General features: G+C 39.2%; 2 protein-coding genes and 1 pseudogene across 6 annotated transcripts; 2 read left to right on the forward strand and 1 right to left on the reverse strand.

The window, feature by feature from the left end:
• Positions 1–10,615: 10,615 nt before the first annotated feature.
• Positions 10,616–39,321, forward strand: LOC128565168 (tripartite motif-containing protein 5-like). Of its 5 annotated transcripts, none has more exons than XM_053561492.1 (8): positions 10,616–10,793; positions 18,887–19,370; positions 20,101–20,196; positions 20,819–21,049; positions 35,955–35,977; positions 37,180–37,280; positions 37,507–37,554; positions 37,891–39,321. In XM_053561492.1, the coding sequence occupies exons 2-8, from the start codon at positions 18,948–18,950 to the stop codon at positions 38,424–38,426; spliced, it is 1,458 nt and encodes a 485-aa protein (XP_053417467.1). In that variant the 5' UTR covers positions 10,616–10,793; positions 18,887–18,947; the 3' UTR covers positions 38,427–39,321. The 5 variants fall into 5 exon arrangements, with proteins under 5 accessions (XP_053417467.1, XP_053417469.1, XP_053417470.1 ...); XM_053561494.1 differs by having other exon boundaries at positions 37,942–39,321; XM_053561495.1 differs by having other exon boundaries at positions 20,819–20,986.
• LOC128565170 (serine/threonine-protein kinase Sgk1-like) lies at positions 33,369–35,976 on the reverse strand. The gene is given in 2 exon segments (XM_053561497.1): positions 33,369–35,153; positions 35,155–35,976. Coding segments are annotated over 2 exon segments (1,335 nt in total). The 5' UTR covers positions 35,853–35,976; the 3' UTR covers positions 33,369–34,516.
• A 17,094-nt stretch (positions 39,322–56,415) lies between the features above and the next one.
• Positions 56,416–57,912, forward strand: LOC128565031 (dnaJ homolog subfamily A member 1-like; annotated as a pseudogene).
• Positions 57,913–72,089: the final 14,177 nt, after the last annotated feature.

The following is a 72,089-nucleotide window of genomic DNA, read 5'->3' on the forward strand; positions in this document are numbered from 1 at the left end:
AGGACTGATCCCATTTTGCCATATAATTCAACATAATCTCAGGTTCTGGTTTAGAATAAGGATATCTTCTGGATCGTCATTATTTTGTCTATCACATAGTTTGTAAATTATGTTTGTTGAATTTACTACTCTTGGTTAATTTTAATATTCTATATATATGTTGGCAATAATAGATGTGTTTAAAGGTCTTGTTTTGTTCTATTACCTTTCCCCTTGCTTTTTAGTTTTTATATATTTGGGCTATGTATGGGTATACATTCCCTGTTTTCATGTCTCCTGTTTGTTTGTAGGATCATTTTGAGTAGAAGATTCCCCCTGACTTTTCTTTCTGCCTTACTTTGCTCCTATGCTCATCCTTCCAGGTACCACAACCTATTCTAGAAAATTCTGTCCCAAATTGAAGCTTAATGAATTGGTTTGGGATCCTGATCCAGTAGTGAGTTCATGAATATCAAATATCAAGTTTCTGAGACAAAGGAAGATTGTTTCAGTTTCCAAGGACAAAATGAGTCTATACCTCTCACATCTCTAGACCAGTCACTCACAATAAACTTTAATTCTGGGAGGTGCTTTCATAGTCTGTGTGTGTTCTGTCTCTCATAAACCCTACTCTCATTCCTCACTTAAAGAAGTGACCTCATTTGGGTTCTGTGTATGAAAGAATGGTTAAAATGACTTGCGGAAGCTGAATTTCTTTCTAAGGTACCAATTCCTTTTTCTAAATCTGGATCCCAGAAAAACCTAGGTATTTGTGGACCTTAGACTCATAATCTTTATTTTATTTTACTTGTATGATCAGCAAAGTTGCCTTTAGTATCTGTTTTCCCAGAGCCTGAAAACTGATTTTCATTCACTTATTTTTCAATTTTTAAATTTCACAATGGGGCACCAGCAAAGCAAACTTGCAGAAGCTAAAGGTCAAAACTTAGCTTCCACAATGGTGCAAAGGATAAAACTACACAACAGATGTTCCCAAAATAAGATGAACAGAATTCCTCTACAATTATCGATTCTTAATAAATGTCAGTGGATTAGATTCTGCCCTGAAGAGGCACAGACTGGCTGATTGGATAAAAAAGCACAAGCCACATAGAGGCTGTCTATAGGAAATGCATGTAGCCTTGAAGAATAAATCAACACTCAGGGTAAAAAGATGGATAACAGTATTTGAAGTAAATGAAAATCAGAAGAAAGGAAGGATTGCAATTTTATTCTCAGCTATAAGCAGATTTAAAGCAACTAAAGTTAAGAAAAACAAAGAGATACAAGAGATATCTCTGAGTACAACAAGAAACTTTATGCCCAGAAATTTGACGATGTGGAGGAAATGGACCAATGTCTGGAATCACACCCTTTTCCTAGACTTAGCCAAGAAGAAATACATGTCTTTTTTTTTTTTTTCTTTTGAGACAGAGTCTCACTATGTCACCCTAGGTAGAGTTCCGTGGCATCAAAGATCATAGCAATCTCCAACTCTTGAGCTTAAGCAATTCTCTTGCCTCAGCCTCCCAGGTAGCTGGGACTAAAGGTACCTGCCACAATGCCTGTCTATATTTTATTGCAGATGTCATGGTTGTTAGCTGGCCTGGGCTGGGTTTGACACTATCACCCTTGGTGAATGTGGCTGGCACCATACCAGAAATAGATCTCGCGAACAGACCAATTTCAAGCACTAAGATCATACAAACATAAATAAAACAATCTCCCAACATAAAATAAAATAAAACAATCTCCCAACATAAAAACGACCTGATTCAGATGGCTTCACACCAGAATTCTGTCAAAACTTCAAAGAAGAGCATTTGTACTTCAGAAATTATTCCAAAAAATTGAGAAGGAATGAATCTTCCCCTAACACATTCTGTGAAGCAAACATCACCTTGATTCCAAAACCAGGAAAAGACCCAACTAAAAAGGAGAACTTCACATCAATGTCATTAATGAATATAGATGCAAAAATTCTCAGTGAAATCCTAGCCAATACATTACAGCTACACATTAAAAAAATATATCATGATCAAGTAGGTTTCATCCTTGGAATGTAAAACTGGTTTAACATACTCAAGTCCATAAAATTAATTCACCATATTGCCAGAAGCAAAAACAAAGACCATAGCTTGGCACCCATAGCACAGTGGTTATGGTGCCAACCACATACATTGAGGCTGGCAGGTTCGAGCCTGGCCTGGGCTAGCTAAAACAATAATGACAACTACAACAAAAAAAAAGCCAGGTGCTATGGCAGGCATCTGTAGTCACAGCTATATGGAAGACTGAGGCAAGAGAATAACTAAGCCCAAGAGTTGGAGGTTGCCCATTGTATATTTTAAAGATCTTGAAAAAATAATACTTCGTTTTATATGGAATCAGAAAAAACCTCAAATAGCCAAGACATTACTCAGAATTAAAAACCAAGCAGGAGGAATCATGCTACCAGACCCCAGACTGTACTATAAATTGATAGTGATCAAAACTACATGGTACTGGCACAAAAACAGAGAGTTTAATATACGGAACAGAATAGAGAACCAAGAGATGAATCCAGCTACTTACATTATTTGATCTTTGACAAGCCAATTAAAAACATTCAGTGGGGAAAAGATTCCCTATTTAACAAATGGTGCTAGGTGAACTGGCTGGCTACCTGTAGAAGATTGAAACTGGACCCACACCTTTCACCATTAACTAAGATAGACTCTCACTGGATAAAAGATTTAAACTTAAGACATGAAACTATAAAAATACTTGAAGAAAGTGCACGGAAAACTCTTGAAGGAATCGGCCTGGGTGAATATTTTATGAGGAGGACTCCCCAAGAAATTGAAGCAGTATCAAAAATACACCACTGGGACCTGATCAAACTAAAAAGCTTCTGCACAGCCAAGAACATAGTAAATAAAGCAAGCAGACAACCCTCGGAATGGGAGAAAATATTTGCAGGTTATACCTCCGATAAAGGTCTAATAACCAGAATCCACAGAGAACTCAAACATATTAGCAAGAAAAGAACATGTGATCCCATCTCAGGGTGGGCAAGGGACTTGAAGAGAAACTTCTCTAAAGAAGACAGATCTACAAAAACATGAAAAAAAGCTCATCATCCTTAATCATCAGAGAAATGCAAATCAAAACTACTTTGAGATATCACCTAATCCCAGTAAGAGTAGCCCACATAACAAAATCCCAAAACCAGAGATGTTGGCATGGATGTGGAGAAAGGGCACACTTTTACACCGCTGGTGGTAATGCACACTAATACGTTCCTTCTGGAAGGATGTTTGGAGAATACTTAGAGACCTAAAAATAGACCTGCCATTCGAACCTATAATTCCTTTACTAAGTTTATATCCAGAAGACCAAAAATCACAATATAACAATGACATCTGTACCAGAATGTTTATTGCAGCCCAATTCATAATTGCTAAGTCATGAAAGAAGCCCAAGTGCCCGTCGACCCACGAATGAACTAGCAAATTGTGGTACATGTATACCATGGAATATTATGCAGCCTTAAAGATGGAGACTTTACCTCTTTTATGTTTACATGGATGGAACTGGAACATATTCTTCTTAGCAAAGTATCTTGGGAATGGAAGAAAAAGTATCCAATGTACTCAGCCCTACTATGAAGCTAAATTATAGCTTTCACATGAAGGCTATAACCCAACTATAGTATAAGACTATGAGGAAAGGGCTAAAGAAGGGGAAGGGAGGGGAGTGGTTAGGGTGGAGGGAGGTTAATGGGTGAGGCCACACCTATGGTGCATCTTAGAATGGGTATAGGAGAAACTTACTAAAGGCAGAATATAAATGGCTACATACAATAACTAAGAAATTGCCATGAAGGCTACGTTGAACAGTTTGATGAGAATATTTCAGATTGTATATGAAACCAGCACATTGTACCCCTTGATTGCACTAATGTACACAGCTATGATTTAACAAAAAAAAAAGAATTGGAGGTTGCTGTGAGCTGTAATGTCACAGCACTCTACTGAGGGTGACATAGTGAGACTCTGTCTCTAAACAAAAACAAAAACAAAAAAAAAGCAAAGACCTTATGATCCTGTCAATAGATGCAGAAAAATCATTCTATAAAATTCAGCATCGATTTCTAATTAAAACACTTGGAATATAGGCAATGGTGGCACATTTCTTACACTGATCAAAGTCATCTATAACAAACCCACAGCTAATATTATACAGAATGGAGTAAAACTGAGAGATTCTCCACTTATAACTGAAACCAGATTAGGTTTTCCTCTATTACCACTACTATTCTACATAGTGCTGGAAGTTTTAGCTAATACAATAAGACAAGAAAAGGAAATAAAAGCATCCAAATGGGAGCAGAGAAGGTTTAACATTTGTTCTTTACTGATAATATGATCTTATACTTAGAGAACCCCAAATATTCAACGACAAGACTCCTGGAAGTGATGAAAAAATACAATGTCTCAGGATATAAAATCAATGTCCATAAACCAGCAGCCTTTGTATATGCCAATAACAGACAAGTTGATAAGCTAATCAAGGACACAATTACCTTCATAGTAGCCTCAAAAAAAAAATGAAATATCTAGGACTATACCTATGAAAGGAGGTGAAGGACCTCCATAAAGTTATGAAACCCTAAAAAATATAATAGCAGAAGATATTAACAAATGGAAGACCATACCATGCTCATGGCTGGGAAGTATCAACATTGTTAAAATGTCTATACTACCCAAAGCAAACTACAGATTCAATGCAATCCCCATTAAAATACCAACATCATACTTTCAAGATTTAGAAAAAAAAATTCTTCATTTTGTATGGAACCAGACAAAACTCTGTATAACCAAGGCAGTTCTTAGTAATAAAAACAAAGCCACGGGCATCACCACCCTAACAGACTTCAGGCTATACTACAAGGCCATAGTGATCAAAACAGTATGGAATTGGCACAAAATAGAGACATTGACATTTGGAACCAAATAGAAAACCATGAGATGAATGGTTTTCCAACCTCTTATTCCCACCTGATCTTTGATAAACCAAACAAGAACATACATGGAGGAAAAGGATCTCTATCCATTAAAAGGTACTGGGAGAACTGGATAACCATATGTAAAAGATTGAAACTAGACCTCCACCTTTGTCCACTCACAAAAATTGATTCAACATGGATAAAAGATTTAAATCTAAGGCATGAAACAATAAAAATCATTGAAGAAAGTGTAGGGAAAACACTTGAAGATATCAACCTGGGGAAAGATTTCATGAAAAAGAGTTCCATGGCAATTGCAACAACAACACAAATAAATAAATGGGACTTAATTAAACTGAATAGCTTCAGTACAGCTAAGGAGACAATAACCAAAGCAAATTATGTCCATTATATGTTTTGGACAAAAGCTTAATAAGTAGGATCTACAGAGAACTCAATTAATCAACACAAAAAGAGCTAACAATCCCATATATCACTGGGCAAGAGATATGGATAGCGCTTTCTGTAAAGAAGACAGACAAATGGCTAACAAACATATGAAGAAATGCTCATCATCCTGAATCATCCGAGAAATGCAAATCAAAGCTCCCCTGAGATGTCACCTAACCTCAGTGAGAATGGTCCACACCACAAAGTCTTAAAGATGCAGATGCTGGCGTGAATGTGGAGAGAAGGGAACACTTTTACCCTGCTTACGGGACTGCAAACTAATACAACATTTGTTGAGGAAGTATGGAGGAAGTGTGGAGAATCCTCAAAGAACTCAAATTAGACGGCCTATTTGATCCCGTAATCCCATTACTGGGCATCTACCCAGAAGGAAAAAATCATTTTATCATAAGGACATTTGCACTAGACTGTTTATCATAGCTCAAATTATAATTGCCAAAATGTGGAAACAGCCTAAATGCCCACCAACCCAGAAATGGATTAATAAGCTGTGGTATATGTACAACATGAAATACTATTCAGCCATTAAAAAAAAATGGATACTTTACAGCCTTTGTATTGACCTGGATAGAGATGGAATGCATTTTTCTTAGTAAAGCATCACAAAAATAGAGAAGGAAGAATCCAATGTACTCAATTCTATTATGAAAGCAACAGATGACCTAATACATGGTGGGGAGTAGGAGAATGGAAAAGCTGGTTGAGGGGATATGGGAGGGGGTTGGCGGGTCATGGTATATGGCACATCTCTTGGGAGAGGATACAATTATAAGAGGGGCTTTACCTAACAAATGCAATCAGTGTAACCTGATTCTTTGTACCCTCAATGAATCCTAAGCAATTATATATGTGTGTGTGTGTGTGTCTTTGTGTGTTCCATGTGAATGCTCATCAATGGATGACCTAGGCTGAAGATGATTTTTAAATAACTAAGTGGAGAGGATGACCCAGTTACCCTTTTTTCCTCAGCCGCCTCTGCTATCATTCAAAGGATTCATGAATAGACCTATATGGTGTTAGGAATGAAAGTTATGCATAGGGTCAATAATATGGACTTCCACACCAAGGCTTACCTGGCTACAGGTGCTGCTGAGTGTCCAACAGGCAATCCAGCAATAGGTATCATCCCTGATTCCATGATGTAGCAACATTTCTCAATGTGATCAGCATAGGACTGCTTCCAGCATAGAAGAGGCAGCATTTTGTTCTCATTGGAAGAGACACTTATCTGGTTACAAAATTGCCTTCCTGCACACAATGCTTCTACCAGAGCTACCGCCTGTGAATTTACAGAATGCCACCATGGTGTTCCACACACTATTGATTGTGAACAAGAACTCACTTCACAGTAAATAAAGTGTGGCAACGAGCCCATGTTCATGAAATTTACTGGAATTATTAAGAGGTCCCACCATCCTAAGCAGCTGGCTTAATAGAAAAGTGGCCTTTATATGACAAACTGATAGTGCCAGGTAGATGGCAATACCACGTAGGACTGGAAAACAGTTCTCCAGGAGGTTATGTATCCTCTGCATCAATGCCCAATATATGGTCCTGTGTCTCCTATACCCAGGATTCATGGGTCCAGGAAGGACCAATACCCTTTCAAGGGTAGAAAGGGTATTGGTACCACTAAGGGAAAAATGCAAGTTCCCCACCACACAAAAAGAAATGCCGCACTGTGCTAGCTTGGAGTGCTCAACAAAATTGTTACAAAATAGATTAAGCAAATACCAAAAGATAGTTGTGAGGCACAGGAGATGTGCCTCACCACTTTGTTGAGGCAGTGGCAACTTGTATACAGCCAGCACTGACTGGTACAGGACTGCATTCCTAACCTGCAGTTTCCTTTAGCTAATTGTAATAGTCTTTGTCTAGTGGAAAATCATATTAATATAATAGCATCATTAACATTGAAAGGGACATTTGAAAGTGGATATTGATTATACTGTGCATTCTTTATTTATTTATTTATTTTTGAGACAGAGTCTCAAGCTGTCACCATGGGTAAAGTGCCGTGGCATCACTGCTCACAGCACCCTCCAATTCCTAGGTTTAAGTGATTCTCTTGCCTCAGCCTCCCAAGTTGCTGGGACTATAGAAGCCCACCACAATGTCCGACCATTGTTTGGTTGTAGTTGTCCTTGTTTGGCAGACCCAGGCTGGATTTGAACCTGCCAGCTCCAGTGTATGTGGCTGGCACCTTAGCGGCTTGAGCTACAGGTGCTGAGTCTATACTGTGGATTCTTGATTGGTGTTGACGCTACCATGTGATGGATGATATAAAATGTAAGAGCTCTGCATCACACTCTGAGTACGGATTTAAGGTGATGCCATGGATAGGTGGTACAGTTTTACTCTCTAAAGCACTGTATCACCCAAGAGCGAGTTTCCAGAGAACCGAATGTCTGGGGAACTACTGCACAAAGAATGAATAGCTGAGAACTCCTGTGCAAAGAGTAAGCACTCTGTGTATGTAACCTCTAATAAATTCATCGAACTTGCCAAGCTGGACTTGTCTGAGTCATGCTTTGCTCTCTCAGCTCCATCTCAGCAAAACTTTGCCTCTTCTTCTTGCAAACTCATCATCTGCTGGCTTAGAGTCTTTGTTCCAAAGTGAAGAATGCTTTCACAGGTAGACATAAGAATGATTTCATTGAACCAGAAGTTAAGACTGCTACCCATCTACTTTGAGATCATCATGTCTCTAAACCAATAGACAAAAAAGGAAATTCCTGTGCAGGCAAGGGTGATTAACCCTGACTACCAAAGATATATGAAACTACTACCCCATGGTTCAGGTAATGAAGAGGATGCCTGGAATACAGGAGATCCCCAAGGATGTCTCTCAATATTTCTATGCCCTGTGATTAAAGTTAATCGTAAACTACAACAGTCTAATTCAGGCAGGACACCTAATTCATTTTCATTCAGAAAATGAAAGTTTAGGTCACTCCACCAAATAAGAAATAGTGTTATTGAGGTGCCTTCTGAGATCAAAGAGAATATGGAATAAGTATTGGAATAAGGTGGATTAGGTACAACTATACAATGAGTTACAGCAGTGAAGACTATAATTGTAATTATATTTCTTCCTTATATTATTGTCATTGTAATCATATTTCTTCCTTATATCATTACGGATTTGTGTGCATTCATATATGTATACACATTGTGTGCATATAGATAGATAGATAATATTTGTTTTCTTCCCTCTCTCGCCTCCTTTCTATATAACATAAAATGTATTTCCTTCATATTATAACAATTGAGTATTGTTAGCTTTGTGTAATAGTGTGTACATTATAGAATATCAAGAAAAAGAGAAAAATCACCTGAGGGGTTTGTATCCTTGTCTGAGGAAAGGGTTAGGGTGCTTTTTGCTCCATGCAGGGTAGTTGTATCAAGTTAGGTTGGAGTTTTTGCCTATAATTGACTTTATTTGAAGATGAAATATAATTTTAGGAGATGTGTGTGTGTAACAGGTAGACTTATGATACTTAATTTTATGCGTGGACAACAGGTAGACTTATGATAGTTAATTTTATGTGTCAACATAGCTAGGCCACAGTAACCATGGATGTGGTCAAATATTATGCTGAGTGTTTCTGTGAGTGTCTTTTTTGATAAGGGGCAAAGTACAGTAAACGTGGTTAGAGTGTGATGGTAGAAAGAGATTAAACATTAATCTGAGTAAACTTGTGGAAGAAAATAGAGAAGATATGAGAAATTATTGGCTAAAATTTGTAAGAGGGAGTTTATATAATTATTAATAGCAGAAAAATCTTTGAATTACATTATGTGACACAGAAATTATGTTCACATACAAAACAACAGACCATAAATATGACATCAATATTTTAATTCAACAAAATTATATTTGTAGCTATATATTTCATATCTGTATATTACTATAACATAGACCACTGTCTCATAGATTTAGACAGTAAGAATAAAATAGAAAAGTTCCATGTCTGACTTCAAGAAACTTAGAGGCTCGGCACCCATAGCACAGTGGTTATGGCCCCGGCAACATACACCAAGGCTGGTGGTTCAAACCCAGCTCGGGGCCAGCTAAGCAACATGACAACTGCAACAGAAAAATAAGCTGGGCGTCGTGGCGGGCGCCTGTAGTCCCAGCTACTTGGAAGGCTGAGGCAAGAGAATCGCTTATGCCCAAGAATTTGAGGTTGCTATGAGTTGTGACACCAGGGCACTCTACCAAGGGTGACACAGTGAAACTCTGTCTCAAAAAAAAGAAAAACTTAGAGTTGGGGCTTCTAGTGTGGGGTGGGGCATGAGGTTACTAATGATGGCATTCATTAAACAATGACAGGCTGCCCATGGCAGCTTTCTCCATTGCTTTCTCCTCATGGATTTTCACTTTCTAACTTAGTCCTCCTCTCTGCAAATGCTCCTACTTCCAATAAGGACTTTCTGAGTTATGTTAGTGAGGGAACCATTAAAAGGCAGGTTGTACAGTGGTATAAGGACCACTACCCAGATTTCTGGAACTGTTCTGTAGAGCGACTAACAGAGAAAAGAGAGTAAGGCCTGGCTCTGCTCAGGGAGCAAATAAATACTTGGACAAAAACAACAGAAGAAATTTGGAGAGATCTCTGACATTCAAGAGTTTAACTGAGAATTTCCGCATGACTGCCCAGAAAAATCTCCAGCATCCTGTTCTTTCTGGTTTTGAGAACCTTCAGGGTGTCTCAGCAGCCCTGCTCAGCATCTTTTCTGTTCCCTTGTTCTGTAAGATTTCCAAGGGCAGACCAGAAACCTGATGCAGTTCTCTGAAAGTCCTGAACATTGCTTATCCTCTGCTTGGGCCGTATCTGCCACCCAGAAGCAGAACTCAGCTGTGAGATCAGGAATGAGAGTAGCACTTTGGAAAAGGCACCTTTCCTAGATTTTAATTGGTTGGGTTGATATAAAACTATGTAAGAAGAAGTGGCATGATGACAAGATCCTGAAACTCATGGGAACAAAAAAAAATTAAAGCAGGGTGCCTCTTTATTTTACCACCTCTCTTTGACTTAAAGTCACAACTGCGTAACCAGCAGGACAACTCAGAGGGTGGGACTGGAGACTGTGGAGGGACCCCATTGGTTCATAGTTTGTCTTCCTTTTCTTGGCTCCACCCACAAGAACTTTACTTTCGTTTCTAGCAGCTTTTCCGAGTTGAATCTCTTTGTGATTATCAGGCTGCTGGATTGGAGAATGAATTCTGACTAGCCTGCCCTGGCCTGCCATCACTCTTTGTATAATCTCCACTTCCTTATGGTGTCTGAAGGCATATTGTGGAGGGCCGAAGTTGGAACACTTTGGAGCAAATATTCAATTTGCTTAGGTGAGTTTGACTTATTGGGGAAAAGTATTCTGAAGAGGAAAATAGGCCCAGGTCGCAGACTTCCTGCCGCCAGTTCTTACTCATGGGCAGTCTGGGAGGGACAGCTTTGAAAGAAAGGAGTTTGAAGAAGAGAAAGTTTTCTTGCCTGGAGGGATGGTTATTTTTCCAGGCTGAGTCTCTCTACATTGCTTTTCTATTCTATAAATTTGAATTACTCCCTAAAGGGAGGCAAACACTCCCTTCCCCCTAACCAGGGGCAAAGCCAGAAGAATCTTTGAATCCTAATGTAACACTGTAGTCACTCCAACCATAGATACGGAAGTGTGAAATTAAGACTGGGGAATATGTAACAGTGGGATTGGCCTGAAAAAAATAGCAAAAATATTTTGTGTATCTTTAAACCTTCCCCCACTGTTTTTGGGCAGTGCAGGGAAAAGTTCTTTGCCTACAGGAAGTGGGTCCAGTGGAGGCCCGGCTAGGTCATAGCTTTGTCTTAGGCTGAGATAGGACAATTAGAATCATTAACTGGAATGAAACAACAATAGCCTAGAACTTAAGGCCCTAGCTTTAAAAGTTCTGTGTTTCTGCTTCTGTACAGAAGATTTGATATTTGGAGATGAATAGTCACATTTTTCTCCCTTTGCCAAAAAAATAATACTTTATTTTTCCTTCTCCTCAGAACATTTGTTCTGATGTGGCCTCAAGGAGGACAGGTGCCCAGCTTTCAGTAACACTACTAGTTTTGTTACCAGATGAAGAGGCTCCACTTGCCTGTCACTGTCAGCCAATATGCAGTGAGGGTGATAGGCTCTAGCAAACTTTATTTGTCACAAGGCCGGGATTCTGGAGAACAATAAGAGTAACCTCTCCAAGACTGTTCTGTTCTTCTATTTCCAAAAGTATGGTTTTATACATAAAAGTTCAAAGTAAAGATCACATCAACTTCTATTTCAAATAATACTCAGCTTATCTCAGGGAACTATTATAACATTCCAATTCGAAAGTTAAGTTCCTCAATCAAACCTCCTAAACTACTCAAGATAGGCATCTTCAGGGTGGGTGCTAAATTTACAAAACAGTAAGAATGGGAGACAGGGGGTGAAGGTCAGGCAGGACCTAATCCAACCAGACAGCTGTGTCATGTCTGCCCTAGTCTGGCAGACTCCATCTTATTTTCATTACATGTGCTTTAAGTTGATGCCTATTAGCACAATACTTTGTGTTTCTGCCTGACTTAGCAAGTCAATTTTTATCCCCCTGTTCTGCTTGTGTGACAATTAGCTTTGATAATGTGACAACTGGCCAGCCCTGCAGCTTGTCATGTGTTTACTCCTGCTAAACCCCAAGTCTAGACTCTGGAACTATTTCAAGTTCCCTGACTCCTCCCTCTCCTTGGGCCATAATCTGACACCCAGAAGCACAGCTGAGCTACAAGTAAAAGATCAAGAGGAAAAAAGAAGCACTTAAGAAGAAATTTCTAGAAGTATCATGTCTTCTAACTTTTTAAAAACAAAGAATCACTTGATTGTTATTAATGATATTAACAATGTCCGAAGAAATAGGAAATGGAATCATAAGAAGATACTGAGACCCATGAAGAAGACAGAGGTACCTCTGTGTTTAACCACATGCGTTTAAAAAGGTGGAAATTGGTGGCACCCAGAAACAAGACCTGAGCAGAGATGTTCAAGCCAGATTTATTGAAAGGAGAAGGTGACCAGTCTGGACAGGGCAAAGATGGCATCTGCATCCCACACAGTTAGAGACCCCTTTTACATAGGTTTTTTTGGGGGGCAAATTCTATAGCTTGGTGGGTTAGGGTCCTTTGACTCAATTTCTTTGGAGGTGGGGCTAATTAGGTCCTTTGTGTCCTTTGTCTTAGGAGAAGAAGAGAGGGAAGGGGAAGGGTTTGTGTGGGGCCTTGTTAGGTCCCCTCCATCACCTTTCTCTTGGACAGTGTAGTTTCACTCAAGCTAATTCAGGCATACAGAAGACTCCAGGCTAAGTTCTTTTCTCTCACTGTGACCTTCCCTCCTGACTAAATCTTACACTGTGCAGATTGATTTGGAAGATTTTCTGCATCACATTTCTTGTACCCCCGCCCCCCTTTCTGGTAATAAGTCAGTGTTTGGCACCTGACTTCTGAACTTACACAACATACCTGCCATGCCATCCACACATCCCAGAATTTTACAATTGATTCATTTATTTCTGCTTCATGTTAGGGTGAAAAGCTCAGTAGATGCTCTGTGTAGATCGAGCAAAGATTTTCTATAGTCAAAGATTAGAATATAAAACTATAAACTTTATTTTATCTTCTGGGAAGGGGAGTAGAGGAAGAGCAAAAGAGTGGCAAAACAGAGAAAAAACCCAGAGAGAGTTATGCATGCCAAAGAAAGAAAGGAAGAATGTCTGCCCTGAGGTCAAGTGGCTGTGTGAATTTGGGGGGGTGGGGAGTAATTGCAGTCAAGCTGGCAGGGATCTGTTCCATCTGCTCCTTCTATCTTCTTAGCTTCTGGGTGGTAAGCAGCTGTCTTTGTCCCTGGAGACAGACTTTTCATTGGTGTATATTTTTCCCTCAAGATTTGATTTTGGGCCCCAGTCTGAGGCCAGACACACCATATTTTGCCTCTGGGGACTTAGAAACCCTTGAGGCTGTAGAATAAATTCTGAATAGAGTCACCACAGGGAGCTGGTGAATGCAGAAAGATGAACTTACATTTCCTTTTTGTCTGTTGGGCTCCTTTTAGATGTTGTGAAAACAAAAATTCACAGGGTACCTGCAAGCATGTCTGCTAGGCAGAGAAAGAAAGCAGAGAGTGAGCTTACTTTTTGGTCCCTACTGGAAAACTATGAATTGATCATTTTTCCATTATTACACTATCAAGGCTAACCATTCTTTTACCTCAGTTTTTAGTATTACAAGGAACATACATTAAATGATTGTGACAATATGAAATACACGTGGTCTTACTTCCTATTTCCTGGCATATGTCTCCTAAAATCCTTTTAATGTTCCAAGAGACAAGCATCTTTTGTATGCTAATGAATTGGCTAATGGCTGACTGCCTCTGAGTTGCTTCAAGATAGGAAATACAAAAGCAGGATTTGAGGGCTAGGAATTTCAACCTCAGCTCCTAACCTCTGGGGGGTGGAGATAGGCCCAAGTTTAAATCACAATAGCCAGTGAATTAATGAATCATGCCTATATAATGAATCATCTATACAACCCCTTAAGTACAAAATTCAAGGAGCTTCTGGGGGCAGCGCCTGTGGCTCAGTGCGTAGGGCGCTGGCCCCATATGCCGAGGGTGGCGGGTTCAAACCCAGCCCAAGCCAAACTGCAACAACAAAAAAAATAGTCGGGTGTTGTGGAGGGCGCCTGTAGTCCCAGATGCTAGGGAGGCTGAGGCAAGAGAATCATGTAAGCCCAAGAGTTAGAGGTTGCTGTGAGCTGTGTGACGCCACAGCACTCTACCTGAGGGCGGTAGAGTGAGACTCTGTCTCTACAAAAAAAAAAAGAAAAAAAAAGGAGCTTCTGGATAGCTGTACACTTGATGGAGTTGAGCAGGTGGTACATGTGGGGAGGGCATGGAAACTCTGTGCTCTTCCCACATGTCTTTCCCTGTGCATCTCTTCAGTAGTATCCTTTGTAATGAATCCGTTAATGTAAAGAAAAGAACCTCAATTAATAGCCAATAGGCCAGAAGAACAGTTAAAACATCCTAGGGCTCCTGATTGGCATCAGAAGTTGGAGGCAGTCTATGGGAAGTATGGGGTCTGACACTATCTCCAGGTATGTTGTGTCAGAATTGAGTTAAAAAAACACCCACTTGGACGGCGCCTATGGCTCAGTCGGTAAGGCGCCGGCTCCATATAACGAGGGTGGCGGGTTCAAACCCGGCCCCAGCCAAACTGCAACCAAAAAATAGCCGGGCGTTGTGGCGGGCGCCTGTAGTCCCAGCTACTCGGGAGGCTGAGGCAAGAGAATCACTTCAGCCCAGGAGTTGGAGGTTGCTGTGAGCTGTGCGATGCCACGGCACTCTACTGAGGGCCATAAAGTGAGACTCTGTCTCTACAAAAAAACAAACAAAAAACACCCACTTGGTGCCTGCAGCTGAACGTGCTTGTTGTACAGAAGTCTTCTGTGTTGTTTACAGAAAGTACTTCATTTGTCTTCAGTACTTCATTTGTCTAACCCAGAATGGTATTAGAGGATATTAATATCTAAATGAAGCAGTGCCAATTCACTTCCCAGCCTATTTAGAAAAAGTTATCCTTTCCCATAAATATCAGCAACCTCCAGCTTCATATGTTCAAAGAATGCATTTTTACCCTAGTCACAGAAGGAAATAATTCTATGTCCTTATTGCTTAAAGTTTTAGTGTTTTTTCGTGTCTTTTTTATTCAGGTATTTAGCTCCCATGTCTGGGACTTGTTGAGTTTATATTCTCATGTTTAGCTTATTATACATGTTAGGAGGAGTCCCATGTTATTGATAGAATTTTTTTCTACAGTAGGTCCTTGGTCTCAGAGATTCAAAGAATGAACCCAGGAACCACAGAGATCAGTGATAAGATAGACTTTATTAGATAGAAAGGAATATAAAGAATAAAAGCCTTCAGAGCCTCTGGCAGAGGGGGGAGACACTAGCAGGTCTTTCTATCTAGGGCAGTGGTTCTCAACCTTCTTAATGCTGAAACCCTTTAACACAGTTCCTGTGGGTCACGATCCACAGGTTGAGAACCTGAGAACAGCTGATGTAGGGGGATAGGGAGATCTTGAGAATTCTATTAGGCCAGGACTTGGCACACTTCAATGTTAATTAGCAAATGAATGAGTGTATTAACAATTGAATGTAGTCCTTCCACCTCCAGGCCAAAGTTGTGGGAAGTCCACTCCACAAGAGGGCTACCTTTTGTGAAATACTGGAAAGAATGCTTTTTTCCTGTCTTGCTTGTATTCACAGAGTGCAGTTTGGAGAAAAAAAAAGTTTGCTTAGGCCTTGAAAACAGGGCCCTTGTCCTGCCCTGAATGGAGGGAATCCTGTATCAATGTGTAGGGTGCAATCACCTGACATCTATGGCAGCCAGCTGATTGGGGTGATACTGGGTAGATAACTGTCATGTTACCACCCTTATCTCCCTGAATGCTATAGGGACTTTTGCTCACAAGTGTTGTGGTGGGACCAATCCCTTCTGTGGGGACTCTGGCTCCTGTGCATGTTCCTCTGTGTCTATAATGGCAGAATCTGCTTGACATCAGCCCTTTGTGGCCCCACAAATAACATAAATTTCATAGCCTCATAGCACAATTCAATGTCTTCTCCTCCCTCTTGTGCAGGCCATTGATGCTTCTCAGCATTGGTTGTATCTTTAGTGAAATTGAAAGCAAGTATAGTGAAAATAAGATGTAGTCTGCCAGTCTAGGACAGACAAGACACCACTGGTCTGGTTGATGTAGGTCCTACCTGACCTTCACTCCCTATCTCCCATTACTACTGCTTTTTAAATTTAGTTCCCACCCTGAGGATGCCTATCTTGAGTCGTTTAGGTGGATTGATTTAAGAGATTAACTTTTGAACTGGAATAGCATTCTGGGTCATGAATTATACTGATTATTGTTTACTATGGGTCATGGATTAATGCTGATTATTGTTTAAGATAAAGGTTACACGGTCTTCCTTTGAACTTAATTGTATAAAACTATAATTTTGGAAATGGAAAATCAGAACAGCCTTGGAGAGGCTATTCTCACTTTTCTCAGGAATCCCCTCCTTCTGACAAATAAAGTTTGGTAGACCTATCACATCTCTGCATACTGGTGGACTGTGACAGGCCACTGGATCCTATTCATCCAGTAACAGAATAAGAGGTAACTGGAGTTTCGTCTACTCCATGTCTCATAACTTGAATCATAAGCAGGGATAGACATGATCATATGTCATAAGCCACTGGTCCTGCCATTTATCACAGCCTCAACCAGGTCACAGTCTCTGCAGCCCAATACCAAGATGGCTTTGGTCGATTTTCAGTATTCGTACCCTAAGCTGAATTACTCCTTGTTCTTTATTGGGTTCCTTTCATAGACGAAACTTTATATTCTTTATGTCTATCCCTTTCTTTTTTCAGAAAAAGAAAAGACATATCAGTTGCCTCATATTGGAAACATTTGTTTTCCATCATCAAACCTTGGCAATCATTAATGCATATTTGGGTCTTTCCTTTCTTTGTTTTTGTTGTTTTTTTTTCTTCATAGCCCCATTTGCCTATAGTTCCAACAGTGACCCTGAGCCTAGCTGAGCCCACAGGGCTATTAATGAACCCAGGCCTGAGATTATTGCTGTAAGATTGAGCACTAGCAGTACTTTACAATCTGGTTTACAGTTTCACTCATGGGAGTATATAGGACATAAACCGTCCATGTTCCTGTAGTTTAGCCAGGAGGTGCATGAGTGGAAACATGGCTAGTGTAGCTATCTCAGATGAACTCTCAGTGAGAGTTTTCGCAGCGGTACTACTCACCTCATCCTTTTAAGAAATCAGACTAGCTAGATGTGTGAAGCCTAGTTATCCAAATGCCTAATTATCTTGTGAAAACTCATGAACCTAGCTTCCAGAGACCTAAGAAAGGCATATTTGATTATATCATGAAAAATGAGTTTTATTCTTACCAACTGAAATTTAAGATATATACAATTTTCACATTTTAAATGTGCTGTACATATTAGGCTGTTTTTACTGTCAATAATGTAAAATAGCAAGACAGCTAACATTCTACTTCTTTGAAAATAGTAGGTTTCTGAGGGGAAAACAATAGCAGGAGAAGGATAAGCAAACGTCACCTGTACAGGAAGAAAGAGCTCAAACCTAAAGTTAACCCTTTGTTTCCACCTATGCACTCTAATTCCCACTCCTGTCTTTTTGATTTAAATTTATCTCTTTCATCTGTTTTCTCCATTACCTTGTCCTACAATCTGTCATCTTTCCGCTGAGCAACTGATCCTAACTGATCTTCCTATTTTCACAGTGGATCCATCTCACTTTTCACAACCCGGTGCAAAGCTAATTGTGTCTTCATTTTGCTCTGATAATTGAAATTCATAATTGACATTGGTAATTTTTTCTTGCTCTTTGGAAAAAGTCTCTAAATTTATTTCCTTTGGGGACTGTCAAATTTTCTGATCCTAGGACTAGCAGCTCTCAACACACCAGTCGCACTGGCAATTTATAACTCATGGAAGATGCTGCATATGCATATATGCAATATCTTCTACCTAACACATTTATCCTGTTTCTCATATTTTATTCATATTCTTCAGAGTTCCGTTAGAAGGTTATGTTTTCAAGTTGTAATTCTAGGGACCCTCTGCTTGCTTGCTCCATTATTTTGATTTCCAACAACATATACATCTCTAGTAGCGTTTATCACATCTGGTCTTTCATATATATATGAGTTCATAGTGGGTTAAACCATATGTTCATCTTTGTGTTTTAGATTTTGGTTTAGTTACTAGCATATAATCCACCATCAATGATAATTTGTCAAATGATCTCATCTAATATTTTGAAGCATCTCTTCTAAGACTTCCAACACATCCATTTCATGTGTGTTTATATTTTTTAGGACTCTCATATGTGTGTACTATGAGTATATCCTCTGCCTCTCTGCCATCCATATGCTTATACATCTTCAGGCTACTATGAATGTCCTTGTCAAATTTCCAGGACAAGTCTCCCTAGACCTCCCCAGCTGGTTAGGATTACTCTAGCCTTCACATCACCATTGATCTGGGGATTAATTTAGTCTATTTAGTTACTTTTATTGTCTTTGATTGACTTTGTGGGGTAGCAGAAAACCTCACAGATAAAGATGAAATTTGTCGTTTGACATGAAATGCTTAAAATAATTACAAAAAAATAAAAGCCTTTTTTACCAGGTCACCACACCCCTTTCCTTTTTTCTCTTCCATATTTTTGTAATATTTTAATATTTTGATCTTGGTCTAGTTTTTATTTCTGCATGATTAGTATCCTTTGTATTCTTACCTTTCTTACCCTGTCTGTCCCTTTTTAACTTTCCCACTCATGCAGAGCTCTGTGAGCAACAGGTACCTCTGTAGTCAGCATAAGCAGGATCAAGGGAGCAGCTGCTATGGATTCAGAACTCCTGGTGAATATAAAGGAGGAGGTGACCTGCCCCATCTGCCTGGAACTCCTGATAGTACCCCTGAGTCTAGACTGTGGCCACAGCTTCTGCCAAGCCTGCATCTCTGAAAACCAGAAGAAGTCCACGATAGACAAAGAAGGGCAGAGCTGCTGTCCTGTGTGCAGAATCACTTACCAGCTTGAGAACCTGCGTCCCAATCGACCTCTGGCCAACATAGTGGAGAGGCTCAAGGAGGTCAAGTTAAACCAAGAAGAGGGGCAGGAGGTGAATCACTGTGAGCAGCATGGAGAGAAACTACTGCTCTTCTGTAAGGAGGATGGGGAGGTCATTTGCTGGCTTTGTGAGCGGTCTCAGAAGCACCGTGGTCACCACACATTCCTCCTGGAGGAGGCTGCCCAGGAGTACCAAGTAAGAGACCAGAATGGAGGGACGACAGGGAGGAAAATGGTACCAAATTGGAAAGCATCACTTTGCATTTTACTTCATTTATTTTTTGTTGTTGCAGTTTTGGGTCAGGGCCGGGGCCGGGTTGAACCCGCCACCTCTGGTATAGGGGGCCAGTGCCCTACTCCTTGAGCCACAGGTGCTGCCCTGCATATTACTTTACTTGTCATCATAGATCCAAGGCTTCTGGTTTTTCTCAATCCTATATTTATCTTCTGAGCCCTATACCTGAAGGACATTTTTATGCACTTCATGCAGTTGTAAGAGGATAAACCTAGAGTACATACTCTTGGAGAGAAGTAAATATTTTTGTACTTTGAGCCATATGGGTAGAGATTTGGCACCAAAGGAAAACTCTGGTCACTGCTTTCAGCAAGGAAACTGAGGTACAGTTTCACTGTATCTGGGGTGAACTGAGATACAAGGCAAGTTCTCTCCTTGTTGCAGATTGGGTTTTTCTTCTAGAAGAAAAAGAATAAATCTAATCTTGGTGTGGGTGATGGTGATTTCAGTTACCTAAAACTTAAGGAACACATTTACCATGTTAGGTTTCTTCCGAGTTATGGGTTCTAATTGCTATTCTCAGAGCTTCTGTAAACTCTAGTCTCTTCTGCGATAACTCTGATTTCTTTATCTTCTATCCAAGTGCTAAGAAAGCTCAGAGCTTAGCTCTGGTGTAATTTCTTTCTCACAGAAGAGGCTCCAGGGAGTTCTGGAAAAGCTGATGAAGCAGCAGCAGGAAGTTGAGCAGGTAGAAGATGACATCAGCAAAGAGAGAACTTCCTGGAAAGTAAGAGGAGCCATTTCCTGAGGGAATTATCCAGAAACCTGGGCAGGATCTTGGACAGAAGCTCCCTCCCTTTTTCATTCCCTGATAATTGATAGCTCCAGGAATCATTTGATTAGTCCTCTTCTTTATCCATTCCCATATGGGGGCTCAGGGGTGGAGACTGAATATGTCACAAATGTACACAGCTCTTTGGAGGAAGCTGTTACATGGAGGGACTCTCTGATGGGGATGGCAAGTAAATTTTGAGTTCTGTTCCTGTGATGCTTTTTAAATCTATGGGTCTTCTGGGGGAAGACTTTGCAGCGGCTCATGGTTTTGCCTCAGCATTTAAGGGTGAAGTGAGCGGTACTGCAGGTAGGCATGGGTGTCCCGGATAACTGTGTGATGGCTAAACCACACCCAGGTATCCCATTTTGGTTCAGATGGGCCTCCACATGCCAATTTAAGGGCTTTTAGAATGTTAAGAAGAGAAAATAATAAAAAAATTCTCAGCTTCCCTAAGAATTACTTTCCTGCTTCTCAGCCCTTCCTTGTGAGAACTTCCAGAGAAGCGATTCTTTTTCTGGTGCGCAGCCTCTGCCTTATACATTGAATGGCTCTGTTTTCTTTCTCATCCCTGAAGGATCAAATACAGTCTGACAGACAAAACATCCAGGCACAGTTTGGCAAACTGATAGACTTCCTGGTGTCTGAGGAGAACAACAAACTGCAAATTCTTGAGGAAGAGGAAAAAGATATTCTTAATAGTCTAGCAGAGTCTAAGAATGAGCTGGACCAGCACCATCAGGTGGTAAGAATGTTCATTTCTGATGTGGAGCGTCGGTTGCAGACGCCAGCAATAGAGATGCTGCAGGTAAGACTTAAAGAGACTCCTCAGTATCTGAGATGCAGGAAAGTGAAGACTGTTTCCTTCTCTGTGTTTCTGTGCTGTCTCTAGTGCTGACACTAAAGTTTTCTGGGCACTGTCATACCCTCTTCCTGAACCAATATCAGAAGTTACAGGAATTACTGAATGCGTCAGTAACCAGGGAAGATCTTATTTTTATTTTATAATTTTTTTTACTATTTATTTTTAATTTAATTTAATTTTTTATTTATTGTTGGGGATTCATTGAGGGTACAAGAAACCAGATTACACTGATTGCATTTATTAGGTAAAGTCCCTCTTACAATCATGTCTTGCCCCCAAAAGGTGTGGCACACACCAAGACCTCACCCCCTCCCTTCTTCCCTCTCTCTGCTCTTCCTTACCCCACCCCCATGATGTCATTAATTGTCCTCATATCAAAATTGAGTACATAGGATTCATGCTTCTCCGTTCTTGTGATGCTTTACTAAGAATAATGTCTTCCACTTCCAGGTTAATACAAAGGCTGTAAAGTCTCCATTTTTTTAATGGCTGAACAGTATTCCATGTTGTACATATACCACAACTTGTTAATCTATTCCTGGGTTGGTGGGCATGTAAGCTGTTTCCACATTTTAATGATTGTAAATTGAGCTGCAATAAACAGTCCTGTGCAAGTGTCCTTATAATAAAAGGATTTTTTTCCTTGTGGGTAGATGCCCAGTAATGGAATTGCAGGATCAAATGGGAGGTCTAGCTTGAGTTCTTTGAGGGTTCTCCATACTTCCTTCCAAAAAGGTTGTATTAGTTTGCAGTCCCACCAGCAGTGTAAAAGTGTTCCTTTCTCCACATCCATGCCAGCATCTGCAGCTTTGAGATTTTGTGATGTGGGCTATTCTCACTGGGGTTAGATGGTATCTCAGGGTAGTTTTGATTTGCATTTCTCTAATATATAGGGATGATGAGCATTTTGTCATATGTTTGTTAACCATTTGTCTGTCTTCTTTAGAGAAGGTTCTATTCATGTGTCTTGTCCATTGATATATGGGATTGTTGGCTTTTTTCATGTGGATTAATTCGAGTTCTCTATAGATCCTAGTTATTAAGCTTTTGTCTGATTCAAAATATGCAAATATCTTTTCCCATTTTGTAGGTTGTCTATTTGCTTTGGTTGTTGTCTCCTTAGCTGTACAGAGCTCTTCAGTTTAATTAAGTCCCATTTGTTTGTTTTTGTTGTTGCAATTGCCATGGCGGTCTTCTTCATGAAGTCTTTCCCCAGGCCAATATCTTCCAGTGTTTTTCCTATGCTTTCTTTGAGGATTTTTATTGTTTTGTGTCTTAAATTTAAGTCCTTTATCCATCTTGAATCAATTTTTGTGAGTGGCGAAAGGTGTGGGTCCAGTTTCCGTCTTTTACATGTGGATATCCAGTTCTCCCAGCACCATTTATTGAATAGGGAGTCTTTCCCCTAAGGTATGTCTTATTTGGTTTATCAAAGATTAGGTGGTTTTAAGATGTTAGTTTCAATTTCTGGTTTTCTATTCGATTCCAAATGTCTATGTCTCTATTTTTGGGCCAGTACCATGCTGTCTTGACAGGTATGGCTTTGTAGTACAGAGTAAAATCTGGTTTGGTGATGCCCCCAGCTTTATTTTTATTACTAAGAACTGCCTTAGCTATATGGGTTTTTTTCTGGTTGCATATAAAAGACAGAATTATTTTTTCCAAATCTTGAAAGTATGATGCTGGTATATTAATAGGGATGGCATTGAATAGGTAGATTGCTTTGGGAAGTATAGACATTTTAACAATGTTGGCTCTTCCCAGCCATGAACATGGTATGTTCTTCCATTTGTTAATATCATCTGCTATTTTCTTTATGAAACCCTAAGAGGGTCCTTCATCTCCTTCATAATTTTCTTTATGAAACCCTAAGAGGGTCCTTCACCTCCTTTGTTAAGTATATTCCTAGATATTTCATTTTCTTTGAAGCTATGGGGGAGGGAGTTGTGTCCTTAATTAGCCTCTCATCTTGACTGTTATTGGCGTTTACAAAGGCAACTGACTAGTGGACATTGATTTTATATCCTGAGACATTACTGTATTTTTTGATGACTTCCAGGATTCTTGTGGTTGAGTCTTAAGTATAAGATCATACATTAGTAAAGAGAGAGAGTTTGACCTCCTCTGCTCCCATTTGGATGCCCTTTATTTCCTTATCTTGCTTAATTGTATTGGCTAGAATAGTAATGGTGACAGAGGACAACCTTCTCTAGTTCCAGTTCTAAGAGGAAAAGGTTTCAGTTTAACTCCATTCCCCTGTTCTCTGTAATCACCAACATTTATCAGACAGTTTTTCATTGCTCAGCTTAGTCAAGCAAATGCAGTTCAGAATACATATCAGCAAGAATACATATCAAGAATACATATCAGAAGAATCAACATTGTTAAAACGTCTATACCTCCCCAAAATCCTGTTTTTTCCCCCTCATAGAATATGCTGAGAAGTTACCTCTTTTTATTTTCGGGAAAATATTTGAAAAAGACTGGTGTTATTTCTTCTTTATTCAATAGAATTTACCAGTATAGCTGCCTTAGTATTTCTTACACTCTCTCTCTCTTTTTTTTTTTTTTTATTAAGGCAGAATCTTACTATGTCGCCCTCAGCAGAGTGCTGTAGCATCACAGCTCACAGCTATCTCCAACTCTTAGGCTTAAGTGATTCTCTTGCCTCAGCCTCCCAGGTAGCTGGGAGTACAGGCATCTGCCACAATGCCTGGCTATTTTTTTTGTTGTTGTTGTCATTGTTGTTCAGCAGGCCTGAACAGGGTTTAAAACTGGCAACCCCAGTGTATGTGGCCGGCACCCTAGCCACTGAACTATAGGCACCAAGCCAGCATTTCTTACTTTCATGAAAGGTATCAAATTTTTAATTTTTTACATGCTTTTTGTTTATTAAGATTTTTAATCCTTCTTGAGTCTCTCCTTGGTAATGGATGTCTCTATAGGATTATTCATTTCATCTAATTTATAGTCTTTAAGATAGTCATAAGACTTCTTTGTAGTCTTAGACTACACTTAGACTAGACACTTCTGTATCTCTTTAATTTTTATTTTTTTAATTTTAAACTTATTTAAACTGGCATACTATTGTACTGTTTGCAACAAGTGGTTTTGAAATATGTATACATTATGGAATGGCTACATCAAATTAATTAACATACTCATTACCTCACATACTTTTCTTTCAGTGTGAGAACATTTAAAATCTACTCTTTACAATTTTCAAGAATGTAATACATTCTACGTTGTTAACTGCCATGTTGTGCAATAGATATCCTGAGGATATTCCTCCTCTCTATCTGAAGTTGGTATCCTTTGACCAATACCTGCCCATCCTTGCACTACAGTATCCTTTACCTGAATCAATATCAGAGATTATAGGAATAAGTAAGTTTTTCCCTTGTGTAAGTAGCAAGGGAAAATCCTATTTCTATTAATTTATCAAAAGCATTTTTTCATATTCCTATTGATTGTTTGCTGCCTTTTCAGAAATGTCTGAATGAGGGATGAGGGATTGGGAGAGGGGAGGTGGGAAGGGCGTAGAGGGGGTCACAGCGTATGGCATACCTCTTGGGGGTGGGACTTTGCCTAACAAATGCAATCAGTGTAACCTAATTCTTTCTAACCTCAATGAATCCCAAAGGGGGGAAAAGCAAAACTAAAATAAACAAAACAAGAAATAATAGCAAAAATACACATACACACAAAGAAGAAACTTCTATTCAGTTCCTTCACCCATTTTTATATTGGCATATTTGTTTTTCTGCTATTGAGTTGTACTCTTTAGTACTCTTTATGTAGAAAAACAAATATACCAATGTAAAATAATGTGTATATATATGTATATATTTGTTTGTTTGTTTCATTTTGAGACAGAGTGTCATTTGGTTGCCTAGGCTAGAATGCCATGGTATCAGCGTAGTTTACAGCAACCTCAGTCTACTGGGTTCAAGTAATCCTCCTGCCTTAGTCTCCCAAGTAGCAGGGAGTGCCTAGCTAATTTTTATACTTTTAGTAGAGACAGGGTCTTGCTCTTGCTCAGGCCAGGCTCAGACTCTTGACCTAAACTGATTCCCCCAACTTGGCCTCTCAGAATGTGAGGATTACAGGCATGAGCCAGGCCTCTGTATACATTTTGGATATTAAACCTGATTATCAGATATGGCTTGCAAGTATTTTTCTCCAATTCATATGTTGCCTTTTCATTTTTTTTTTTTTTATTAAATCATAGCTGTGTACATTGATATAATCATGGGGCATCATTCACTAGCTTCACAGACCATTTACCAAGTTTCACATATACCCTTGTAAGATGCACCACTGGTGTAATCCCACCTATTCTCCCTACCCACCTCTCCCCTCCCTTTCCCCCTTCCCCCTATTCTTAGGTTGCAACTGGGTTATAGCTTTCATGTGAAAACCCTAAATTAGTTTCATAGTAGGGCTGAGTACATTGGGTACTTTTTCTTCCATTCTTGAGATACTTTACTAAGAAGAATATGTTCCAGCTCCATCCATGTAAACACGAAAGAGACAAATTCTCCATCTTTCTTTAAGGCTACATAATATTCCATGGTGTACATATACCACAATTTATTAATCCATTCCTGGATCGATGGGCACTTGGGCTTCTTCCATGACTTAGCAATTATGAATTGGGCTGCAATAAACATTCTGGTACAAATATCTTTGTTATGATGTGATTTTTGGTCTTCTGGGTATATGCCCAGTAGAGGGATTACAGGATTGAATGGTAGATCTATTTTTAGATCTCTAAGTGTTCTCCATATCTCTTTCTAAAAGGAATGTATTAATTTGCATTCCCACCAGGAGTGCAAAAGTGTTCCCTTTTCTCCACATCCGCACCAACATCTCTGGTCTTGGGATTTTGTGATATAGGCTAGTCTCACTGGAGTTAGATGATATCTCAAAGTAGTTTTGATTTGCATTTCTCTGATGATTAAGAACGATGAGCATTTTTTCATATGTCTATAGGCCGTGCGCCTGTCTTCTTCAGAGAAGTTTCTCTTCAAGTCCCTTGCCCAGCCTGCGATGGGATCACTTGTGCTTTTCTTGCTTATCCGTTTGAGTTCTCTGTGTATTCTTGTTCTTAAACCTTTGTCGGAGACATAACTGCAAATATCTTCTCCCATTCTGAAGGCTGTTTGCTTGCTTTACTTACTGTGTTCTTAGCTGTGCAGAAGCTTTTTACTTTGATCAGGTTCCAGCAGTGTATTTTTGAAGCTGCCTCAATTGCCCTGGGGTCTTCCTCATAAAATACTCGCCCAGACCCATTTCTTCAAGAGTTTTCCCTGCACTCTATTGTAGTATTTTTTTTTTTTTTTGTGGTTTTTTTTTGGCCGGGGCTGGGTTTGAACCCGCCACCTCCGGCATATGGGACCGGCGCCCTACTCCTTGAGCCACAGGTGCCGCCCTCTATTGTAGTATTTTTATAGTTTCATGTCTTAAGTTTAAATCTTTAATCCAGTGAGAGTCTATCTTAGTTAATGGTGATAAGTGTGGGTCCAGTTTCACTCTTCTACAGGTTGCCAGCCAGTTCACCCAGCACCATTTGTTACATAGGGAATCTTTTCCCCACTGAATGTTTTTAATTGGCTTGTCAAAGATCAAATAACGGTAATTAGCTGGATTCATCTCTTGGTTCTCTATTCTGTTTCGTATATCAAACTCTCTGTTTTTGTGCCAGTACTATGTTGTTTTGATCACTATCAATTTATAGTATAGTCTGGGGTCCAGTAGCATGATTCCTCCTGCTTGGTTTTTAATTCTGAGTAATGTCTTGGCTGTTTGAGGTTTTTTCTGATTCCATATAAAACATTGTTTTTTCAAGATCTTTAAAGTATGACAGTGGTGCTTTAATAGGATTGCATTAAAATTTTATATTGCTTTGGGTAATATGGACATTTTAACAATGTTGATTCTTCCCAGCCATGACCATGGTATGTTTTTCCATTTGTTAACATTGTCAGCTATTTCTTTTCTTAGAGTTTCATACTTCTCTTTATAGAGATATTTCATGTCCTTTGTTAGATAAACTCCCAAATATTTCATCTTCTGTGGCACTACTGTGAATGGAATAGATTCCTTAACTGTTTTTTCAGCTTGACTATTGTTGGTATATATAAAGGTTACCGATTTATGAATGTTGATTTTGTAACCTGAGATGCTGCTGTATTCCTTGATCACTTCTAAGAGTTTTGTAGTAGAATCCCTGGTGTTTTCCAGATACACAATCATATCATCTGTGAAGAGTGAAAGTTTGATCTCTTCTGACCCTATGTGGGTACCCTTGATCGCCTTTTCTTCCCTAATTGCGATGGCTAAAACTTCCATTACAACATTAAAGAGCAGTGGAGACAATGGACAACCTTCTCTGCTTTCTGATCTGAGTGGAAATGAATTTAACTCCATTCAATACGATATTGGCTGTGGGTTTGCTGTAGATGGCCTCTATCAGTTTAAGAAATGTCCCTTCTATACCAATTTTCTTAAGTGTTCTGATCATGAAGGGATGCTGGATATTATCAATAGCTTTTTCTTCATCAATTGAGAGAATCATATGGTCTTTGTTTTTTAATTTGTTCATGTGCTGTATATTTATGATTTACGTATATTGAACCAGCCTTGAGACCCTCGGATAAAACCAACTTGGTCGTGGTGTATAATTTGTTTGATGTGTTGCTGGATTCTGTTTGTTAGGATCTTGTTGAATATTTTTGCATCTGTATTCATTAGGTCTATAATTTTCTTTTCTTGTTGGGTCTTTTCCTGCTTTGCAGATCAGGGTGATGTTTGCTTCATAGAATGTGTTGGGTAGTCTTCCTTCTTTTTATATGTTTTGGAACAGGTTGAGTAATATAGGTACTAGTTCCTCTCTAAAGGTTTGGTAGAATTCTGTCGTGAAGCCATGTGGTCCTGGGCTTTTTTTTTTCAGGGAGATTTTGTATGGTTGACGCTATTTCAGAACTTGATATTGGCCTGTTCAACATTTCCACTTGATTCTGGCTAAGTCTTGGAAAGTGATGTGCTTCCAAGTATTGGTCAATTTCCTTCAGATTTTCATATTTCTGAGAATAAAGTTTCTTGTCATATTCATTAAGAATTTTTTTGAATTTCTGAGGAGTCTGTTGTTATTTCGTCTTTGTCATTTCTGATTGATGAAATTAGAGATTTTACTTTTTTTTTTCCTGGTTAGGTTAGGCAAAGGTTTATCTACTTTATTGACCTTTTCGAAAAACCAACTTTTTGATTTATTGATCTGTTGTATAATACTTTTGTTTTCAATTTCATTTAATTCTGCTCTAATTTTGGTTATTTCTTTTCTTCTACTGGGTTTGGGGTTGGAATGTTCTTCCTTTTCCAGTTGCTTGAGATGTCCCATTAAGTTGTTAACTTCCTCTCTTTCCGTTCTCTTGAGGAAGGCTTGCAGTGCTATAAATTTCTCTCTTAGGTATCCCAGAGGTTCTGATAATTCGTGTCTTCATTATCGTTTTGTTCCAACAATTTGGTAATTTCCTTCTTCACCTCATCTCTGACCCAGCTATCATTCAGCATAAGGTTATTAACTTCCATGTTTTTGTATGAGTATGCAGATTCCTATTGTTACTGAGTTCAACATTTATTGATGTTGATCTGAATCCATGGATTCGGGTCCATGGTGATCCAAAAAGATGCAAGGAATATTTTCTATTCCTTTACATTTACTGAGGTTAGACTTGTGACCTAAAATGTCATCAATTTTGGAGTATGTTCCGTGGGCTGATGAGAAGTATATGTATTCAGTTTTGTTGGGATGAAATGTTCTGTAGATATCTGCTAAATCCAAATGTTGGATGGTTACATTTAAATCTAAAATATCTTTGCTCAGGTTCTTATTGGAACATCTATCCAACACTGCCAAAGGAGTGTTGAAACCTCCAACTCTTATGGAGCTGGAGGGGAAATCAAGTTGCTCATTTAATATCTTCATATAAATGGTTGATCATAAATCTATCTTTGCCTTCAAGTGCCCAAGCGATTCTTTCTGGCAAAAGGTATAGAGCTCCATCCTGCTTCTTTTGGTGCACCTTCTTTGCAATCAGCAAAACTTCAGATGAAGTACCCTATTTCCCCGAAAATAAGACTTCCCCTGAAAATAAGACTAGAGCATCTTTGTGAGCACCTTAAAATAAGACACTGTCTTATTTTCGGGGAAACAGGGTAGTTAGCAAAAAAGAAGTGCAGATGAAAGTTACAGCTCTGGGCAGGGAGTAAGCAACTGGCTTGGAGTGGGTTGAATTCAAGGAGCTGAAACCCAGTGGCTGCAGCAGTTGCTAGCTACCACCTGTGTTACTGGGGTGGGGTGTCTTTCCTCCATTGCTGGCTGCAGGAGTCTCTCTCCTCTTTTTTGTTGCTGCTGTTTCTTTTCTCCTTAACTGGCTTCTTTTGATTAAATAGATATTTTTCAGTAGAGAGTTTTAATTTCTCTGATTTTGAGCTACATATTATTTTAGTTGTTTTTCTAGTGGTTACCCTTGGGATTATAATATTCATCTTATCCTGTCACAATGTACTTCAGATTAATACTAACTTAATTCCAGTAAAATACAGAAACATGACTGAAATATTGCTTAATATTTTCTGAAACTTTGTAATCTTATTGTCACATAGATTACATGCATATATGTTTTAACTGATCAATATAGTATTTAATAACTATATTAATAAACTCATGTCTTTAAAGTTACTAAAAATAAATTGGAAAATAAACGATAGCATATTTTCTATTAAGTCACACGTTATAGCATTTCCTTATTGTTTCAGTTTGAATTTAAGTCAATCTCTGGAGGAATATTTTTTCAACTAAAAGCTTTTAAAAAATATTTCTCATAATAAATATTTTTGCTATCTGCCAGCAACAAACTCTATCAGTCTTTACATGGTAACATGTTTTTTCTTAATCTTTAAAGAATATTTTTGCTTTAAATGAAATTCCAGGTTTACAGTTTTCTTTTTCTTTCTTTCTTTATTTTTTTAGAAACAGAGTCTCATTTTGTCACCCTCAGTAGAGTGCTGTGGAGTCACAGCTCACAGCCACCTCCAGCTCTTGGGCTTAGGTGATTCTCTTGCCTCAGCCTCCCAAGTAGCTGGGACTACAGGTGCTCACCACAATGCCTGGCTATTTTTTTGTTGCAGTTTGGCTGAGGCCAGGTTCGAACCTGCCACCCTCGGTATATGGGGCCGGCGCCCTACTCACTGAGGCAGAGGCGCCATCCCTACGGTTTCTTTTTGAGTTTTCCACATGTCAGTCTTGTCCTCTGCTCTCTGTTATTTCAGATAAGGAATCGACTATTAATCATTTTGAAAGCATTTCTTCTGTGATGATTGATTTATTGTTTGATGCTTTCAAAAAGTTTTTCTTTGATTGTAGCCTTCAGAAATTTGTTTATGATGTGTTTATGTGTAGATCTCACTTTATTTATTTAATTTGATGTTCACTGAACAACAATGAGTACCTTAATGTTTTTATAGAATTATAAATTTTTTCCCCTAATTATTTTTTAATTTTTTTTCTCTTTTCATCTGTCGTCTTTCCTTCTGGAAGACCTATTGCATGTATTTTGATAAATTTTGTGTCATCCCACATGTCTGTGAGGTGATTTCTATTTTTTCAATCATTTTCCCTCTGTTCCTTAGGTTACAAAATTTCTGTTGGCTCAACTTCAGGTTCAGAGGTCCTTATGTCTGCTATCTTAATGTGTTATTGAGCTCTTCTGGTACACATTTCATTTTGGTTATTTTACTTCAAATTTTTAGAAATTTTATTTTTTAATCATTTCTATGCCATTGTTTAGATAACTATTTTTATGTCATTGTTTTTATAATTTAATTCCTCAAGCATAGTTCCCCCTTAGAATTTTAACCTGTCGATAATAGTTACTTTGAGTCTTTATCCCCTAAGTCCAACATCTAGGGTCACTTACAGGTGCTTTCTATTTATTATTTTGGTAATTTTTCCTGAGCATGGGTTCTCCTTTGTTGGTTTTTTTTTATGTTTCATAAATTTCAGTTGTAAAATAGATATTTTTGGTATTTTCTTCTTTCTCTGGATTTTCACCCTCCTCCCCAAGAAGGCTGCTTTCATTTTTCTTTTTTTTTTTAATTTTTTATTATTATTGTTATTTTTTTTGTTAACTCATAGCTGTGTACATTAGTGCAATCAAGGGGTACAATGTGCTGGTTTCATATACAATCTGAAATATTCTCATCAAACTGTTCAACTTAGCCTTCATGGCATTTTCTTTATTTTTTCATTTATTTTCTTCCCTAAACTGCTGCTGTGTGTACTGAGTTTAGAGAAAAGTAAAATATAATTTTTATGTGAGGTGTTTTCGTTTTTTGTGTTGCGTGTCCACATATGTTTGCTTCATCTTTAAACTCAAGTAGAAGTTACGCTTAATCCCGTTAAGCCTTTCCTGATGTCAAGTGGGCACATTCAGTGTTCAGACTGTTTAAAATCTGCCATAGTTTATGCTTCTACTGATTGTTTCACTTCTTCTTTCCACATGTGTGTATTTTTAGCATGGCCAGATTGTGTGCCACTTCTTTTTTCTTTTTCTTCTTTTTAGAGAGATACTCTTGCTCTGTTGCCCAGGCTAGTAGCCCCCTGCATACTAAAACTTCTGGGCTCAACTGATGTTCCCCGCTCAACTTCCTGATTAGCTGAGACAGCAGGGGTACACTACCATGCCTGGCTAATTGTTGTATTTTTTGTAGAAATGGAGTTTCTTTTGGTTGCTCTGGCTGGTCTCAAAGTCAAGGCCTCAAGGTATCCTCCTAAAAGTTTTGGGATCTAAAATTACAGGTGTGAGCCACCCTGAGCAAGCAGCATATTACTTAATCCTACTTCAATTTGTATCTGCTAATGAATAGGCCTTTTCACATCCTGTTGTGAAGTCTTAACTACTCCTTCATCTTTGTCTCCTCCTGCAGATCTTATTATTACAGTCTCCCTTTATTCTAAGAGGACTTTTCCTTCATATCACTTCTCAGTGTAACTGACTATATCTTACATCACACCATTAGAGTACAAGCTCTCTGAGGTTGGAAACATACCATTCCTGTGTTTTGCTCATTATTTTATTTTTAGAACCTACCATGCTCAATAAATGTTTGTGGTTAAATGCAAAGAAAAAAATTAGTATCTGAAATGCCTGTGTTTCAAGCAAGAATGCAGTAGTGCTTTGAAGAACGGCATCTGATCCCATGCAGACAGATGTGCAATTTGCAATTCAAAACATTTTTTGTAAAAACTTATAAGTTCTCCCTTCTTCTGGGAGATTCACATTTCCTTCATGTATGGAAAATAAAATCTATATAGAGTAACAAGTAGCATTTGGAGAAAAATATATACCAGATGTTGATGATAAGGTTTAAGTTTCACAATTCAGCTATGACTGAAGTTATAATTGCTCTTTATAAAATAATTTTTACTACTCCATCCAGTTTTATTTGGTTATGTCATATACGACATAAAATTTATAATACAAAGAGCAAAACTCTATACATTGCTACTAAATAAATCAGTATCTGTGATGATAAAGAAGAGTAGATAACATGAAGTCCTTAAGGATGTAGATTAAACTGGGCAGGTAGAGACTGAGTTTAGGTTAAACATTGAAGTTTTAGGACGTTAATTGAGTAGATTTAAAATTCTGGATGATATATACAAGACAAAACAGAGAGTGGCTGGTGCTACAGATTAGCATCCTGAATTGTTGATCCTAGTAGCTCCTTCATTATTGAATGTATTAAACTGCATTTAATTGACAAATTTCAGTAAAAATAGAGAGTTGGAAATCAACTGCACATATGTGAGTATTGAATTTGAGGGACTGGATGAGGTCAATAATAGTTAATGTATAGAATTTTTAAAAGTGGCTGGAGAAACATCTATACTTCATACACTTATTTGCTTGTATGCTACCCCTTACAAAAACTATGTAAACTTCCTGAGAACTATTATTAATTCATCTTTGAGTCTCCAAAACCAAGCACAGTGATTGGCAAATAATAGTGAATCAGTTTACACATCTGTTGAATAAATCAAAGAATCATGAATTATTTAAATCATCTCATGGGAACCATGTACATTTGGGCAAAAATAAAAATTATGGCCATCTTCTTTCTCTTATAAACATGTCCCATCTTCACATGTTAGAAACCTCTCCCTGATGGTTGAAAGTTGTTTCTACTTTTTAGGGAACTTGACCACCTCGCATGAGTTTTCTGGATGATTGGCCTGAGTTTTATTTTTACTTTTACATCTATAGCCTTCTCCATTCTTAGCATACCAGGCACTGATGGAAATGTGATACAGCTTTTTAAGTGAGGAGATTCTATTATTTCTTTTTTTTTGAAGATTTTATTGCAAACCAAAATTGGTTTATCACACACAAAAATAGCTGTGTGGTGGGAAGGATTGTACATATTATAACCATGTTAATTACAGTACATTAAAATGGTGGTTTACATTACAAATAAGCCTATAAGTTTAAATATACTAGTGTTATAACCCAATGTACAGATTTTCTTTATACAATACATACAGTTATCAGGAATGCAAATAAAAAAACAAATAATGCCCATTTTACAGGTGACATTTTTAAACAATGAAAACACCAACGGCTCTGACTGACAACTGGGGCATTGGTCCATAAAACCCCTTTCTAAGAATAGAAATATTTGTAGCAGCAATGCTTTCTTTAAGCATCTGAATATAAGTCATTGCAAAACCATTTCAATAAATTTAGTTTTAACTGTATCTTACAAAAAATAAAGTCTACACATAAATTTATCTTCCAAATGTGGAAGAAACAAACAATGTCCCACGTTGTAGTGTGCTGCAAGTGTCACATTGATGCTTATAACAAAATCCATCATCTGTGATCAAGCATACCACACTCATTCCACTGTTCACAGAGTAAGTCCACAAGGACAAAGTAAAGAACTGAAACACTGTGCAACAGGAAAAGCTTTGGAGCTAACACGATCTCTTCAGAAAAGGCACATTTCATAATATTCGTTATCATAGCCTAGATAAACCTGCAGGAGAACCTTCTCTTAGAGCACTGCCTTCCTTCTGACAAGACTCCTGTATCTAAGGTGGCACTCTAATGCTCATTTCAGAGATAGCACCACGTTGGAAGTAAGAATAAAAATGAAAATGTCATGAGCTAACTGAGGATGTGCTCTTCCAAAAGCTTCCAGCAAACAGTGTGCAAGATTGCTAAGCTTCCAGAGATGTGCAAATTCTCTTTTAAAGATGTCCTGTCAGCTGGCAGCTCCGCCAAAAGGCTAACTAAAACATTTAAAACACACAAAATCCTTCAAAAGCAACCCCAAGATTGTTCAGAGGAAGGAGTCCATGGGAGGTGCGTAGGAGAAGCCTAGGAAAGCCTCCGCAGCTTCCTTGACTCTGGCTGTGATGAGGATGCTGTCAGGGGACCTGCCAATGGAGTTGGGGACTGGCTCTTCAGTAAACATGGGATCAAAGTGCCACAGGTCTCTGGGTCCACTCACATTTGGGTTACAAGGAGGAGTAATCTTCTTATTAATGAGATCATCCCAGTTAATTAGGGAGAAGAAGACATGACTCTTAATCTCCATAAAGTCATCCTTGGCACCAAGCTGCTTTGTCCTGTCCTTCTGCAGGAGGCCTTCCAGGAGGTGCCTTGCAGAATTTGTGATATTTGGTTTCAACTGGAGGGGCTTGTTCAGAATGTTGTCGTACATCTCAGCTGTGTTTCGGCTATAAAAAGGAGGCAGGCCATACAGCATCTCATACAGGACGGCCCCCAGGCACCACCAGTCCACAGTCCGGTCATAAGGCTGCTTATGGAGCACCTCAGGTGCCAAATACTCAGGTGTACCACAGAAGGTAGACGTCATGCCATTGTGCTCATTGTTTTCCTTGCACAGTCCAAAGTCGGTAAGGACAATGTGTCCCTGGGAGTCTAGCAGAATATTCTCAGGTTTTAAGTCTCTAGACAATGTTCAGAGAGTGCAGGTAACCCAAGGCACTGGCTATTTCAGCAGCATGGAAACGAGCCCGTGGTTCCAGGAAGCAGCGCTCCCTCTGGAGATGGTAGTACAACTCTCCACCATTAATGTAGTCTAGGACAAAGTACAATTTGTCTGCAGTCTGGAAAGAGAAGTGAAGGCCCACCAAGAAAGGGTGTTTCACATTCTTCAATAAAACATTGCGCTCTGACATAATATGCTTCTCCTCTTTCTTTTTCAGGATTGCTTTCTTCTGTAAAACTTTAACTGCATAGAACACTTCTTCTGCCTTGTGTCTTGCTAGAAGAACCTTTCCAAAACTGCCTTTCCCAATCACTTTCAAGAAGTGAAACTCAGATGGTTTAGCATGAGGGTTGGATGATGGACCAAGGTTGATTTGCTGAGAAGGACTTGGTGGAGGAGAAGGGTTGGCATTCATAAGCTCAGGCTCCTGGGGCTGGGAGATTTTCAAGATGGACTGAACTTCTGGGTGCTTGAATGCATAGGAGTGGTTAGCAATCTTCTGAATAAATTCGTTCAGGCCCATCCTCCTTTGTTTCATGAAAGCCAGTCCGCTCAGAAGGAAGGACTCGCTCCTTTTCTGCGCCTCGGCCCTCTTTTTGTGGCGGGGCCTCAGCAGAGACTTGAGCCGGGCCCAGGCCAGCGCACCCTGCATCTCCCTCATGGGTAGCGGCGGCGGCGGGGCGCAGTGTGCACGAGCTGCGTTTCCTTGAAGGAGCCGCCGTCTCTATTATTTCTTAATTTATATTTTCTCTCTTTTTCCTAGGATGTGAATGGCATGATAAAAAGGTATGTGTGGGACCTGACCAGGGACAGTCCTTTTGTGCTGTGAGAATAAATTTGTAATCTTTAGAATTGTCTGGTGTTCAATAGAATAAAAGATCTCCTAGGGAGGAAAATTTAGCTATAGTGTTATCTTAAATATCTGGCCACAAATCTGGGTTTGAGTGCTTTGTAACTATTGAGAATAGACCACATTCTATGTTAGGAAATTTAGGTGGTAGAAGACACAAGAGTTTGCATCAGTAGTGGTATTAGAGATAAGGTGTTATATCACCTTTTATACCTATATCGTACTCTACTACTCTATTTAATAGGTGCTTGACCTACTGTGGGAGAGATGCATCTTTTCTGTCTACAGTGTACCCAGATTTGCATATTGGATAATTCCTATATATTTATATTTTTCTCCTAGGAATAAGAGAGACAGGCCTTCTTTGTCATTCGATTTAGATTTCAAAAAATAGATGTAAATTCCTAAAAACAGTATTTTGGTTTTGGTGTAAGCAATGGATCCATCTTGTTCAGCTCCAAGGATCTAATGGATCTATCCACTTCAGAAGAATATGGAAAAGCAGCATCCTTGTGTCTACAATTGCCCACCCACTTGGTAGTATCAAGCTTTTTCAAACACATGAAATTCAGACTAGTTTTAACTTGGTGCTCACAATATCTTTTTTGATGAGTGTTGGTAATTTTTCCCAGAGAACCTGAAACCTCAGATATTGTCTATCGAACTTCCTACTGTGAATAGGCATTAAAGATCCTGGGTCTCTCCAGATAGAATTTCCACACTTCATATGTCTCAAAAACTCAGGTACCAGGTTCTACAACCTCACATCCATAGCAACAATTGGCTCAAAATTAACTCAATTTTTTTTTAAGTCACTAAAATGTTTTGTTTTAAAATCCATTTCATGATTTCCTATGATTTCAAGGAGATAGAGATGGAAAGGTTAATTATTTCATTTTAGAAGGAAGAAACTGTGCATCTGAGGAGGTTAAGACATTTCCATGATCACCCAGAGAATACATGGAAAGGTGGACATGAGCATATTTCATCTGGTTCCAGGGTCAGGAGTCGGTACTTTCCCTTCTCAGGTTCTCCAGGGTAGAGAGGTCAAGTGCACCAGTGGGGTGAAAGGATACAAAGTCAGTGATGTTCAAGGGACACAAGATTAGAGCTATAGAGGTCAATTTTTTTCATATAGGTATGAAACCTTGACCTTGAAGAAGCCAAAAACGTTTCCCAAGGAACAAAGGAAAGTATTTCCACTGCCTGATCTGAGAGGATTGCTGCAAGTGCTTAAAAGTAAGGAGAGCTAGATCAAGTGGATGGCTGTGGAAATCTAGGGGTGGCATGGGGTAAATGGGGGAGAGGGTACAGTTTCTAGGTACGGATAGAGGAGATAAGTGAGGACTGATGTGCATTGGTGATGTGGTCATATTCAGTGGCCAATGGCCAGGTGCCCAGTTCATCCTTTCATTCATGAGTTCATTGTTCTACCATAGTCTCCTCTTTTTCCTCAAATCTGTAGGAGAGATGTATGTCAGTGCAGAGCTGAGAGAAGCCCGCCGTCACTTGGGTGAGAAGTCACACTATGACAACCCACTATGTTATTATCTTTTATATCTGGTAGATCTCATGTCTTTTTTTTTTTTTTTTTTTTTTTTTTTTTGTAGAGACAGAGTCTCACTTTATGGCCCTCGGTAGAGTGCCGTGGCCTCACACAGCTCACAGCAACCTCCAATTCCTGGGCTTAAGCGATTCTCTTGCCTCAGCCTCCCGAGCAGCTGGGACTACAGGCGCCCGCCACAACGCCTGGCTAGATCTCATGTCTTAAGATCCACGTTTCTTCTTCTGACACACATACACCTACCCCTCCCAATAACCTGTGAATGAGGGTATTTTTTTCCTACAGTTTATCTGACGCTGGTTCCAATGAACAATTCAAATGTCATCATTTCTTCAGATAACAGAGAAGTGAGATCTGGCCAGGATGACTGGTATGCCGAAGAATTGATACAGGACAATTATGATATCCTGGGCTCTCCATGTTTCACATCAGGGAAAGGTTACTGGGAGGTAGATGTGACCAACAAACGTTCTTGGATCCTGGGTGTGTATGTTAAACACGGTCTCCCATTCAATGAGAAGGTTCATAACACAGCAAATGTATGTTATCAACCTAGAAATGGCTACTGGGTTATAGGGTTAAAACATAAATCTCAATATATTGCTTTTCAGGATTCTTGCTCTTCTGATACTTTGCCCCTCTCCCTGACTGTCCCTCCTAATCGTATTGGGGTTTTCCTAGACTATGTTGCTGGCACTGTCTCATTTTTCAATGTTACAGACCATGGGTCTCTCATCTATAAGTTCTCTACACATTTTCGACATCGTGTTCATCCATATTTCAATACTACAGCATGTCAGGGCCGCATGACTCTGTGCTAACTGAGTACCTAAACCTTCTTGCATACTTGACCACTTCTCCGCAGCACCTCTTGCTTGCCTGGCTGCATGTCATACACCTGAACTCATTGGTGCTATTTTAACCATCATTTCCTTGCCATCTTCCTTCTTTCTATTTGAGCATCCTTTTCTTAGCAATAAGATGTAACGAACTGCCTCATGCTATTTTCTTCTGAATATTTTCCTTACATGTCATGGCAAATTTGATTCATTATTTTCCATAATCCCAATGAAAAATGACTGAGACTTCATAAAGTATGACAATGTTGAGATAATACTCCTGCCAAATCCTCATAACCCAATTCTCTGTGACACTGACTAAGAAGAAAAAGAAAAACTTTTCAACAACCTTTCTATATTATTGTGCTCACTAAAGAATGAGCTTTCCTAGCATGTAGCTTATTCAACAAAGAATTAAGGAGAAACTGTCATAAGCAGCATATACTCCAAGTAGATATTTTGTATCTAGAGTATCTTGAGTTCAAATCCTGTCTCTCCATACACTAGCAGTGTAATCATGATTAATATATTCATATGGCTGTGTTTATTTTCTCAAAATAATTTTGGCATTAAAAATGTCAGGTGAAGTATTGGTGTTCGACTACATAGTAGAGTGATTAGAGTTAACAATAACATGTTGCATATTTCAAAATAGAAGAGAGGATTTTCAATGTGCTATTCTGTAAGAAATGACAAGTGTTCAAAGTGCTGGATATGCTAATTACCATGATTTGATAATTACACAATGTATGCTTGCATGGAAACATCACACTGTACCCCATAAATATGTAGAATTATATGTCAATAAAAAACAAAATAAAAAGCAAAATTTACATTTTACTTTGGATCATTATGCAAAAATAAATTCATAAAGTAAAAGGCATCAATGTGTCTCAACTTAATAATATGTATTTGTTCTACTAATTACTAAACACAATAAGCTGTGTTAGTGACTCATGAAACAAGTTGTGCTTTCGGGGAGACAAGGGTTAGGTTTACTGAATTCTCATTTTTTAGATGTCAGACACCACTATCAAGGCTATTCTGGTTTTCCCTTTGGTATAAACACACACATACACACACACAGACACCATTTAGATTTTAATTTTAGTTCTGTGTTGCTATATATTAGCTCCTATCAAGTAAACTAAATTCTATGGGATTGAGTTCACTTGTAAATATAACAAAAATAATAAAGAAATTTGTGTGAGACAGAGAGAGGAAGAGCAAGCTGAGCAAGCTCTTTGGTGTCTCTTGTTTTTTTCCTAAGGCAGAGCCTCAAGCTGCCACCCTGGGTAGAGTGCTGTGGCATCACACCTCACAGCAACCTGCAACTCCTGGGCTTAAGTGATTCTCTTGCCTCAGCTTACCTAGTAGCTGGGACTACAGGCAGCCACCACAATGCCAGGTTATTTTCTAGTTGTAGTTGTCATTGTTGTTTAGCAGCCCTGGGCTGGATTTGAACCCTCCAGATCCAGTGTATGTGGCTGGTGCCTTAGCCATTTGAGCTATAGGCACTGAACCTGGAGTCTCTTTTGATAAGACACTAGCCTTTCTGGATCAGAGCCCCATCCTCATGAACTCATATAACCTTAAGTACGTTTTTAGAGGCTCCATCTCTAAATACAGTCACACTGGACTTTAATATATGAATTTTGGAGGGTTGCAGAGGGAGAAAGGAGGCCGAGTGCTTGCACACCCCAAAGACAAATTCTGTTGCCATAACTACAGAATGTTGCAGGACCAAGGGGAGGAATCTTTCATAATCCTGAAAGAGATTTAGAAATCAGGGTACAAGAGGCTCAGTGAATGCCAGACAGATACTACATACATTGGCAGATGAACTTCACCATAACATATAGCTATCAGACTGTCTAAAGTCAATGTGGGCCTTTCACACTCAAATATAGTGGTATGCAACTATAGTCCCAACTACTAGGGAGGCTGAAGCAAGAGAATCACTTGAATCTAGGAGTTTGATGTTGCAGGAAGATGTGATAATGTCACTGCATTTTGCCTGGGTGACAGATCAAGACTGTCTCAAAAAGTAAAAAATAAATAAGTAAATGAATAAAGTCAATATGAAGTAAAAAATTTTACAAGCAGCAAGATAAGAGTATCTAGTGACTTATAAAGGAAAGACCACCAGACAAACAACAGATTTCTCAGCAGAAAATTTACTAGCCATGAGAGATTAGGGACTTTTTTAAATTTTTAATTTCTTAAAAAGAACTATCAGCCAAGAATTTTATATACTGATAAACTAAGTTTCATAAATGATGGGGGTAAAAAGCCTTTCCCAGTAAAAATACTCAAGGAAGTTATCACATCTAGATTGGCCCTAGAAGAAAGGAGGATTCCAAACATGAATATGAAAAGTTGATACTTGCCATCACAAAGAAATGTGAAACTATGAAACTCACAAGCCTTATAAAACAATTACACAATTAAGACTACAAAACAACTAGGTGAAAATTACAATTATGACTTTGGTGTAAAAATATATTCCACACAACTGGAAACCAAAAGTGAACAGGAGTGGTAAGACTTAACATTATATAAAATAGACTTTAAATCAATAACAGCAAAAAATTAAAAAAAAAAGTCATTACATAATGATAGAGACCAATTCAAAAAGAGTATATAACAACCCTAAATATATATGCACCCAAAATCAGAGTACCCAGATTAATATAACAAATACTACTAAGCCTAAGAAAAGATATAGGTAACAATATAATAATGGAAGACTTTAGGCAGCACCTGTGACTCAAAATAGTAGAGGGCCAGCCCCATATACCGGAGGTGACGGGTTCAAACCCAGCCCCAGCCAAAAACTGCAAAAAAAAAAAAAAAAATTAATAAGTAATGGAAGACTTCAACCACCAACTGATACATCATCAAGGCAGAAAATAAACTCTGGATTTAAATTGGACTCTAGCAAAAATGGACCTAATAGACATTTTCAGAACCTGGTAGTCAACACATGGTGAATATATATTCTTCTCATCAATACATGGAAAGGTTTTCAAGATGGACTACAAAACAAGTCTCAATAATCATTTTAAAAATCAAAATCATACCAAGTATCTTCTAAGACTATAGGAAAATAAGTGAGAAATCAATTCCAAGATGGGAACAGATTCCTCATTTGCTTTCTCATCTCAACACTATATAAATACATGAAAGTGGAACAAATTGCCCCTGAATGATCTTTGAGTCAATCATAAAAGCATAATAGAAATTTAAAAATGTTTCAATACAAATTAAAACAGAGACACAACATGTCAAATCCTCTGCAATATAGCAAAAGCAGGGCTAAGAGAGAAGTCTACAGTGTTTAATGCTTACATCAGAAATATACAAAGATCACAAGTTAATAACCTAGTCTCACACCTCAATGTACTATAAAATCATGAACAAACCAAACCGAAAGCTAGCAGAAAGAAAAAACAAACAAACAAAAAAAAAAAGATGAGAGCAGAATTAAACAAAATTGAGACCATGAAAACATGCAAAGGATCACAAATATGAAAAGTTGGTTCTTTAAAAAGGTAAACAAAATTGATATACAACTAGACATATTAATCAAGAAAAGAAGAGGGAGGATTCAAATAAACACGTTCAGAAATGGAAAAGGAGACATTACAACTGATATCACAGAAATAAAGACATTATTCATGACTAACACGAACATCTTTACGTCCACAAACTAGAAAGTACCTAAAGTAAATAGGTACATTCCTAGAAACAAGCAACCTCTCAAGCTTGAATTAGGAAGAAATAGAAATTGTAAAAAGGCCAATAATGAGTAGTGAGATTCCATCATTAATAATATTACCAAAAAAAAAAACCAGCCATGACTAAATGAGTTTATAGACAAATTCTAGTTGACATGCAGAGAACTGGCCATCCTGCTGAAACTGTTCCAAAAGATCAAGGAGAGGTCACCTTATCTAATTCATTCTACAAGGCCAGTATCACCCCATCTTAAAGCCATAAAACAACAACAAAAGCTACAGACCAATATCTCTGATGAACCTAGAAGTAGAAGTTCACAACAAAATAGAAGCAAACAAAATCCAATACCACATCAAAAAATAATACACAGCAATGATGAGTGTTTTAATCCAGGAATACAAGGATGGTTCAACATACACAAATGAGTAAAGAGGTTTACCACATAAACAGACTTAAAAACAAAACCCAGATGATCCTCTCAATAGATACAGAAATAGCATTCAATGAAATCCAGCATTCCTTCATAATAAAAACTCTCAACAAATTAAATATAGGAAGAACATACCTCAAAATAACAAAAGCCAGATAGGACACATTTACAGCCAAACTTGTAATGAAAGGGGAAAAGTTATAATCATTCTTCCTAAGAACTGTAATGACACAAGGATGCCCACTTTCACCACTCCTATTCAACACAGTATTGAAAGTCCTGGCCAGAGCAATTAGGCAAGAGCAAAAATAAAGGGCCTCCAAATTGGAAAAAAAGAAGTTATCTATAGGCAGATAAATGTTATTATAACTAGGAAACTCTAAAGATTCTTCCAAATGACTCTTAACACATACAACATTGTAAATGATAAATAAATTCAGTGAAGTTTCAGGATACAAAATCAACATGGAAAAATAAGCAGCATTTCTATACACTATTAATGACCAAACTAAGAACCAAATCAAGAACTCATTCCCAGTTAAAAACATTTCCAAGACAGTTAAATACCTAGGCATGCATTTAATAAATGAAGTAAAAAATCTCTAGGAGAAAAATTAGAAAAAATTTATGACCGAAAACATCGATGGTACGAACAAATAGGAAAACATTTCATGCTCAATTTGGGAGAATCAAAATTGTTACAATGGCCATACCATAACACCACACCAAAGCAATCTACAGATTCAATTCCTTTCAGAATACCAAAGGCATTTTTCACAGAATCAGAAACAAATTCTAAAATTCAAATGGACAATAAAACTCAAATAGCCAAATGCTCTTTGCAAAAGAGCAAAGCTAGAGACATCATGTTATTAGACTTCAAATTATACTATTAGGCATCAAATCATAACCAAAACAGCATGCTGCCATTACAAAAATAGACACATAGATCAATGGAAAAGAATACAGAAATTGGAAATAATGCCATATTCCTAGAATCAACTGATCTTTAACAAAACAGACAAGAAGATACACTGAAGAAAAGACACTGTATTTTGAAATTGCTTCTGAAAAAAATTGGATAGTCATAATGCACAAGAATAAAACTAGATCACTACTGGCGGCCGAGTAACAGATTCATCGCATCTGGGCACCATGAGTCTGGGGAGATAGGACACCAGGCATCTCTGGCTGGTGGGATCTGCCTATCATCACCCCTGTGAGGATACAGGGAGTCAGTGAGAGACTTCTGGACCCCAAGAGGAGGACTAAAACAGTGGAAAAATGGCAAGTGGTCGCATGTGTTCAATCCGTCTAAACCTGGCCGCAAATGTAAGTTCAGTAGCAGTGAGACTGCAAAGCAGTAAGGCCTTACCTGTGAATTGTTTTGGTGTCTTTGGACTTGGCACTCAGTTGAACTGCTTGGGGAGAGCCTGAACGGGAGTGTGGAGAACTTTGGCCATTGTCTAGTGCCCCAGTCTGAGACGCTGAGCCAGACGGAGCTAATAGTGTTTGGCTGTGGGCCACAGGGAGCCATTGTGAGTGATCTGCTCCGGCAAGCTCCGCCTTCAGGGTCACAGAGTTAGAATCAGGTGGGAGCTGGTAACCCAGCGACCAAATAGCCTAAGGGTGGGGTCTGAGCCACCTTGCAGCCCTAACCCTCAGGGGCAGAGTGAGACCGGTTTTGGCACGCTGGGTAAGTAGATAGCCACTTCAGCAGTGATTCCACCAACAAGCACTTTCCTGGCAAAGCTTCTGCTCAGCAAGTTTACAAGCTCAAAGTGCCTTTTCAGTGGGCTGAAGAGAGATGTAGGGTGTCTACCTGCTGGGGTTTGAGAAATCAGCAGCCTCCAGTCGTATCAGAACTGTGATTAACATCTTATACACAGAAGACCACATGTTGCCCAGACAATATTCAATAACATATACATACTGCTTTGTTTTTGGTTGTGCTTTTTTGTTTGTTTATTTTGATGTTGTTGATGTTGTTTTGTTTTTTAATTTCAACCTTTTCCATACAGATCCTTTTCCTTTCTCAATTTTACTAGTTTAATTATAATTTCCCATTGCTGCCTTTTTCAATAACTAGAACTTCATTTTTGCTAGTGTTTCTACCACTATTATTTGGTTTTTCACCCAATTTTATCCTGTAAAGTTTTCTGTTTGCTTGTTTTGGTATGATTTATAGCATTATTGTCTTTCCTGTCTACTTGGTGGAGGTGGGGTACTGTGTCTGATCAGGTTAGCAAAGAGCTGCTGACCTCAAGGGAACCACCCACCTGGGCAACCCCAGAAGGTGGGTTTTTTTTTAAAGTTGTGTCAAAGTACCCTACTGTACACCTATATTGCTCTGTCCCCCTCTTTCTGTGCCTCTCTTCTTTTTGTCAATATTCCTTTTACCCACCCCCTCTCCTTTCTCTATTTTTTTTCTTTTTTTCTTACCACTCGGTCCTCCTTTCTTTCATCTCTCTTTTGCTCTTCATCCTTCTCACCCCTCTGGTCCTGTAACCCTTAGTCCACAGGCACAAGAACTTAAAGAGCAAGAGGAAGTGAAAGGAAAATTAGGGCAAGGAAACAGATAAAAGAAATCACTCATGAGGAAGAATCAGCAGAAAACACCAGGCAACATGAAGAACCACTCCAGAACAACCCTGCCAAGGGACCATGAGCTAGCTACTGCAGATGATTCCACCTATAAAGAAATGTTAGGAATGACAGAAAGGGAATTTAAAATACACATGTTGAAAACAATGAAAGAAATGATGGAAACAATGAAGGAAACTGCTAATAAAGTGGAAAATAACCAAAAGGAAATCCAAAAACAGAATCAAATAAGAGATGAATGATATGAAGAATATAAAAAGTATAAAGCAGAGCTGAAGGAACTGAAACAGTCAATTAGGGAACTTAAAGATGCAATGGAAAGTATCAGCAAAAGGTTAGACCATGCAGAAGAAAGAATTTCAGAGGTAGAAGACAAAGTTCTTGAGATAACTCAGATAGTAAAAGAGGCAGAAAAGAAGAGAGAGAAACCAGAACATTCACTGTCAGAATTATGGGACTTTATGAAGCGTTCCAACATACGAGTTATAGGAATTCCAGAAGGGGAAGACGAATGCCCCAGAGGAATGGAAGCCATACTAGAGAATATTATAAAAGAAAATTTCCCAAATATCACCAAAGATTCTGACACACTGCTTTCAGAGGGATATCGGACCCCAGGTCGCCTCAACTCTAACCGAGCTAATCCAAGACACATTGTGATGAAACTGTCCAATGTCAAGACAAAAGAAGAGATTCTGCAAGCTGCCAGGAGTAAGCGCCAGTTGACCTACAGGGGCAAATCCATCAGAGTGACCACAGACTTCTCTAATGAAACTTTCCAAGCAAGAAGACAATGGTCATCTACCTTTAATCTACTTAAACAGAACAATTTCCAGCCCAGAATTCTGTACCCTGCTAAGCTAAGGTTAAAAATTGACGGAGAAATCAAATCATTTACGGATACACAAACATTGAGGAAATTCGCCACAAGACCAGCTCTACAGGAAATACTTCAACCTGTTCTGCACCCTGACCACCACAATGGATCAGCAGCAAAGTAAGAACTCAGAAATTAAAGGACAGAACCTAACCTCCACACTGATGCAAAAGATAAAACTAAGCAATGGGGCGGCACCTGTGGCTCAAGGAGTAGGGCGCCGGTCCCATATGCCAGAGGTGGCGGGTTCAAACCCAGCCCCGGCCGAAAAAAAAAAAAAACTAAGCAATGGACTCTCACAAAATAAGATGAATAGAATACTACCACACTTATCGATTATCTCAATAAATGTTAATGGCTTGAATTCCCCCCTGAAGAGACATAGATTGGTTGACTGGATTAAAAAACACAAGCCATCCATTTGCTGTCTGCAAGAAACACACCTGGCTTCAAAAGACAAATTCAAGCTCTGAGTCGAGGGTTGGAAGACAATTTTTCAGGCCAATGCTATTCAGAAGAAAAGAGGAGTTGCAATCTTATTTTCAGATACATGTGAATTTAAAGCAATTAAAGTCAAAAAAGACAAAGATGACCACTTTATATTGGTCAAGGGAAAAATACAACAACAAGAGATTTCAATTCTAAATATTTGTGCACCCAATTTGAATGCTCCGAGATTCTTGAAACAGAACTTACTCAGTCTGAGCAATATGATATCTGATAATACCATAATAACAGGGGACTTTAACACTCCTCTTACAGAGCTGGACAGATCCTCTAAACAGAAATTAAACAAAGATATAAGAGATTTAAATGAGACCCTAGAACAACTGTGCTTGATAGACGCATATAGAACACTCCATCCCAAAGATAAAGAATATACATTCTTCTCATCACCCCATGGAACATTCTCCAAAATTGATCATACCCTGGGACACAAAACAATATCAACAGAATCAAAAGAATTGAAATTTTACCTTGTATCTTCTCAGACCATAAGGCACTAAAGGTGGACCTCAACTCTAACAAATACATTCGACCCCACACAAAGGCATGGAAATTAAACAATCTTCTGTTGAATAACAGATGGGTGCAGGAAGAAATAAAACAGGAAATCATTAACCACTTTGAGCATAACAACAATGAAGACACAAGCTACCAAAACCTGTGGGATACTGCAAAAGCAGTTTTGAGAGGAAAATTTATCGCTTTAGATGCCTACAATCGAAAAACAGAAAGAGAACGCATCAACAAACTCAGAAGCCATCTTATGGAGTTGGAAAAAGAAGAACAATCTAAGCCTAATATCAGTAGAAGAAAAAAATCTCCAAAATCAAATCAGAGATCAATGAAATTGAAAACAATAGAATCATTCAGAAAATTAATGAAACACGGAGTAGTTTTTTTGAAAAAATTAATAAAATAAATTAACCACTGGCCAGACTAACGAGAAATAGAAAAGTAAAATCTCTAGTAATCTCAATCAGAAATGATAAAGGGGAAATAACAACTGATCCCACAGAGATACAAGAGATCATCTCTGAATACTACCAGAAACTCTATGCCCAGAAATTTGACAATGTGAAGGAAATGGATCAATATTTGGAACCACACCCTCGCCCTAGACTTAGCCAGGAAGAAATAGAGCTCCTGAACAGACCAATTCCAATGACTGAGATTAAAGAAACAATAAAAAATCTTCCAACCAAAAAATGCTCTGGTCCAGATGGCTTCACTCCAGAATTCTATCAAACCTTCAAGGAAGAGCTTATTCCTGTATTGCAGAAATTATTCCAAGAAATCGAGGAAGAAGGAATATTCCCCCAATACAGTCTATGAAGCAAACATCACCTTGATAACAAAACCAGGAAAAGACCCAAACAAAAAGGAGAATTTCAGACCAATCTCACTCATGAATATAGATGCAAAAATTCTCAACAAAATCCTAGCCAATAGATTACGGCTTACCATCAAAAAAGTCATACATCATTATCAAGTAGGTTTCATCTAAGGGATGCAAGGCTGGTTTAACATACACAAGTCCATAAACGTTATCAACCATATTAACAGAGGCAAAAATGAAGATCACATGATCCTCTCAATAGATGCAGAAAAAGCATTTGATAAAATACAGCATCCTTTTCTAATTAGAACACTGAAGAGTATATAGGCATAGGTAGCACATTTTTAAAACTGATTGAAGCTATCTACGACAAACCCACAGTTAATATTTTATTAAATGGAGTAAAACTGAAAGCTTTTCCTCTTAGAACTAGAACCAGAGAAGGTTGTCCTCTGTCACCTTTACTTTTCAACATAGTGCTGGAAGTTCATCATCCCTATCTATTAGAGAAATGCAAATCAAAACCACCCTGAGATACCATCTAACCCCAGTGAGAATGGCCCACATCACAAAATCTCAAAACTGCAGATGCTGGCGTGGATGTGGAGAGAAGGGAACACTTTTACACTGCTGGTGGGACTGCAAGTTAGTAGAACCTTTCTGGAAGGAAGTATGGAGAACCCTCAAAGTACTAAAGATAGACCTCACATTTGATCCTGCAATTTCTTTACTGGGCATCTACCCAGAAGGAAAAAAATCCTTTTATCATAAGGACACTTGTACTAGACTGTTTATTGCAGCTTAATTTACAATCACCAAAATGTGGAAACAGCCTAAATGCCCACCAACCCAGGAATGGATTAACAAGCAGTGGTATATGTATACCATGGAATACTATTCAGCTATTTAAAAAAAAATGGAGACTTTACATCCTTTGTATTAACCTGGATGGAAGTGAAGACATTATTCTTAGTAAAGCATCACAAGACTGGAGGAGCATGAATCCTATGTACTCAATTTTGATATGAGGACAATTAATGACAATTCAGTCATAGGGGGCAGAGGAAAAGCAGGGAGAGGGAAGAAGGGAGGGGCCTTGGTGTGTGCCACACCTTCTGGGGGCAAGACATGATTGCAAGAGAAACTTTACCTAACAAACACAATTGGTGTAACCTGGCTTATTGTACCCTCAAGGAATGTCCAACAATAAAAAAAAAAAAAAGGAAAAAAGAAAGAAAACACAAACTTCTTAAAAATCATAAGAACAAAGTGATTTAAAGACCTTGTAACCTCTTCTTACCCCAGTAGCATCAGACATCTCTTAGCTCTGAAATAATAAAAAATTCAATAATGTTGATTAGAAACAAAGGAGTAAGCAATGGTGACTATTTCTCCTCTACAGCAAGGGCAGGGCAGAGCGGTCCTGCAAAGCTATCAGATGATGAGTGAGAGGATAAAACAGATACTGAGCTATTCTTCCTGAGATATAAGTGCATTCTCTTCACTGCAGAATATCATTTCTGTTCTGAGATCCTCCTTCCCTTCTATTCTCAGGTTTAAGCTGTATCAGTTATGCAAATTACTCCCTGACACCAGAGGAATATCATATCTGCACTCCTCCTCTGTCACTCCTCACCCCTAAACACTTGCAGCATTCTACTCAGATCCAGAGCATGGAATACAGTCTTCAGTGTCTTAGAAACAACTTTTGGTTTTTTCAGCACCCAGATCTCACTCCTAAGAATGACAAAATATTAGGACCTCCACATCTTTCATCTTGTGTCCATCCCTGCAACATCACTGGATTTTTCTCCCTCCACGTCACTGAGGTACTTGAACCCTACTCCCTGAAGAGCCTGAGGAGGGGGTAAGGTAGACACTGCTGACCCTGGATATAAATGTATTTGTGTTTCCTTCCCATTTACTTTCTGTGTGACCTTGAGAATGTCTTTACCTCTGGAAAGCACAGTTTTCTCTTGTAAAAACGGAACAATTAAATACTCTTTTGATATCTCATGAAAATAATATGAAATTAGATGAAATAATACATAGGAAAAGCCTTTGCTACTTCTAAAATGCCATGTGATATGTGATCAACTCTTCATCTCAGTAAGTCTTCCAGGGAGGGGCCAGAGATATTGGTTTCTGGGCAAAAGGAGAGTGGAGCTTCACATCCTGGCTATGACCTGGGTCTCTGTATAAAAGGCTTATGAGCCTGTGCCCTGGTCCAAAGCCTGAAGTCCAGGGGGAGAAGCAAAAACAAAAGTTATGAACACTAAACGAAAATACATATTTTTGTAAGGAATTGAATGCTGCCAAATGGGTTGGAAACTTTAGATATATTTTTTTTCTCATGAGCTTTGAAACTGGATGAAAAGGAAGAGACTAATTATTGGCAATAGAGCCAAAACCACTGTCCCTGGGGCTTGGAATGGCTTTTGGGATCTAAAGAAAACCTTGTAGAATGACCTTGCTTATTTTATTCTAAATTAAATACAGTAAATATAAAGGAGCTGTCTCCATGTTGTATTTTGGAATTTAATAAGGCCTCCTCCATGTCAGATGACAAGCAGCTATGAAATAAAGATACTGAGCTGGATCCAGAGAGGTGAATTAAAGAAGTGAAGCCACAGGGGTCTGAGAATAAAACTTTTCACCCTTAATGTCCTCTCTGGCCCTAACTGAAATTCAGCCACCATATTTACTAACATAGAAACTGATCCATTCCCAACAGATATAAAATACTCCAGTCCTCTTCTGTGACCAACAATTTAAGATAATACCACACCCAAGTGTCCTTACTCTGGGATATTTTTTTATTCTGATTGACCACCAAATAATTATAATGGCTATAAACGATTTTGTCATAACACAAAAGCATCACTGTTGGCTTCCCATACATACCATTTCATGATTCCACTCCTGTCCTAGGAAGAAAGAAAACATGAATCAAGGTATATAAAGATTAGAGATTAATGAAAGGCTCAAAAATTAATAAAGAAATTGTAGAAATCAAAGTCAGTTATATGAAAACAACAGCAAAATGGACAAACTAAGAAAAAAGTCAAGAATGAAAGATGGGATGTTACCATAGACCTTACAGAAATTAAAAGGATTATAAAGATTATGAACAATTGCATACCAACCAGTTAGATAAGCTAAATGAAATAGATAAATACCTAAAAATATAGAAACTTTTTTTAATACTGATTTAAAAAAACTTAGAAAACATGAATAGACTAAAACATGTAAAGAGACTGAACTAAAAATTGAAGAGTTAATGCAAAGTAAAAGCCAAATCCAAGAGGCCTCACTAGTGAATTCTGCTGAATGTTTGAAAAGAAATAATATCAATCCTTCACAGATTATTTCAAAAATACATGAAGACAGGGGATAACTCTTAACTTATTACATCAGGCTCATCTGACTTTGACAAGAAAAAAAAGCTATGCCAATATCCCTCATAACCAGAGACATAAAATGCTTCAACAAAATGTTAGGGGGCAGCAACTGTGGCTCAGTGAGTAGGGCGCCTGCCCTATATACTGAGGGTGGCGGATTCAAACCCGGCCCCGGCCAAACTGCAACAAAAAAATAGCCGGACGTTGTGGCAGGTGCCTGTAGTCCCAGCTACTCAGGAGGCTGAAGCAAGAGAATCCCTAAGCCTAAGATCTGGAAGTTGCTGTAAGCTGTGACACCACAGGACTCTACCGAGGTTGACAAAGTGAGACTCTGTCTGTAAAAAAAAAAAAAAAAAATTAGGAAATCAAATCTAGAAAAAGATAAAAAGATTATACATAAATGTGAAGTAGAATTTATCCTAGAAATGGAAGAAAATCAATGTAATATATAATACAATAGAATAAAGAATAAAAACCACATGATAAGGGAGGGTGATTGGTGCGATTACACCTGTGGTGCATCTTACAAGGGTACATCTGAAACTTAGTAAATGTAGAATATAATTGTCTTAACACAATAACTAAGAAAATGCCGGGGCGGCGCCTGTGGCTCAGCGGGTAGGGCGCCAGTCCCATATGCCGGAGGTGGCGGGTTCAAACCCAGCCCCGGCCAAATTAAAAAAAAAAAAAAAAAAAAAAAAAGAAAATGCCAGGAATGCTATGTTAACCAGTGTGATGAAAATGTGTCAAACTGTTTACAAAACCAGTATATGGTGCCCCATGATCGCATTAGTGTACACAGCTATGATTTAATATTAATATAAAAAAAGAAAGGAAGGAAGAAAAGACCAAAGAATCTACAAAACAACCAGAAAAATAAAAAAAAACATGTGATAACAATAAACATGAAAAAAATATTTGACAAAATTCAACACATTTTCATAATAAAAACAAAAGAGAAATTGTAACAGACTAGGAATAGACGGTAGCTTCCCTCATCTGCTAAAGGGCATCTATTAAAAACCCATAACTAACTTTACAGTTCATGGTAAAAACTGAATGATTTTTTCCCCTTAGATCAGGAAAAAGACAGGAGATCTGCTCTCACTACTTCTGTTAACAAGGTACCGGAGGTTCTAGTCAGGGCAGTTACAAAAAAAAAACAAAAAAAGGCATCTATATTGGAAAGAAGGAAGTAAATGTGCCTATTACTCTTTTCTTTCTTGTATTTTGACTTTATTCTCAGCTTTTAATTGATTGCAACTTGAATCTTTTGGGTTCAATTATCTTCAGTGATATTAATTATGGAATTGGAAAAAGAAGAACAATCTAAGCTTAAACGCAGCAGAAGAAAAGAAATATACAAAATTAAATCAGAGATCAAGGAAACTCAAAACAAAAGAATCATTCAGAAAATTAATGAAGCAAGGAGTTGGTTTTTTGAAAAATAAATAAATAAAATAGATAAACCTTTCACCAGACTAGCTAGAAATAGAAAAGGAAAATCTCTAGTAACCTCAATCAGAAATGATAAAGGGAAAATGATGCCACAGAGATACAAGAGATCACCTCTGAATACTACCAGAAACTCTATGCCTAGAAATTTGACAATGTGAAGGAAATGGATCAATATTTGGAATCACATCCTCTCCCCAGATTTAGCCAAGAAGAAATAGAGCTCCTGAACAGACCAGTTTCAAGCACTGAGATTGATGAAACAATAAAAAAATCATCCAACAAAAAAATACCCTGGTCCGGATGACTTCACACCAGAATTCTATCAAACCTTCAAGGAAGAGCTTATTCTCATACTGCAGAACTTATTCCAAAAAATTTAGGAGGAAGGAAGCTTCCCCAAATGTTATATGAAGCAAACATCGAACTGATACCAAAACCAGGAAAAGACCCAACTAAAAAGGAGAATTTGAGACCAATTTCACTAATGAATAGGCATGCAAAAATTCTCAAAAAAATCCTAGCCAATAGATCAGGGGTCCTCGAACTATGGCCCGTGGGCCACATGAGGCGGTGTGATTGTATTTGTTTCCCTTTTGTTTTTTTACTTCAAAATAAGATATGTGCAGTTTGCATAGGAATTTGTTAATAGCTTTTTGTTGTTTTTTTTTTTAAACTATAGTCCAGCTCTCCAACGGTCTGAGGGACAGTGAATTGGTCCCCTGTTTAAAAAGTTTGAGGACGCCTACAATAGATGATAGCTTATCATCAAAAAAGTCATACATCATGATCAAGTAGGTTTCATCCCAGGAATGCAAGGCTGGTTTAACATATGCAAGTCCATAAATATTATCCACTGTAATAACAGACGCAAAAACAAAGACCATATGATCCTCTCAATAGCTGCAGAAAAAACATTAGATAAAATCCAGCATCCTTTTCCAATTAGAATACTGAGGAGTCGGGCGGCGCCTGTGGCTCAACGGGTAGGGCGCCGGTCCCATATGCCGGAGGTGGCGGGTTCAAGCCCAGCCCCGGCCAAAAAAAAAAAAAAAAAAAAAAAGAATACTGAGGAGTATAGGCATAAGTGGCACATTTCTTAATTCTGATTGAAGCTATCTATGACAAACCCACAGCTAATATGTTATTGAATGGAGTAAAACTGAAAGCTTTCCTCTTAGAACTGGAAATAGGCAAGGTTGTCCGCTGTCACCATTACTATTCAACATAGTGCTGGAAGTTCTAGCCAATACAATTAAGCAAGACAAGGAAATAAAGGGAATCCAAATGGGAGCAGAGGAGGTCAAACTCTTCCCCTTTGCTGATGACATCATCTTTTACTTAGAGAACCCCAAAGACTCAACCACAAGACTCCCAGAAGTCATCAAAAAATACAGTAATATCTCAGGATATAAAATCAATGTCCACAAGTCAGTAGCCTTTGCATACACCAATAACATTGAAGATGAGGTGCTAATTAAGGACACAACTCCCTTCACCATAGCTTCAAAGAAAATGAAATACCTAGGAATATACCTAACAAAAGGGGTGAAGGAACTCTATAAATAAAATTATGAAATCCTAAGAAAGCAAATAACAGAGGATATTAACAAATGGAAGAACATACCATGCTCATGGCTGCGAAGAATCAACATTGCTAAAGTGTCTATAATCCCTAAAGCAATCTCTATTAAAACGCCATCTCTATTAAAATATCAATATTGTACTTTCAAGACTTGGATAAAATGATTCTATGTTTTTATGGAACCAGAAAAAAACCCGTATAGCTAAAGCTGTTCTTAGTAATAAAAACAAAGCTGGGGGCATCACCATACCAGATTTTAGGCTGTCCTACAAAGACATAGTGGTCAAGACAGCATGGTACTGGCACAAAAATAGAGACATAGACATTTGGAATCAAATAGAAAACCAGAAATTGAAACTAACAATCTTACAACCATCTAATCTTTGATAAACCAAACAAGAACATATCTTGGGGGAAAGACTCCCTATTCAATAAATGGTGCTGGGAGAACTGGATATCCACATGGAAAAGACTGAACCTAGACCCACACCTTTCTCCACTCACAAAAATTGATTCAAGATGGATAAAGGACTTAAATTTAAGGCATGAAATAACAAAAATCCTCAAAGAAAGTAGAGAAAAAACACTGGAAGATACTAGCCTAGGGAAAGACTTCATGAAGAAGACTGCCGTGGCAATTGCAACAACAACAAAATTAAACAAATGGGACTTAAATAAACTGAAAAGCTTCTGTACAGCTAAGAAGATAACAACCAAAGCAAATAGACAATGTACAAAATGGAAAAGGATATTTGCATCTTTTGAATCAGACAAAGTTTGATAACTAGGATCTATGGAGAACTCAAATTAATCCACATGAAAAGAGCCAACAATCACATATATCTATGGGCAAGAGACATGAATAGAACCTTCTTTAAAGAAGACAGACGAATGGCTAACAAACATATGAAAAAATGCTCATCATCCCTAATTATTAGAGAAATGTAAATCAAAACCACCCTGAGATACCATCTAACCCCAGCAAGAATAGCCCACATAACAAAATCTCAAAGCTACAGATACTGGTGTGGATTTGGAGAGAGGAACACTTTTACACTGCTGGTGGGACTGCAAACTAATACAACCGTTTTGGAAGGAATTATGGAGAACCCTCAAAGAACTCAAGCTAGACCTCCCATTTGATCCTGCAATACCATTACTGGGCATCTACCCAGAAGGAAAAAAAAATCCTTTTATCATAAAGACACTTGCACTAGACTGTTTATTGCAGCTCAATTTACAATTGCCAAAATGTGAAAACAGCCTAAATGCTTGTTGAATGGATTAACAAGCTGTGATATATGTACAACATGGAATACTATTCAGCCATTAAAAATGGAGACTTTACAGACTTTGTATTAACCTGGATGGACATGAAAGACATTATTCTTCATAGAGCATCACAAGAATGGAGAAGCATGAATCCTCTGTACTCAATTTTGATATGAGGACAATTAATGACAATTAATGATATAGTGGGGGTGAGGGAATGGGGGAGCCGAGAGAGAAAGGAGGGAGGGATGGGGGGAAAAAGTAGAGAGAGGGCAGAAGGGACAGTGGGTGGGGTCTTGGTGTGTGCCACACCTGTTGGGGGCAAGACACAATTGTAAGAGAGACTTTACCTAACAAATGTGATCAGTGTAACCTGCTTGTTTGTACCCTCAATGAATCCCCAACAGTAAGTAAATAATTTTTTTTTAAGTATTAATGGATTTGACACAATGGGAATTTCAAATATGCATGATAAAGACAATAAAAGGTTGTCTTTTATAGAAAGGTTGAGAAAATGGAAGGACAGAAGTAAAAGACAGATGAGAGATATGTAGAATATAGAAAGGACATGATGGAGTTTACAGAAATGAAGGAGACAATCAGGGAATGTAAAGGTGCAGTAGGAAGTATCAAAATATGATTCGTAGACTTTCCAGAACGCTCGGTAGGAGGCAGAGGAGCGGCGGCTGCCCGAGCAGTGCACAACTAAGCGCTCCTTTCTGCTCCACTGTGTGGGCCTCTGCCCTCTCACTGGCTGTAGAAAATGGTGAAAGAAACCACTTACTATGATGTTTTGGGAGTCAAACCCAATGCCACTCATGAAGAATTGAACAAGGCATATAGAAAACTGGCCTTGAAGTACCACCCTGATAAGAATCCAAATGAAGGCGAGAAGTTTAAACAGATTTCTCAAGCTTATGAAGTTCTCTCTGATGTGAAGAAAAGGGAATTATATGACAAAGGAGGAGAACAGGCGATTAAAGAGGGTGGAGCAGGGCGGCGCCTGTGGCTCAGTGGGTAGGGCGCCGGTCCCATATGCCGGAGGTGGTGGGTTCATAACCCAGCCCCGGCCAAATTAAAAAAAAAAAAAAAAAAAAAAAAAAGAGGGTGGAGCAGGTGGTGGTTTTGGTTCCCCCATGGACATCTTTGATATGTTTTTTGGAGGAGAAGGAAGGATGCAGAGAGAAAGGAGAGGTAAAAATGTGGTACATCAGCTCTCAGTTACCTTAGAAGATTTATATAATGGTGCCACAAGAAAACTGGCTCTGCAAAAGAATGTGATTTGAGACAAATTGGAAGGCTGAAGTGGCAAAAAAGGAGCAGTAGAATGCTCTCCCAATTGCCGAGGTAGTGGAATGCAAATAAGAATTCATCAGATAGGACCTGGAATGGTTCAGCAAATTCAGTCTGTGTGTATGGAGTGCCAGGGCCATGGAGAAAGGATCAGTCCTAAAGATAGATGTAAAAGCTGCAATGGAAGGAAGATAGTTTGAGAGAAGAAGATTCTGGAAGTTCATATTGACAAAGGCATGAAAGATGGCCAGAAGATAACATTCCATGGTGAAGGAGACCAAGAACCAGGATTGGAGCCAAGAGATATTACCATTGTGTTAGATCAGAAGGACCATGCTGTTTTTACTAAACGAGGAGAAGACCTGTGCATGTGTATGGATATACAGCTGGTTGAAGCATTGTGTGGCTTCCAAAAGCCAATATCTACTCTTGACAACCAAACCATAGTCATCACCTCTCATCCAGGTCAGATTGTCAAGCATGGAGATATCAAGTGTGTGCTAAATGAGGGCATGCCAATTTATCGTAGACCATATGAAAAGGGTCGCCTAATCATCAAATTTAAGGAAAACTTTCCTGAAAATGGCTTTCTTTCTCCTGGTAAACTCCCATTGCTGGAAAAACTTCTACCAGAGAGGAAGGAAGTAGAAGAGACTGATGAAATGGATCAAGTAGAACTGGTGGACTTTGATCCAAATCAGGAAAGACGGTGCCATTACAATGGAGAAGCACATGAGGATGATGAACATCATCCCAGAGGTGGTGTTCAGTGTCAAACTTCTTAATGAGGCCAGTGAATGACACTCATGCTGGCATTTTTGTGCAGTAACGAATGAGTGAAGGACTGTAATCATAATATGCTCACTACTTGCTATTGTTTCTGTTTTAATATTCAACTATAGTAGTGTTTTAAAGGTTAAATGAAGAATAAATGCAAATATAAAAGCTCTGACTTTACCCTGTATGTATGACTTCAGTGTGCAAGATGAAATTTAATACCTGTTAAAAACTACTTTAAAGGGCGGCACCTGTGGCTCAGTCGGTTGGGCGCCGGCCCCATATACCGAGGGTGGTGGGTTCAGACCCAGCCCCGGCCAAACTGCAACCAAAAAATAGCCGGGCGTTGTGGCGGGCGCCTGTAGTCCCAGCTACTCGGGAGGCTGAGGCAGGAGAATCGCTTAAGCCCAGGAGTTGGAGGTTGCTGTGAGCTGGGTGAGGCCACGGCACTCTACTGAGGGCCATAAAGTGAGACTCTGTCTCTACAAAAAAAAAAAAAAAAAAAAAAAACTACTTTAAAAAAGAGTTCCTGGCATTTGTTAGGACAAACCTTGCAATTTATTTCAGCTGTGTACATGAACAAACTTAGAATGAAATGCTAGGTGTATGCATTGGCTTCAGTGTATGACCCTTCATTGTTAAGCTATGAAATTAAAACTCTGTATTTAACTGGCAATCAGATAAAGAAAACTTAATTTGAAGAGAAGTGTTGGTGTGTATAGTTAATTTATATTGAGTGGGATTCATTGTGATGCCTCTGCATTTATTATTTTGCCTCAACTGTTACCTGAAAATGGCATAATATATCATTTATCCTGTGTTACCAGTAATAGAAAAGTTGCCTTTCCAAAAAGAGGGTTTATCATAATATGCTGCTTCTCGAGGGCATGCACTTACAGAATTGCATTCTCTCTGTGCCATCCATATGTAATATATCCATATATGTGTAACTTGACCACACTTGTTTATTTCCCCCTCCCTCTTCTCTTTGGACCATGATAAACCCCTGAGTAGTAACTTCCAGAAGTTAAAGTGAAGTGAAGAGACCTTTATGTGGAGAAGTAATTTGCATGCATAATTTAGGAAGGTCTTCCTTAGGTATGTTACAGGCTTTCTTTAAATCATTTGACTTATGCTCCAAAGTAACTGTAATTTAATGTTGATAGTATAGCAAATGATGAATAGCTTTAATTCTATGTTTAAAAGTCTACATATGTTCACGTGCTTAAATCTGGGTATCAAATTTTTAAGCAGTTCTTGAAATGTATGAATGTCTCCTTAATATACTGGTTACAAAGAAATAAAAACAAAATATGATTAGTACATGGGGAAGAAAGAATATCAGCTCTAGAGGATAAAGTTTTAAAATTAACCCAGGTAGTTAAAGAGGCAGAAACAAATAGAGAGAAAGCAGAACAGTTGCTTAGGGAAATATAAGACTTCATGAAGTGTTAAAACATATGAATAATAGGGATCTGTGAAGGTGAAAAAAAAAATGTCCTACAAGATAATGGTCATCCATGTTCAACATTCTTTTTTTTTTTTTTTTTTTGTAGAGACAGAGTCTCACTGTACCGCCCTCGGGTAGAGTGCCGTGGCGTCACACGGCTCACAGCAACCTCTTAACTCTTGGGCTTACGCGATTCTCTTGCCTCAGCCTCCCGAGCAGCTGGGACTACAGGCGCCCGCCACAACACCCGGCTATTTTTTGGTTGCAGTTTGGCCGGGGCTGGGTTTGAACCCGCCACCCTCGGCATATGGGGCTGGCGCCCTACCCACTGAGCCACAGGCGCCACCCATGTTCAACATTCTTAAACGAACAATTTTCAGCCCAGAATTCCGTATCCTGCTAAACTAAGCTTCAAAACTGATGGAGAAATCAAATCTTTTGCAGATATACCATCCCTGAGGAAATTCACCACAAAAAGACCAGCTCTGCAGGAAATGAATAGACCTATTCTCAACACTGAGCTTCACAATGGGCATCAGCAAAGAAAACACACAGAAGCTAAAGGTCAAAACTTAGCTTTCACAAGCATGCAAAGGATAAAACTACACAACAGATGTTCCCAAAATAAGATGAAAAGGATTCCTCTACACTTATCAATTCTCAATAAATATCAGTGGATTAGATTCTCTACTGAAAAGGCACAGACTGGCTGATTAAATAAAAAAGCACAAACCACCTAGAGGCTGTCTACAGGAAATGCATGTAGCCTTGAAGAACAAATCAATACTCAGGGTTAAAGGATGGAAAACAGTATTTCAAGCATGGGCGGCGCCTGTGGCTCAGCAGGTAGGGCGCCGGTCCCATATGCCAGAGGTGGTGGGTTCAAACCCAGCCCCCGCCAAAAAAAAAAAAAAAAAAAACAGTATTTCAAGCAAATGGAAATCAGAAGAAAGGCAGGGTTGCAATTTTATTCTCAGACACAAGCAGATTTAAAGCAACTAAAGTGATGAAAGACTAAGAGATACAAGAGATTATCTCTGAGTACTGCAAGAAAATTGATGCCCAGAAATTTGACAATGTGGAGGAAATGGACCAATTCTGGAATCACATTCTTACCCTAGACTTACCCAAGAAGAAATAGATGCCTTTTTTTTCTTTTGATACAGAGTCTCACTATGTGGCTCTAGGTAGAGTACTATGGCAACACAGATCACAGCAACCTCCAACTCTTGAGCTTAAGTGATTCTCTTGCCTCAGCCTGCCAAGTAGCTGGGACTACAGGTGCCTGCCACAATGCCTGTCTATATTTTATTGCAGATGTCATGGTTGTTTACCTGGCCCAGGCTGAGTTTCAACCCGCCACCCCCGGTGTATGTGGCTGGTGCCGTACCAGAAATAGATTTCTTGAACAGACCAATTTCAAGCACTAAGATCATACAAACAATAAAAAATTTCGCGAGAGAGATTAAAGATGGCGGCCGAGTAACAGCTTCCCTGCAACTCGGAATAGCGAGTCTGGGGAGATAAGACTCCACGCATCTCTGGCTGGTGGGATCTGCCTATAATCATCCCTTTGAGGATACAGGGAGCCAGCAAGGGATTTCTGGACCCCAAGAGGAGGACAAAAACAGTGGAAAACTGGCAAGTGGTTGCGTGCGTTCGATTGACCAAATCACGCCGGCAACCGTAAGTACAAGCAGCAGTGAGACTGCAAGCTGGAAAGGCCTTGCCTGTGAACTGTTTCGGTGTTCTTGGATTTGGCACTCAGTTGAACTGCCTTGGGGAGAACTTGAGCAGGAGTGTGGAGAACTTTGGGCATTGTCTGGGGCCCCAGACTGAGCCACTGAGCTGGGCTCAGGAAGCCATTGTGAAAGAACTGCCCCAGCAAGATCCGCCCTCAGGGTCTCAGAGCAAAAATTGGGCAGGTCAAAGTAACATACTGTCTGAGCAGCCTAAAGGCGGGGAATGACCTGCTTTACAGCCTTAATCCTTAGGGGCAGAGTGAGACAGTTATGGCACACTGGAGCCTTGGGCTGTTGCCCTGCGTAGAGTGCCGTAACATCACAGCTCATAGCAACCTCAAACTCCTGGGCTTGGTGCCACCCAGACCTCCATAAGAGCTGTGCAGTGACCCCTGACGGGTGACCTGCACCCACCGGGCCTCCACATTCCCTGACCAGGAACTGCGGGAGCCATGCACCCTGCATCCTCCCTCCTGTGTCCTCCCGGCTTCCACACTAGCCTGTTCATCTGGACAGGGACTCTGGTAGCTGCGTGACCTTTGGAGCCCTCCCTGCCTCTGCACAGAGCTCTTCTCCTGGCCAGAGACTGCTGGAGCCTTGGGTTCTCTGTGTCAAAGTCACTGGGCGCCTAGCACTCCCAGAACCGTGCACACCACCCCCAGCCCTGTGGCTGGATCTGGGTGTGTCACAAACCATAGCTGCTTCCACAATCAGAACTCCCTAGCTAGAGCAGCCCCAGAGGAACTACACAGGGTCACTCCCTACAAAGATCCAGCAACAATAGAGTGATCCCACTGGGGTCTAATATTGGAGAGAAACCTCCCCAACTCTGAGGACAGCTAGAGGCAATGGTGAAAAAGAATCATGAGGCGAAATCAACAAAAAAACTCTGGCAATATGAATAATCAGAGTAGATCAACTCCCCCAAGGATCAATGGGGCAGAAACAGCACAAGACCCAATGCACAAACAAATAGCTGAGATGTCAGAAATTGAATTCAGGATCTGAATAGCAAATAAAATCAAATTAGAATTCCAAAAGTTATCTCAAGAATTCAACGGATTCAAAGACCAAATGACCAAAGATTTCGACACATTGAGACAAGAAGTTGCATGCCTCAAAGATCTGAGAAACACAGTAGAATCCCTCAGCAACAGAATGGAGCAAGCAGAAGAAAGGATTTCTGACATCAAAGACAAAGCTTTCGAACGCTCTGAAACCCTCAAGGAAGAAGAGAAATGGAGAGCAAAAACAGACCACTCTCTCAGAGAGCTCTGGGATAATTCGAAGAAAACTAATATTCGTCTTAGAGGGATCCCCAAAAGTGACGAAGTGGCTTCACAAGGCACAGAGTCTCTTCTCCATGACATTATGAAGGAGAACTTTCCAGACATGCCAAAAGATTCCGAAATTCAGATAGCAGACAGTTTCAGAACTCCAGCACGACTCAAACAAAATAAGACATCCCCCAGACACATCATAATCAATTTCACTAAAGTTAATATGAAGGCGAAAATTCTGAAAGCAGCCAGACGAAAGAAAACCATTACCTACAAGGGGAAGAATATCAGAATAACTGCAGATCTCTCTGCTGAAACCTTTCAAGCTAGAAGAGGATGGTCATCGACTTTTAATCTCCTAAAACAAAATAACTTTCAACCCAGGATCCTGTACCCAGCTAAAATGAGCTTCATTTATGACGGAGAAATTAAATACTTCAACGACATTCATATGTTGAAGAAATTTGCCACAACTAAACCAGCTCTCTAGGACATTCTTGGACCTATCCTCCATAAAGACCAGCATAATTCTCCACCACAAAAGTCAACCCACCCAAAAAATTTTTGATCAAATTCCAACTTCCACAGTTGCAAAAGGATTAAAAATGTCCACCGGTCTCTCAAAAGGCTTGTCATAACTCTCAATTAATGTGAATGGTTTAAATTGTCCTCTAAAGAGGCATAGGTTGGCGGACTGGATACAAAAACTCAAGCCAAATATCTGCTGCATCCAAGAATCACATCTTACATTAAAAGACAGATATAGCCTCAAGGTGAAGGGATCGTCATCTATAGTCCAAGCAAATGGAAAGCAGAAAAAAGCAGGCATTGCAATCCTGTTCACAGATGCAATAGGCTATAAACCAACCGAAATAAGGAAGGCTAAAGATGGACACTTCATATTTGTTAAAGGCAATACTCAATATGATGAGATCTCAATTATTAATATTTATGCACCCAACCATAACGCACCTCAATTTATAAACAAACTCTAACAGGCATGAGCAACTCGATTTCCTCCACTTCCACAGTAGTTGGAGATTTTAACACCCCTTTAGCAGTCCAGGATAGATGCTCCAAAAAGAAGCTAAGCAAAGAAATTTTAGATTTAAACCCAACCATTCAACATCTGGATTTAACAGACATCTACAGAACATTTCATACCAAAAAAACTGAATACACATTCTTCTCATCAGCCCATGGAACATACTCCAAAATTGACCACATCCTAGGCCACAAATCTAACCTCAGCAAATTTAAAAAAATAGAAATTATTCCTTGCATCATCTCAGACCATCATGGAAACAAAGTTGAACTCAATAACAGCAGGAACCTGCATACCCATACAAAAACATGGAAGCTAAACAACCTTATGCTGAAGGATACATGGGTTATAGACGAGATTAAGAAGGAAATCACCATATTTTTGGAACAAAACAACAATCAAGACACGAATTACCAGAACCTCTGGGATACTGCAAAGGCAGTCCTAAGAGGGAAACTTAGAGCACTGCAAGCCTTCCTCAAGAAAACGGAAAGACAGGAAGTCAATAACTTAATGGAACATCTCAAGCAACTGGAGACAGAAGAACACTCCAACCCCAAACCCAGCAGAAGAAAAGAAATAACCAAAATCAGAGCAGAATTAAATGAAATTGAAAACAAAAGAATTATACAACAGATCAATAAATCCAAAAGCTGGTTTTGTTAAAAGATCAATAAAATAGATAAACCTTTCGCCAACCTAACCAGGAAAAAAAGAGTAAAATCTCTAATTTCATCAATCAAAAATGGTAATGATGAAATAACAGACCCCTCAGAAATTCAAAAAATCCTCAACGAATACTACAAGAAACTCTACTCTCACAAATATGAAAATCTGAAAGAAATCGACCAATACCTGGAAGCACACCACCTACCAAGACTTACCCAGAATGAAGTGGAAATGTTGAACAGGCCTATATCAAGTTCTGAAATAGCATCAACTATACAAAATCTCCCTAAAAAGAAAAGCCCAGGACCAGATGGCTTTACGTCAGAATTCTACCAAACATTTAAAGAAGAACTAGTACCTATACTACTAAACCTCTTCCAAAATATAGAAAAAGAAGGAATATTACCCAGTACATTCTACAAAGCAAACATCACCTTGATCCCCAAACCAGGGAAAGACCCAACAAGAAAAGAAAATTATAGACCAATATCACTAATGAATATTGATGCTAAAATATTCAATAAGATCCTAACAAACAGAATCCAACAACACATCAAAAAAATTATACACCACGACCAAGTGGGATTTATCCCAGGGTCTCATGGCTGGTTCAATATACGTAAATCTATAAATGTAATTCGCCACATAAACAAACTTAAAAATAAAGACCATATGATTCTTTATTGATACAGAAAAAGCTTTTGATAATATCCAGCATCCCTTCATGATCAGAGCACTTAAGAAAATTGGTATAGAAGGGACATTTCTTAAACTAATAGAGGCCATCTACAGCAAACCCACAGCCAATATCATATTGAATGGAGTTAAATTGAAATCATTTCCACTTAGATGAGGAACCAGGCAAGGTTGCCCAGTGTCTCCATTGCTCTTTAACATTGTAATGGAAGTTTTAGCCATTGCAATTAGGGAAGAAAAGGCGATCAAGGGTATCCACATAGGGTCAGAAGAGATCAAACTTTCACTCTTCGTATATCTGGAAAACACTAGGGATTCTACTACAAAACTTTTAGAAGTGATCAAGGCAATGTCTCAGGCTACAAAATGAATACCCATAAATCTGTAGCCTTTTTATGTACCAACAATAAGCAAGCCGAACAAACAGTCAAGGACTCTATTCCTTTCACAGTAGTGCCAAAGAAGATGAAATATTTGGGAGTATACCTAACAAAGGACGTGAAAGTTCTCTACAAAGAGAACTATGAAACTCTAAGAAAAGAAATAGCCGAAGATGTTAATAGATGAAAAAACATACCATGCTCATGGCTGGGAAGAATCAACATTGTTAAAATGTCCATACTGCCCAAAACAATATATAATTTTAATGCAATTCCTATTGAAGCTCCATTGTCATACTTTAAAGATCTTGAAAAAACAATACTTCATTTTATATGGAATCAGAAAAAACCTCAAATAGCCAAAACATTACTGAGCAATAAAAACAAAGCAGGAGGAATCACACTACCAGATCTGAGACTGTACTATAAATCCATAGTGATCAAAACAGCATGGTACTGGCACAAAAGCAGAGAAGTAGATGTCTGGAACATAATAGAGAACCAAGAGATGGATCCAGCTACTTACCATTATTTGATCTTTGACAAGCCAATTAAAAACATTCAGTGGGGAAAAATTCCCTATTTAAAAAATGGTGCTGGGTGAACTGGCTGGCGACCTGTAGAAGATTGAAACTGGACCCACACCTTTACCATTAACTAAGATAGACTCTCACTGGAGAAAAGATTTAAACTTAAGGCATGAAACTATAAAAATACGTGAAGAAAGTGCAGGGAAAACTCTTGAAGGAATAGGCCTGGGTGAATATTTTATGAGGTGGACTCCCCAGGCAATTGAAGCAGTATCAAAAATATACTGCTGGGACCTCATCCAACTAAAAAGCTTCTGCACAGCCGAACATAGTGAGTAAAGCAAGCAGACAGCCCTCAGAATGGGAGAAAATATTTGCAGGTTATACCTCCGATAAAGGTCTAATAACCAGAATCCACAGAGAACTCAAACGTATCAGCAAGAAAAGAACACGTGACCCCATCTCAGGGTGGGCAAGGGACTTGAAGAGAAACTTCTCTAAAGAAGACCGACGCACAATATACAAACACATGAAAAAAAGCACATCATCCTTAATCATCAGAGAAATGACAACAACAATGACAACTAGAACAAAAATAGCTAGGTGTTATGTCGTGTGCCTGTAATCCCAGCTACTTTGGAGCCTGAGGCAAGAAAATCACTTAAGCCCAAGAGTTGGAGGTTGCTGTGAGCTATGGCACCATGGCATTCTGCCAAGGGTGACATAGTGAGACTCTGTCTCTAAACAAAAACAAAACAAAGCAAAGACCATATGATCCTCTCAATAGATGCAGGAAAAGCATTCCATAAAATTCAGCAACCATTTCTAATTAGAACACTTAAGAATATAGTCATAGGTGGCACATTCCTTACACTGATGAAAGTCATCTATGACAAACCCACAGCTAATATTATAGTGAATGGAGTAAAACTGAAAGATTTCCCACTTATAACTGGAACCAGATTAGGTTGTCCTCTATCACCAAACTTCAACATAGTGCTGGAAGTTCTAGCCAATACAATCAGACAGGAGAAGGAAATAAAAGGCATCCAAATGTGAGCAGAGGAGGTCAAATACTTGCTCTTTACTGATAATATGATCTTATACTTAGAAAACTCCAAAGACTCAACCACAAGACTTCTGGAATTGATAAAAAAAAAAATACCATAATGTCTCAGGATATAAAATCAATGTCCATAAACCAGTAGCATTTGTATATGCCAATAACAGCCAAGTTGAGAAGCTAATCAAGGACACAATTCCCATCATAGTAGCTCCAGAAAAAAATAAATATCTAGGAATATACCTATTAAAAGAGGTGAAGGACCTCCATAAAGAAAATTATGAAACCCTAAGAAATATACTAGCAGAAGATATTAACAAATGGAAGACCATACCATGCTCAAAGCTGGAAAGAATCAACATTGTTAAAATGTCTATACTACCCAAAGAGAACATACACAGGGGAAAAGTGCCCTGGCCCACCGGGAATTCAACGGGGACCTGGGAAACAAAGGGGTTAGTCGAATGAGGGGACAAGAGACACGAAAGAACGAGAGCAAGTCAAGAGTCTGATCAAGCTCCGTCGAGTTTATTTTTCAGCTGGACTTATAAGCACACAAATGAGGAAATAACTAAGGGCTATTCCTAACAGGGCGGGGAGGGGGCTAGTTTCTGGAAAATTACTAGGAGAAGGACCCTAAGGCAGGGGGTGCATTTTTGAGGAGATAAGCAAGGGGAAAGTACCGTTGCTGTTTACGGTTGAATTCCTGAGAACAGTTTGCCTGTAAAATCAAGATAGCAAGGGGTATTCTTGTGAGATGTTTTGGCTCCCAGCATCTCCTCCCTTTTAGTTTTTTAAATTGTTGGGGTCTGTCAGTTGTCGGCATAGAAGAGAGGGCATTAACCTTTTGGGGGGAAGTATTGACCTGATTCCTCCCGCGGGCATAATGACCGCATGATAAGTTTGAGCGTCTTTTGGGGAGGAGAGGAGAAATTTTTACGACGCTAACCTCTATGCAAATCAGGTTTGCTTCCAAGGGACTCAGAGAGGCTGTTTATGCCTTCCCTCTGCAGTGTCTATTGCACCCCGTAAAAAGGTACCCAGGTTGTACTCACATATGATGGTGAGTCAACGTGCATAGCTCTGAGTGCTTACGCGGTTCCTGGAGGAATATCTTCGTTGGCAAGGCCCCGGTCTGCAAGGTCGAGTCTATGATAATGGACTTGAATGGGTTTTGATGCCAGGGAGTCAATCTGTAATTTGATAAAATTCATGATTTTGTTAAGAATAATGGGTCCAAGGGTGATTATTAATAGCAAGAATAAGGGGACCTGCAAGGGGCATGAGTAAGGAGTACATGGAGGATTTCCATCACTCGTTTGCCTCAGAAGAAAATTTTTGTTTTTGTAAATTTAAGCTAAGCTTATGAAGTTTGTCAATCTGTGTTTTCATCAGTCGAGTTTTCAGTTAAATAAAAGCACCAAGTGAAGGGCTTGGTAACTGCTGGAACAGGTTGGCCCAGTGCCGGGAGGCAGAAGATCAGGAGATAAGGCAGCATCATGGATGGAAATCCGTGGTTCTGGAAGGGAAAGGAGAAAGATAATCTCAGGGAGGTTTTTCTCCCTGGATTTTAGAATTGTTATCAATTTGTTTTACTAATCTTTCAGGCAGCCATCTGGCTGCATTTTCTTTCATATTTGGACTGCACATAATTAGTCTTAGTTGGGCCAGGATGTCTCTGCCCCAGAGATTGACTGGGAGGCCAGGCACAACATAAGGTTGGACAGTACCAGTGTTGCCTTCCACGTCTGTCCATTTGAGGAATTCAGCACTCTGTTGGGGGTTGGAGGTTTGGCCAATACCCCGGAGATGGGTTAGGGAAGTAGTGAGGGGCCAGGAAGGGGGCCAGTATTTACTGGCGATTATTGTGGCATCTGCCCCAGTGTCAAGTAATCCTTCAAAAGTTTTGTCATTTAATTGTAGCTTAAGGAGGGATTTTTTTTGTGTGATTTGTCTGACCCAATAACCGTCAGAGGAACCGAGGTTATGAGTACCTCGGGTTTTTAGAGAATAAGGATGGTTGGAGGGGAAGAGCTGAGCTATTCTTTGGCCTGGGTGAATGGTTATAGGGCCGAGGGAGGCGGAAGCAAGTATTTTAATTTCTCTGGCGTAATCATTATCAATGATGCGGGGGGAATAGTGAGGCCTTGCAGGGTGGTACTGTCATGGCCAAGAAGAAGTCCGAAAGTGTTGGGGGGCAAGGGGCCATAAACCCCAGTAGGGAGGATTTGGATGCCCATTTCAGGTGTTAGTATTGCACTGGTGGAGGAACAGAGGTCCAGTCCTGCGCTGCCGGCAGTTGCTCGGGAGAGGGAGAGGAGGCTTGGACTTGAGGGGGCGGGTTTTGGGGGACAAACCTGATAGCCCCAGATTTAGAGTTTTTATTTTGGAAGGTTTGTTAAATATCAAAGGCCTAAAACATTTGTTTAAAGAAAATTACCAGCCGGGGCGGCACCTGTGGCTCAGCGGGTAGGGCGCCGGTCCCATATGCCGGAGGTGGCGGGTTCAAACCCAGCCCCGGCCAAAAAAAAAAAAAAAAGAAAATTACCAGCCAAAAGATTTTAAAGGAAATACATAGTCAACTGGATCACATGTAAATTCTTTCACAAAGTTTCTTTTATGAACTTCATTTAACCTGCACAGACCATCTACAAACATTTTAAACTTTCTTTAACTTTCGCCCTGCCTTTCACTTTCTTACACAACCATTCTGTTTCAGGACAAAATTTATCATACAAGATTCTTTCTTTACAGAATGCCATTCTCCTGTCTAATTTCTCTTACTCTTAAAAACTCACTTTCCACAAAACAGGATCCCAGTTTACCATGAAGTCACCCATTCACTCAGCCAAACTGATAACTAGAAGGTTTAAAAGGTAAGAATCTTACCCTAAGACAAAGATTCAGTTTCCCCAACAATTTAAACAACTAAATTATTACATTTTACAAATGAGAGGCATTTATGAGATGTAACATTGATACAGGATTTTCCCACTCAGGGCTGGACAGGGAACCCCCGTTTTTCAGGCTCAGGCATAGGAACAGAAACAGAAGGGCAGGCTGAGGGTGGTCTGGAGTGTTCTTTAAGCGCCTTCTCTCCTTCTTTAACAACTTCTTGGATATCAGGCCATTGGTTGTAAGTTTTTAAAACATTTTCCAGTAGGAAAATGCGTGAACGGGGATTTTTTCGGGGCCGAATGTTTTATAATAATCTTTTAGACAATCACCGACTCTATCTCAGAACATTAATAGTGCCTTCTTGGGGGAACCAAGGACAGATATCACCAATAAAAACAAAACATTTATAGAGATCCTTTTTTCTTTACCCGAATTCCTCATGTCTTGAGGGACTCCTTGAGTCCCTGAATAAACAAGTTATGTTTACTTAACGTTTGTCCCATAAACTCGTTGCTTTCTCTTACCTTGACGGATCAGACTCGCAGGTGGGCAATTCTGCGGCTATCTCAGTGCGGATCTTCACTCACGTCCTTCTTGTGGCGCGGCTATCACAGTGCAGATTTTCACTCACAACCTTGGTGTTGCGGCAATCCAATGATAAGGGTACCCTTATTGGCAGCAACGTTCGATGACACCCCCGTACCCTTGCCCCACGTCGGGCGCCAATTGCCCCGGCCCGCAGGGAATTCAACGGGGACCTGGGAAACAAAGGGGTCAGTCGAATGAGGGGACAAGAGACACGAAAGAATGAGAGCAAGTCAAGAGTCTGATCAAGCTCCGCCGAGTTTATTTTTCAGCTGGACTTATAAGCACACAAATGAGGAAGTAACTAAGGGCTATTCCTAACAGGGCGGGGAGGGGGCTAGTTTCTGGAAAATTACTAGGAGAAGGACCCTAAGGCAGGGGGTGCATTTTTGAGGAGATACGCAAGGGGAAAGTACCGTTGCTGTTTACGGTTGAATTCCTGAGAACAGTTTGCCTGTAAAATCAAGATAGCAAGGGGTATTCTTATGAGATGTTTTGCCTCCCGGCAGAAAAGATTCTCTATTCATTAAATGCTGCTGGGAGAACTGGATAACCATATGTAAAAGACTGAAACTAGACCCACATCTTTGTCCACTCACAAAAATTGATTCAAGATGGATAAAAGATTTAAATCTAAGGCATGAAACAATACAAATCCTCGAAGAATGGGTGGGGAAACACTTGAAAAAATCAGCATGGGGAAAGATTTTATAATGAAGACCTCCATGGCAATTGCAACAACACAAATAAATAAATAAATGGGGGGCGGCGCCTGTGGCTCAGCGGGTAGGGCGCCGTCCCCATATGCTGAGGGTGGCAGGTTCAAACCCAGCCCCGGCCAAACTGCAACAAAAAAATAGCCGGGCGTTGTGGCGGGCACCTGTAGTCCCAGCTACTCGGGAGGCTGAGGCAAGAGAATCGCCCAAGCCCAAGGATTTGGAGGTTGCTGTGAGCTGTGTGACGCCACAGCACTCTACCGAGGGCGATAAGGTGAGACTCTAGTCTCTACAAAAAAAAAAAAATAATAAAAAATAAATAAATAAATGGGACTTAATTAAACTGACTAGCTTCTGTATAGCTAAGGAGACAATAACCAAAGCAAATATGTCCATTATATGTTTCAGACAAAAGCTTGATACAGAGAACTCAATTAATCAACAAAAAAAGAGCCAACAATCCTATATGTCACTGGCAAGACACATGAATAGAACCTTCTCTAAAGAAGACAGACAAATGACTAACAAACATATGCAGAAATGCTCATCATCCCTAATCATCCGAGAAGTGCAAATCAAAACTCCCCTTAGGTATCACTTAACCCCAGTGAGAATGGTCCACACCACAAAGTCTCAAAGCTGCAGATGCTGACATGGATGTGGAGAGATGGGAACACTGTCACCATGCTGATGGGACTACAAAGTAATACTACCTTTTTGGAGGAAGTATGGAGAATCCCCAAAGAACTCAAATTAGATCTCCCATTTGATCCTGTAATCCCATTACGGGGCATCTACCCAGAAGAAAAAAAATCATTTTATCATAAGGACATTTTCACTAGACTGTTTATTGCAGCTCAATTTACAATTGCCAAAATGCGGAAACAGCCTAATTGCTACTGTTGATTGACTGGAGACGTGAGAGAACAGCAGCTTTGCCCTGGGTATAAGCTCACTCCTGCAATTATTAAGGGTAAACAAGAAACAGACTACATCGCATGGGATGGTGTGTAGCAAAGGATCTTTATTCTTGATCACTTCATATACTTGGTGGTCACGTACACACTTAATCTATGATCTCTAACTCTTTCTATCTAACCTTAACTTGTGAGGAGACACCAAGTCTACAAATCAGCAGAATTTTCTCTGCTTTTTCTTTCTTCTCAGACATGTGTTAATTCTTCAGCAAGGTATCCAAATAAAAATCACAAAGAACTCCTGGGGAAGAAGGGGAAATAAAATCCCTCAAGCACACACTTAGTTTGCCTCATAATGGAGTAATGACTTTGTTCTTCCACAGGCAGAGACCTTTA

The sequence above is a fragment of the Nycticebus coucang genome, chromosome 14, assembly GCF_027406575.1.
Source record: "Nycticebus coucang isolate mNycCou1 chromosome 14, mNycCou1.pri, whole genome shotgun sequence".
Lineage (NCBI taxonomy): Eukaryota > Metazoa > Chordata > Mammalia > Primates > Lorisidae > Nycticebus > Nycticebus coucang.

Coding starts and splice junctions, on each gene's coding strand:
- LOC128565168 (XM_053561492.1), top strand. CDS start 18,948: ATGGATTCAGAACTCCTGGTGAATATAAAGGAGGAGGTGACCTGCCCC. Junction 20,197..20,818: donor AAGAGAGAACTTCCTGGAAA/GTAAGAGGAGCC, acceptor TCATCCCTGAAG/GATCAAATACAGTCTGACAG. Junction 35,978..37,179: donor GTGAATGGCATGATAAAAAG/GTATGTGTGGGA, acceptor TTTTTCATATAG/GTATGAAACCTTGACCTTGA.